The sequence below is a fragment of the Nelumbo nucifera genome, chromosome 1 (assembly GCF_055504915.1).
Source record: "Nelumbo nucifera cultivar China Antique chromosome 1, China Antique-T2T, whole genome shotgun sequence".
Taxonomy (NCBI): domain Eukaryota; kingdom Viridiplantae; phylum Streptophyta; class Magnoliopsida; order Proteales; family Nelumbonaceae; genus Nelumbo; species Nelumbo nucifera.
The window spans coordinates 85793326-85854273 of record NC_142649.1 but is presented as its reverse complement, the minus strand read 5'-3'; the positions used below and the strand labels follow the sequence as shown (position 1 = coordinate 85854273).

General features: G+C 38.0%; 4 protein-coding genes across 4 annotated transcripts; 1 reads left to right on the top strand and 3 right to left on the bottom strand.

Annotated features, from left to right (window-relative positions):
- Positions 1-550: 550 nt before the first annotated feature.
- On the top strand, positions 551-5759 carry LOC104599520 (GDSL-like Lipase/Acylhydrolase superfamily protein). The gene is made up of 5 exons (XM_010262093.3): positions 551-1302; positions 2174-2304; positions 3595-3828; positions 4730-4976; positions 5092-5759. Exons 1-5 carry the CDS (start codon positions 1029-1031, stop codon positions 5280-5282), a joined length of 1077 nt encoding a protein of 358 aa, XP_010260395.1. The 5' UTR covers positions 551-1028; the 3' UTR covers positions 5283-5759.
- A 4316-nt stretch (positions 5760-10075) lies between these two features.
- LOC104599519 (GDSL esterase/lipase At5g45960-like) lies at positions 10076-16593 on the bottom strand. Its single transcript, XM_010262092.3, has 5 exons — positions 16215-16593; positions 15998-16128; positions 15545-15778; positions 11536-11806; positions 10076-10484 (listed from the first exon to the last, which is right to left on the bottom strand). Exons 1-5 carry the CDS (start codon positions 16495-16497, stop codon positions 10291-10293), a joined length of 1113 nt encoding a protein of 370 aa, XP_010260394.1. The 5' UTR covers positions 16498-16593; the 3' UTR covers positions 10076-10290.
- A 5866-nt stretch (positions 16594-22459) lies between these two features.
- On the bottom strand, positions 22460-22879 carry LOC148803510 (uncharacterized). Its single transcript, XM_088896461.1, has one exon. The coding sequence runs from the start codon at positions 22877-22879 to the stop codon at positions 22460-22462; it is 420 nt and encodes a 139-aa protein (XP_088752587.1).
- A 25012-nt stretch (positions 22880-47891) lies between these two features.
- LOC104599518 (GDSL esterase/lipase At5g45960-like) lies at positions 47892-51331 on the bottom strand. Its single transcript, XM_010262091.3, has 5 exons — positions 50962-51331; positions 50741-50871; positions 50268-50501; positions 49198-49474; positions 47892-48209 (listed from the first exon to the last, which is right to left on the bottom strand). Exons 1-5 carry the CDS (start codon positions 51269-51271, stop codon positions 48019-48021), a joined length of 1143 nt encoding a protein of 380 aa, XP_010260393.1. The 5' UTR covers positions 51272-51331; the 3' UTR covers positions 47892-48018.
- Between the last annotated feature and the right edge of the window lie 9617 nt (positions 51332-60948).

The following is a 60948-nucleotide window of genomic DNA, read 5'->3' as shown; positions in this document are numbered from 1 at the left end:
AGATTTTATCGTGGATGAAAAATTAAAGTATGGATGGGACCTGTCCATGCTATATTGGGGTATGAACAGGACCGATCCCCATCCACACCCAGCCTAATACGACCAAATCCCGTGGACGGGACCAAAAGCTAATCGGTTCAAATAAGGAATGGCATAAGCAACCATATAGATGTCAGTGGGTCGAGTTAAATGGTAAACCAACACTGACGTGACACTATGTTAGGGTAAACAGGTTTCAGGTGGACTCACGTTGAGTTGGTCTATTGACATCGCAGCATTGAAATATTTATATGAGGGACGGGGCGGGTTGGGTCAAACCATGCCGGACCCGACTCCGTTGATATCCCCTGCTTAATTTACACTGATAATCCACTCACTTCCACAGTTCCACTGAGCCAAACCTCTGACCTGCAGCACCTGCTGACATGTGTAGTCATGGTTAATTAGCCGTAGCCATGATCCAGATGGGCTGATCCAAGATCCGGATGACCGAGTTCTGTACCACTGATGAATGCCCATAGCCATATGTACTTGGTCCAGTGCATGTCAGCTGTGGAGACCGGAGAAGAGCGGTACAGGCACAGCCAAGCCAGCCATTTCTATTGACGTCGGATCACAATAATCGCGCCTTGCAGATTTCAGGCATGAGTTCTGCTTTTCTGCCCAACCTACTTTTTTCCTCGTCATTAATTTTTCATACAACAATTAAATGAACGTCACTTCTCCGTCTCCCACCCCACCCTCCAGCTTCCCCCGGCCCCTTTCTTCAACCAGCCTACCCAGCTTGTCGTAACTCCTCCTTAAATGCTTCTTGACACAAAGAAAGCTACAGATGTCTTGGCCTATCAGTCTACGACCGATCACTCACTCCTACCACCTTTATTTTTCTTCTATCCATCGACAATACGTAGCCAAGATCACCAAGCTCTCTATATAAACCCAGCCATAGCTAATAACATCACATGCACCCAAGAAGCCTTTAAGCACTCTAGTACTACTTCCAACTTAAGCCTTCAAAGATATTGTCAATGATGGTGAGGGTGGTGATGATGTTGGCTTTTGCCATCGCCATCTCCATGCTTGAGCTCTTGCAGGCTTTCCGAGTCGGCCAATTGAGACAATTAGCAGCTGAACATAACATCACTTGTGTCTTGGTTTTCGGTGATTCGAGTGTCGACCCCGGGAACAACAACCACCTCGCCACCAGCTTTAAGGGCAACTTCCCTCCCTACGGGAAAGATTTCTTTGATGCTCTCCCTACCGGAAGGTTCTCCGATGGAAGGCTTGCTACAGATTTTATTGGTACATATCTATTAATTTGTTACATGTTGTTCTGTTTCTTTTTCTTAATTTCATTCTGTTCTTGCATTCTACTTGCATGCCTAGTCCAGTTGCTATGAGACTATGACTCTGGGTTCTTGACTAGATTGCTGATTCACACATGAGATGGATGGTGCTACTGCTACATCTATCAGCCAGCCAGCCAACTATAAACATTTTCTCTTTTTCATTGTTATCTGCAGGGGCTGAGCCAGGTTATTGGGTGCAGCCGTGTAGGGTATACCCTAACCAGGGGTAGCCCATCCCTTGTATCCTCACCCAATTTGATTTATTGAAATCCCAATTCTAATCCATTATTATTTTTCCGGCCCCTGTATCAATCCAAGTTATTTGGCTTGGATTTTCAGGTTGGTTTTGAATTATAATGACTTGGTTACTTTGGAATTGGATTAGACAGTGCCTCCAATCTTAACCTAGTCACATAGGGTTCATATTTTTTAATTCCTTAAATAAGAGAACTTCAAACCAAACTTTTTGCTTGGATTTTAGATGGAGAATACTTCCTATAAGTGCATTATAAAAAATTTCATTCTCCGACACTGGTTATTTGTACAGAATAATTAATCTTACTCTGCGTGTACATGTTTGGACGGGTTGCAAGGGGACCCCAGACCCAGCAGACCCCTGCAGCCACAGGCTCTCAGCTCAATCTCACTTCTATTTGTACAGAACAATTAATTCCTTTTCGCAACCAAACACGCCCTAAGACTTTAATACATTTCATGCACGCAAAGTTTGCGAGAGTGATTATATATTATACTAATTTGGTGGAAATCATGACATGGTTTGGTTTGGGGTTGCTTTTTTTTTTTATTTTTTAATTTTTTTGCAGCGGAAGCATTGGGTTATACAAAGATAATACCAGGCTTTCTGGACCGGAATCTCAAGGTTGAAGATCTCTTACATGGAGTTAGTTTCGCATCGGCTGCTTCTGGTTACGATGATCTCACCGCCAATCTGACGGTAACCAATCCAGTTCCCACAGCTCATAAACACCAACCACATTGACCACAAATCGGTCTATCTTTAGCACATATTGTGCGGGACCGGCCGGTTTGACCTGTCCCAACTTTAGTTGGACCTTGAGCTTCCTGTCCTAGAAATTGGGTGGGCCGTGTGGGAGGCAGTATTCATTTTCTTGACTTTATGCTTATGGTAGTTGTGTCCCGTAGCTGTTTATTGGGGGATGATGAGATGGGAACCTACTCAGAACTACTCACTATGAAAATTTGGCTCAAGTTTCAAAGAATGAAAAGAGTGATGATTCAGCTAATAACAAAAAAGACGTGAGTCCTAACGTGTTCTACTCTCATGGAGCCACTTCTTGGTTGCCATGAAAAGTTGGCAATGAGTCCTTTTCAAAATTTCAGGGAATGAAACCATTTTCAGTTTTGGTCAACATCAATTAAAGCAGTTGGAGAGATAGGTTCAACGGGGGGATGGTTATAAGTTATAACCGACCCATCATTTTAAGGGCTGTTTGGTTAGTGGGAATAAGAGGATTTTAAATCAGTCCAACCATTTGATTGGTTGAATCGGAATCTGATTCTCATTTTCGGTGAAACGGCATTCTCCCATTTGAGAGAATGGTCATTCCCTCCCCTCTCTTAGAAATGAGATCCTATTTCAGATATTTTTCATTCCAATATTGATTTTTATACGAATTAAACAGATCATAGGAATAGATAATTCCGATTTTGATTCTGACCACAAATCAAATGGACTCGAGTTTGAATTTGTTTGGCATCAAGAACATGTTTTCTGCCTATTTGTTTTCTGAACCAATTTTTTTCAAACTAAGATGGTTTGATTGATTTTTTTTTTAACTCACAAAAAAATATATATTTTGACCCATTTGAGGGTCCTTCACATAAGTCAAGGTCGGCTACCGGTAACCGGATCCCCATTTTTTGATCTTGCAGCTATGACTATGAATGTTAAATGGATTTAAGTTGGACCTCAGAGTTGTCCACAATGTCAGAGGCCCATTAATGAACCAAAAGTTTGGGGCTTGTCCTTGGGCCCACAAAGTAATTGCCCTTTGTTGACAGACTGCTTTCTCTTAACAAGATGGGGACCCACCTCCTGGTGGGCATTCTTTCATGAATATTGTATTAGTAATTTCATCTACTGATCTTAAACAGTACAACTTGTTATAATAGGATCCAGAGACCTTGGTTATTAACTTATTATCTTGTTCTTTGAGATTAAGAGAACTAACAATTTAATTTGCTTGATCACTTGCTGCTGCAGAACGTGTTGTCATTTTCCAAGCAAATAGAATACTTCAAACATTATAAGCTCCACATGGGAAGGTTCGTTGGACAGAAGAAAGCAGAGGAAATCACTCAACATGCACTCTTTATATTGAGTATGGGGACGAATGACTTTATTCAGAACTACTACTTGGAGCCTACTCGCTCCAAGCAATACAATTTGGAAGAGTACCTGGATTACCTCACCAAATGTATGGCGGATGACATTAAGGTGGTTCTCATTTTCTGCTTGAATTCAGATCTGCGCCCTACAAGGGGGCGCCCCGCAATATCCCACAGCACATCCCTACTGTGTATTGGAAATATCTCCCGATGATAATATTAGAACGATAATATCATCATCATGAGATGTTCCCAATACACTGCAGGAATATGCTGTGGAATGTTGTGGGGCGCAGATGTAAATTCTACTTAATGGGACGTTTTCCAATTAAAAGTATTACGCAGGGGTACCCCACCCATCTCTCTGTTTGTTCAGTGCAGTGCAAATCTGAACTGTGATACAAAATTTTCATGAAGTTCAGTTTTGCATTTATTTGTAATTATGATTTGCACTTCTTACTGATAAGAAGTTTGTACTTTTTGTTTCCTTTGCATTCACAGCTGACAGTGCAAATTCTGCACATCTCCTCGCTTAGTCTTACCTTATGTAGGTTTTCCTGACTTTCCTTTTCTTTTTTTACCTTTTCTTTCCTTGTGTTTGGTTTGAAGAAAAAGGTAGAGAAACCTTTACAAACTTTGCATAGATTTTTCTATATTTCCATTTCTTTCCTTCCTAATTCCATTATCTTTCATATAAGGTATACGCCTATACGGATCATATAATCATTTTACTTTTAAACAAGGTCAAATCTGATGCAAAAATAAACCAGAATAATTCACACTCAGCCTACTCCCTCTCCCATGCATTTACTACACTGGTGCAAATGAAATCCCCCCTTGCAATTAAACAAACTGAACCATACTGGGCCAGGAAGTCATTATGTTTCAGTGGACATAGTGGTTCAGCCGGCCCATTGCCAGCCACGAAATATTTTCATGGCTCAATATCTGGTGCTTCAATTCAGTCCCCTACCTGTCCTCGTCCTTAACTTAATTTGATCAAACTGCAGGCATTGCATGCTCTCGGAGCCAGAAGATTTGTGATTGTGGGCGTCCCTCCATTAGGGTGCATGCCACTAGTGAAGACGCTAATGGGTGCAACGACATGTGTGGATAGTTACAATAATGCAGCGCTCTTGTTCAATTCCAAGGTAAGGAATTTGCTGCCCAGACTAGGGACGTCGTTAGGGGTGAAAGCTGCATTCGTGGATGCATACGCCATCATTCAGCGCACCATGAACAACCCATCAAAATACGGTAAGTGGATGGCATGCATCACCATTCACCAGTCAATTCTATATAATATATCCAACATATTTTCTGGCGGACTACAAAATTAATGAATAGTGGGTGTGTATTGATGAAATGGTAGGTTTCACTGAGGCTTCAAAGGGGTGCTGTGGGTCAGGGACGATCGAATTTGGTGAGACTTGCAGAGGGATGAGTACATGTGAGGATCCACACAAGTATGTCTTCTGGGATGCTGTCCATCCTACAGAGCAAATGTATAGAATTGTGGCCGCCGATGCCCTCAAATCCGTCGCCGGAATGGTTATTGTCTAGGGAGCCACTGTCATTACAGATTAATTTACAGTATGTTGGGTTGAGCATTCTTCTTTCTTTAGTAGGCAAGTGTGATAGTGGATAGGTTCATCTTGTTATTAGCTTCAATACATACACAAGAATATTGTATTACTAGCTGAGTAGCTGTAACCCGTGCCATGAACGGGAACGGGCTGGTCTTGTTTAGAAATTAGAATTGATGGCTATTGAGAATTAATGGTTAATTTGTTAAAATATTAATGGTTTCATAGACCGAAGGAAGGACTCGTGTAGAAGAAACAGCCAAATGGAGATATGATCAAATGTGGAAGCATTGTTGTCCGGAGGCGATGGGATTGCAAATTAATCTTACTGGAACCCTAAAACCAGACATTGTAGAAGGGCAATGTTGTGTTATTCACATTTTATCATTCACTTATTTTAATATTACAATTTATATAAATAGTTCAAAGCATCTATGTCAAGATAGTGTATTATTAAGTGTGTCTCGAGATGTGTTTATCTTGGTACAACATACTTAAATGGTTTCTCTGGTTGGAAGGTCATTAAGAAGGTTTTGATGATCTAGATAGACTAACACATATTACGCTTGTGTCATCAGTTGATTAATTAGGAATCTCAAATTAAATCACTTGTGCAGAGACATTAAAGAGTACTAGTTAAAGAACAATTTCATTGAACTTGACCATTAATAAAACTCTTACATAGAGCCTCTTGTCAAAAACTTGTTCTATCATCACAGTTGTGTAGATAATCATCATTAGACTTGAGGCATCATGGATACCTTGTGCATGAGCCTCCGTGACTTGATACTATAAACATTTATACCCTTGGTAGGGCATAGGCATTCACATGTCGAATATGATGATTTATACATGGAAGTATGTAAATGCATGATAAGGGATCTATCACATTCCATGAGGATGAGGAGAGAGAATGTTCTATATGACTAGGATTGGTACGACTCACGAAGCCTTTGGCCAAGGCAACATGGTTTATGGAAAGAGTTCCAAGTGTTATCACATATGATTGAGTCATCTTTAATCTAGTGTGGCATATGATTGAGCCAACAGGGTTTGACATAGTCACAATGGCCCTCTTCTCTTGTGGGACATTGTATAATAGAAGGATTCTGTTGCATGGTAATTACATATGGAAACGTTCAATCTACCAAATTCAAATTATTAGGGTGGTTATGATGACACACTACTAGGTGTCATTCATGACTTGTGGAGTTCTTGTGAATAATGGTTATTATTCACATTCAACGGTTCTTAAAAGTGTTTTAATTCAATTCAGCTGGAAGGAATTCCATTTGGAATGCTGAAGGATTTTGGCATCATTTGTCACTGCTTAATAGTATTGAACCTAAGAGATCATCACGCACATTAAAGAGTAAAACACAAACAAAGTTGGAAGAAAAGGTGTAATCAGTAAGAAGAGTCTTAGAGGAAGGGCCTAATTGCAATTACGAAGATCTTTGTGAATTAAGTACTCCTAATGCAATTAAGAGCTTAAGTCTATGTAAATAATGCATGGGATGACCCTAGTTTTTATTTGAAATACTCTCTAAACCTTAACTACTAATAGGATTGCTAACACAATTCTTGGTGTCACTCTAACCTTTTCTCTATTGGGTTGCCATCTACGCTGTGAAAGGGAGCTTTGATCTATTGCTACTTCGTGTGGACTAAATTACAGGCCAAACACTTGTGAGGTTGTAGAATTGAATCAAGGCAAACTTCCAAACCATCAACAGTGCAAATCGATCTATAAATAGATACACAATTAAATAGTTTTTGAAACTAGGGTTTTGTACACCATCATGGGTGTGATCTTGGATTTTTCAAGATTTAAAATTTTTAATTTCTGTTGGATGCTTGTTTTGTAAAAAACCACTAGAATCATTCATGGGTATGCGTCATTCAATCAATACATGAAGTGGCTAAGGTGTGAATGGCACGATAATGATTTACTTTATGGCAAGGATTGAAGAGTAAAATCGTAAAACACCAAAAATGAGGTATCGAGTGTTAATAACACCTATGGGCCAGTCAGTCAAGTACTAGATCCATTGGAGTCTGTTTACTCTTGACAAACAAACAAAAACTAGTTGAGATGTAGTCAGGTATTAGTTGGTCAAATTTGGATTTGCTCTTCACAGAACGTTCCTCACACCAACCTCATAGCACTTGCAGTTGCACATCACAAACATCTCCATACTTGTATATTATCATTCACAGGGAGATGTTTCTAAATTCCTATGCACAGTTGCAACGTGCTGTCAAGTTAGTCTGGACTCTAAATTCCTATGCACACTTGCAGTTGCACATCACAAACATCTCCATACGTATGTAGGCACGTAAGTTTTTTGTGCCACCTTACAACATCATAAATGGGCTAAATTTGGAAATCTAAGATGGAAGCCTAAATTTATAAGACTCTCAAGTTCTAATTAAGTGGGCCTTGGCCAAGCCCAACTCTCCAACAAAGTCCAAATTCAATGGATTCAAGTGGGACCCACTAAGAGTCCTTAAACTCCCAAAGTTACCTAAAAAGAAATCTAGATAAAAGGATCAGGCTAAACCCTATGCAAGATAATTATTCTAGCCTTAACACTACAGATAAGTAGATAAGGAGAAAACCTTATCTCTTAATCATGTGGGCCCCATCTCTATAAGAATGTTCTCATAATCTCATTCATAGAGAAAGGGCATTTGTTTTAACACACAAGATCTTTGAGATAACAAAGAAGAAAGTTTCAGAGACCTCCAAAGTTCATCAATAGAAGCTTTAGTGTTCTTCACCTTTTTTTTTCCAACTTAAAAGTGATCTTTGGAGAACAAAAAGAAAGCTCCAGAGACCTCCATCTACAGAAGACCTCCAGAGTTCTTTGAGAGAACAAAGAAGAAAACTCCAAAGAAAGCTCCAGGGACCTCAATTCACAAAAGACATATAGAGTAGTTCTTCATCAAGAGAAGCTTCAGGGTTCTTTACCTTTTTTTTTCCAACTTACAAGAGATCTTTGGGAGAATAAAAAGAAAGGCTCCAGAGACCTCAATCTATAGAAGACCTCCTCAAGAGTTTTTCATCAAGAGAAGCCTTAGAATTTTTTACCTTTTTTCCAACACACAAGAGATCTTTGGGAGAGCAAAAGGAGAGCTCCAAAGACCTCCATCTATAGATGACCTCTAGAGTTTTCATCAGCAGAAGCCTCAAGGTTCTTCACCAGCTCAAGAAATTCTTAGTACTTCACTAGAAGAGACTTCTAAGGTACAACTATTGCAAGATCTACAAGCATTGGTTCAGGAAGAGACTCCATCAACTCTTGGATTATTCACACTTCCTGATTCATCGGACAACAAGCTTTTCAAGCCCTCAGATTGAATCTATAAAGAAAAAGAATCTGAGGCTTTCATTGTATAGAGATTAAATTTCAGAGATCTATTTTGCATTTTATTAAATATCAAAGACTTGATATTTGTCATCATTTTTCTCTCTTCAAATTTTTTAAACAAAAAGTTTGTGTTGACACCGTAATTTTAAACCGACATTTGGATACCATTTGTTGAAAAAAATAATAAAAAAGATGGGTGATAAGAAACTGAGAGGATGGCACCAACCTCACCCTGTGAACTGTTCATAATCGCTGTTAGCTAGACAATTAAGTTTACGATTATTTTTGGAATTAAAATAAAAGGTTGGGACAATGCCCTTTTACATTTGCAATGACTCCAGATCTGCCCATGAAGACTTTGCTACATTCTTAAAACACATACATCCCCACCTCTGATCTCTCCATAAATTTAACATATAAGCATGGGATTACAGGAGATATTCCCAATTAGACCTGTTAATAAGTCGGGCTCAAGCTTAGCTTTTTCCAAAATTTGAATGAAGCTGACCTGGAGCCTGAACCCACATAGTATAAAACAGCCCCGAATCCCAGCCCATAAATGGGTCTATTCCCAACCCGTTGGGTGCTATGTGAACTGAGTTTTTGGTGTAAGGAGATCCTGGTTTTATTTGCCATTCCCTTTAGGTTGCGTTTTGAAACGATGCAAATGGAGTGTAAATCCCGGTTTAAGGTAAATTTACACTTTGGTTTACTTTTGCTTGTGTTTGGCAATATTACATTTATGTATTAACAAATGATAGACCAATGCATATTTACATTAATAATAGGATGTAAAAGTATATTAATAAAAAAGAAATAAATTTGTATTCAAGTGGAATTTTGATAAAAAAAAAAGTATAAGATTTATTGGAATTCATGTTTGCATCCATTACAGCTAAAAATCTATTTGGTAAGAAGGTAAATATGTCAGTGCAGAACTAACCTATTTTTACAATTTATATAAACCATTTTACACTCTACATATTTACATTCACACTTGTTTGCATAATTTTCAAACGCAGCCTTAGGAAATCATGTGACCATTTCAAACAGAAACACAAATGATTACTAAAATAAGTAAAGTGGTTCCCACTTCCCAGCTTTCCGAGATCAGCCCGAACAGCCTTTAAACTATGCGTGCTGAAAAATCCCAAGAGTCCAAATTATCTCAGTTCGGCCTTTTTAGGTGGTTTATCCGGAGCGCCACCACCAAGCAACTGAACCAGCTTTATTAGCTGAATGTTGAACTAAACATTGCAAATTAAATAAGCACTTCATAAAACAAATTTTGAAGAATTAAGGTATTTTGTATTGATACATTTGTCCTAATATACTATTTTGTTCCATCTGTTGAAAATCTTATACTCAGTTTAAAAGGAGTAAAAAATGCAAATGTTAGAGTGCAAATTTATATTTAAAAGGAGTACAAATTTGCATTTATAATGTTTTCAAACTAAGCCTTATTGATGATTTTCTTAATGATAAATATTCTTTCCTTTTTGTTTCAACTATTCTTGTCATGAAAATATAGTCTAATCTTGCATCAATCTTCATTTGGTAGCTTCCATCATATCCATGATAGAAAAATCTTGAGAGACAATATAAGCAATGTTAATCTCTTAGAAGGCGATCTATGGTATCATGCATTCTGGTTGACATATAGTAATATGTCCTCTCAGTTGGATGAACAGAATCCCAAAATATGTATTTGGATGCGTCAGGGCAAACCAAAGTTTTGGTATTGCACAAAAACGATGCTTCAATTAGCCCCGTACCACAACATCCTTTCCTCCATTCCTCAAAACCTGCATCAAATCAAAAGCGTCTGACTAGTTAGCATGTAATATATGTGGCAGTGAGCCGGTTCAAATCTGCTGCCTACCGATGGGACATTACAGTTGCGTATTGGAAATATTTTTCATATCAATCATAAAAAGATGTTATAGGGTAGATATTCCCAATACTTGACATCGATGGTGGTGTTCTATGAATAGAGATGTGGGAACAATTTATGAGTAATAGACCCGGAGTGTGCGGCAGTCATGTATCACACTAGCTTAAGCTTTGATTTAAGTTGGTTTGAACAGCTGTGAAGATGCAACTTAAAGAAGTTTACAAAGATTTGTGTAAGAGACTGAACAACAGAATGGTTGGGCTCTTAAGGATTTTTATTTAGAGTTGGGATCTCCTGCCAATAAAATATGTTCCAACACCCTATCAACTTGATCTGACATCACACGTCTCACTCTAAAATTAGGGTCCACCATAAAGTGAAACCCATCATACATGAGATGTATGGTATCAGATGATGTTGATAGGGTAGTGTTGGAATGCGTTTTGTTGGCAGGTGATTCAGACTCTATCATTTAACATTATTTAGGGTAGACCCTATAGAGTGAAAAGGCCAAAAGCAGAAACGTGAGAGTCCTTCCACATAGAAACTAGCCATTTTGAGAGGGCTGAAGGGTTCAACTGCTTCAAAGAAGTTACTTAAGAAAGTTAAGGATTACATTTGGGCTTTGCTGGTTTCTCACCAAATTAAACTGCTTATAATCTGTCCCTGTAGGACCTTAGACCTACCTCACAAATCCAAAAGCCACCACGAGGAAGCCCTGCCAAACGGACACTAGGGCTCACAATTGCATGGTTAATTGGACTTAGATGGAACATTATAACCTTTCATCTCAAGCCCTAGTTGATTTGTATGAATTATATACTTTGTGCAAGCATGAGAAATTTAATTACAATTAATGAATGAATTGGCTTAAAGATAACATTCAACAAAAGAAGAAAAAAGAGGAAATGCTCAACAGTAATGCTACTATGCTATGACAAAGTCTATATACTTGTACTAACCGAAGCTTTTGTAATTTTGGATCATGTCAATTAATGGTTGGTATATGCCTGCGTACACGATTCTACTCCCAGAGAATCCAACACTAGTCATTTGCATGGATGCCAACATAGCTTGGAGCCTCAAATTGAAGTCTCTTGCTACTGTCAAGTAGCTTTCTATACATCCTTGTTCTGCAAAAGCGTGTGAATTGAGGGTGATGACGAATGGCAAGCAGCCCAGTGGTGGAAGCCCAGTTACTGCAATTCTTCGAATACCTAGTTCTAATAAACTCTGCAAACAAAATAATAGAAGTTTGGAAGAATTATATAAATTGGGAATATGATCATCATAATGAATACCCATCTGATATACGCACTATGTGGGGCCATACCAATAAATGAATATATTTGACATTATTTTTTCTAATTCAAGGTAGGGCCACAACAATACATAGTAAATATAACCAAAACCACAGCATAGTAAAAATAATGGATTGTAACACAAGGGCCATATGAGCAAGATAATGGTCCATTTAAATCATGCAGACAATGTGAGAAATTGAGTGGTCGTGGGACATATGCACTTTATGGTGTTATTAATGGTTTACACAGCCCCTAATAATAACACAGTTATGGTATCTGGGGGTGGTTATAAGTTGAGTCAAGTTCGAGTTCGAGTTTGATATATAGGCTTGTTTATTAATTGAGTCGAGATAGAGTCCAATAAAGCTTATGAGCCTAATCGAGCCTGGTATAATAAATAAATATTTTTTTTATTATTTACATATATATATATATATACATATAAATATATATAATAAATATTTTTTATTATATATAATAATATTTTATATGTAATATTTTTACTTTTTATGCATAACAGTAAATAATTTTTATAATTCTTATAATTCTTATTTTATGTAAAATAAAACATTTATATAAATATATTTTTATTTTTATATGTATAATAATAAATAATTTTTATAATTTTTTGTATGTAAAATGAAAAAAATATTTTTATATTTATAATTTTTATTTTTTTGAAAAAAACTTGGCTTGCAATTGATCTCGGGCCGAGTCAAGCTTGAACTTACAAGCTTTGAACCAAGCCGAGCTCAAGCTCAAGTCTCTAGTTTAAATCGAGCTCAATCTTGAGCTCGAGTCTAACATAATTTCAACGAGTCGAACTCGAATAGCCAAGTATTTTACTTGACTCGACTCGTATCCACCCCTAATCACACGTTATGATATCAGAGACCAAATTTTCTTTTTCTTTTGGGAGTCATAAATCTTCTCATAAAGTTCAAGAATATCATTTTAGGATCCATTTGATTCATGGGAATAAAGGTTTAGAATCAAGATTGAAATGGTTCAACTATTTGATTAGGCGAAATCAAAACCCAATTCTCATTTTGGATAAAATGGAATTCCCCATTTGAGGGAATAGCTCTCTCCCTTGGGAATTAGAATCAATTCAGCTGGGAATGAATTATTCCAATTCCAACTATGAACTAAATGTACCCTTCCGTAATGGTAATTAAGTGTTCTTCAAATCAACCAGCGCTGGTTTCCCCTCATCATGAATGTTGGCATGTTGCCATATGGGCATATCTATTGGGATTCATCCAGCACTAAAGAGGGATGATTAATGTCTACATTGATGCTTGGTTGGGAAAGGGGATAGCATATGGATGAATGCTCCATATGTCCCTGACAAATGTGATTCATCCGAGAGTCCAGACTAGCTGGTTGTTTTTAAGGCTGTATATATAATGCTCCAAGTCAGCCATAAATGTATGTAGCCCCCAATTGTGATTCTTCGCATGCAAGACTCACGTGGGACATTGACAGCCTGTTAATTCTTATTCTCATTAAAGAGGGGACTAAATGTACCAAAAGGAGGAATTGAGGGTCAAAATTGACACTTGGGTGAGAGGGGGGAGTGACCAAACATGGTGAAGAACTGAAGATGGAATTTGATCCCAAAATCTTGCTACAAGCAGCCAAAATAATCTTCACCAAACACGCTGCGATCAAAAAGGGATTTGTGCAATTTGGAAATAATAGGAATATGTGAACTGGGCTATGTGATCAATCATAAGTGAATATGTCAGTGTTATGGAGCTTGCACATCACTGTTACATCCGTTGGACATTTTCTTGAAAAATGTTTTATCAGATCACACATTGGAAATCGAATCCAATGAGAAAAGTGTGATCCGAGAAAATACCATTTTAATGTTTTCTCAAATTTTTATCTTGGCTAGTAACAGAATATATATATAGCAGATGTGCTCTCTTAAATAATGACTGATATGGGCCTTGTGGCTGTTGCATGCGACCCAATGAAATAGTAACACACCAGCGTTTGGATAAAAAAAATCAGTTGATGTGATATTTTGTCGTTTTTTTTTTTTTATTTTTTCAATCGCTAGGGAACTGTCACGTTATGGGGTTTCATGTCTCATCCCCCTTTAAGTTTTTGACCATTGTTAATTTTTTCTTAAAGTTTGGTAATTACAATTATTTTATAATACAGTTGCTAATAGATCTTCTTTGTTAGAATCCTCTAATAAGAGGCACAAAAATATCCAAAATGCCCATGCAATTACTATTAAGATCGGTTTCTATAGAAACAAAAATACAAACTTTATGAACAACAAAAAAAAAGTGAGTTTAAAGTTGTATCTTTACCTTGAGTTGATTGGTATGAAAAGTAAATTTGAAAAATTAAATGGAAATAAACATTTTGATCAAAAGTAACTATATTGGTATTTTAGACACTTTCATGCCTCTTGTTAGATGATTCTAATAGAGGGGGGCGGCTACATGTTAGTTAAAAAGTTTAGGGAGGTAATTGAAATTGCCAAACTTTAAAGGAGGTTTCAGCACAAAAACTTTGGGAGAGGATTCAGCAATTTACCCTAAGGGGGCTTTCTTTTTTCTGGATTTTGAGAGGGGGGAAAGTTGGTCAATGGGATTTTGGTTCCCATTGACCATGAATCTCATGTTCATTTTTCAGATTTTTGTAGGGACTAGGAGAAGTTTATTTTCCTCAGTATCACTTATCCAGGTAAGTGATACCTATCTTCTAGGTGGATAAATAATTTTCTCACCTAGGGGGAAAGTTACTAACACTTGAATAGGACAAAAATGCCCATTTTCATAATAGATTTTTAGAACTAAAATGATAATTACCTTATTTATCTGGGAAATAAAAAAAACATGGATAAGTGAACTTACCCTGGTAAGTGTTTCACAGGAAAAACTTACCCAGATAATTGCACTTACCCGGGTAAATAACCTCTCGAAAAGTGAACGAGACCTAAATACCAACCCAGTTCTTTAATTTGGTAGATAAATAAATACTAACCCAGCTATGTTTGATAAAAATGTGAATGTATATATACCCATCACCACGGTAATTAATAAGATGGTTTTTGGTATCGAACATCAAATGTAGCTTTACTAACAACGGTGTCAGCTCAGCACTATATATGCATTTAACAAAAAATTGTCAAAAAAAGTTATTTGGTTGAGTTGTTTATCAAATAAATGACTCTTGAAAATCATGAGAGCCGTTTATCAAAAAACGCCAAATTTGATGTTTTTCATTTTTAAGACCATTTTTTTACTGTTTGGATGATGTGGCGCCTAATGGCGCTGAGGTGTAAAAAAAAATCCTACAAAACATTTAAACATACAAAATCGTTTATAAAGGTTTATTTTATAAACGCCATTAATACCAAACAACCCTAAGTTGGTATAGGACCCATTAAAGGAGTAATTTCCCAAATGGATCAAACAATTCATCCATTAAAGTGAATTCTGCGACAGAACAAGAATCTGTTTTGAGCAACTGTGATGGATGCAAGATGGAGATGGTCTTCTCTCTTCTGTAAAGAAGAAGATATTAGATTCTCTTGAGGGATCATTCAGAATGTTAGTCGTCAGTGCGACTAATGTTACGTGCAATAAGAACTTTTCTATCTAATTCCTATCTGAGGTGTAAGGTAGAAATAGAGTGTAACCTGTATGAGCTGCCGGAGATTTTGCAGCAAGAACTGCTGATAATCCTCAATGCTGTATTGTCGTCGTCGAATCGGGACGAGGAAGTAATTAAGGACGAAGTCATTAGTTCCAGCACTGATAAGCACTGCTGACTTCTGGATGTGGTATTCGGTTTTCTCCTTCCCAATTGCATTTTCCAACATTATTTTGTACTCTTTGAAGTATTCCAGTTGCTTCGAAATCGTAATTACACTCTGTAACCAACCAAACAAATCAAATCTAGAATTCATGCAATTTCAATAAGTAAACTAATTTCATGAGAAGATCGATCACACTTCTTACACTCAAATTAATTAAGTGTAATTCAGTAAGGAAATTCAATACTCAGATTACATGCAATAACTCGAGAGAATTTCTCTAATTCGATGAAGATAGAAAAAAAAAGAGAATGAGAGTGTGAGAGAATGAAATACAGTTATTTGTGCTGTAAGTGGGTCGTATCCTGAGCCGGCGGAGGCGAAGCTGACACCAGTCATCAACTCCTCTAAGCTTAGACTTTGATCCAAGTATGGAGGCACATACTCTTTAATTCCCACGAAGGAAGCTGCAATCATTCGTTATAGGGAAATAATTAATTGATTGAATTTGCACTTAGAAGAGAGCTTTTTATGCTAAATCAGCTGCTCTTACCTACGAAATCAGTTGAAAGTCTGCCATTAGTGAACCTTCCGGTCGGTATGTGGTTTGGGAAGTCTTGTCCATAGGGAGGGAAATTGCTCTTAAAAGGAGTGGTTATGTAGTCATTGTTTCCTGGGTCGACAGTCGAGTCTCCGAAGGTGTAAACGGCCGAAACTGAATAATTCTGACTCTTAGGTTTGAATAAGGCTTCGGTCTGGTGAGTTCCAAACGCAGTGCAGTACTGTAATGTTGCAAAGAGCAAGAAAAGAAGAGCAAAATAAGAAACCATCTTCATATGCGAAGATGTAAAAGGATTGATGCGATGAAACCCTAAATGAGCTCAATGAATTAATTGGGCTTCGATAGATTGGTCCAGAGCTTGAAATCTGTCTAGCTCTTATATATATACTTGGCCCATTCATGTCAAACTGCCAATTGCCATGGAGTGGGACTCACAGGAAACCTTTAATAGTAAACCAACTAAATTGGTGGTTGTGTTCTATAATTAATCGCTGCTGTGCATTTCTCAACTACTTTTCTATTAAGTGTCTGGAACTACCAAGATGACCAAAATCAGAGTTGTTAACTTCAGTGAATAATCAAGCAGCGGACTTTGTAACCAAATGTAGACCAATTGACTTGACGTAGGGTTGGTGTCTATTTTTGGTTGTTTCCTTTGGGAAATATTTATACGGATATGTGGTAAATAAGAAAATGACCGTTTTAATCATAAAAAATCATTATTAATAGGAATAATTTTATTTCATCAGTAATTTTCCTTCGGGTGAAAAATTTATTTATCCACGAATAAAAAATAAAATTTACATAAAACCTTACAAAAATATAAAATAAATCATGAATATCTTAGTCAATTGTAATCAAAATCCCAACTTCCTCCTCAAAATCCAAAAAATGAAGGGCCCTTAATATTTAGTGTTTCATTTCATTAATAGAGAGAGGGTTTGGATCTAAATGGAGGAGCCACAAAAGGGCCGGGACAAAAGATGAACAGTAAGTGTGGCCAGCTCAGTTTTTTTTTTCATAAAGCAGAAGATTTCATCCATATCCAAAACAATCCAGAGTTGGACTACTGTAGCAACTTAACTAAGAAGGTCCATTTAAATCAGACTCAGCTAGGTAAGTGAAACCCAGATTTTCTACTCACTTTTCTCATTCACTTTCTACCCGCGGTGAATTGCAGCTATACATCTCTTAATTTTTTATGGCAGGTAGAGAGTGAAAAGGAAAAATGAGTAGGAAATCCCGTAGAAGTTTCTACCAAAGTAGCTGGTCGCGGGACTGTTTAACATAAAATGCCCCTATTCGTAGAGACCTCTTTTAACTAGGGAGTGAGCTAAGCCATTATAGATTCTGTTCACAAGAAGAAAAAAACATTAACATCAACAGTCAAACTCCAAAATAATCTGAGAAATACCACACTGGCGAGTCAGTATCAGCCCTTGCGCTAGTAAATTTGTGTGGGCTCTCTACTTTATATATATTCACTTTGATTTCTTTGCTCTTCGAGGACAATAAAGTAATTTTGCCCATGGACTCCGAAGGCTGGCCGAAGGCTCTGAGAACTCGAAGAGGTCGCTGCTGAGGTCGAGGTGTGTAGGCCGAGGTGGGGTAGACCTCGAGTTCGATAGAAGTCGAGGGTAGATAGCCGAAGTGCTGTAAGGCAGAAACTTGTCAGAGGCCCTGTGTGAGAACCCGAGGCAGAGTCTCCAACGGTCAAGTTAGTACAGGGTACGAAGGGAAAGTAACAGGACAGGATCCTGGTGGATAGTTCTAGACTAGAGTCACGATAGCAGTTATTGCAATAGCTATTATGACTTTAGTTGCAAGTCTTGAGTTTTTGTAACCCCTTTACCTGGAGAGGGGTACCCATATTTATACTTGAGCTGCCAGGAGGTAGGTGGAGATGAACGCCTGAGATGGGAGCCGTACGAGAGCCTGCAACAGGTTTGGCAGGGTCATTTGAGTGCATCGCGGTTGGCTCCGTAAGATGGGGGCAGAGTAACCCTTGTTGTAGCGGATCTCGTTCCCTGATCTGGCGCTCATGGGTTGCGCCTCCCAGCCTGAAATGGTCTGCGTTGGGTCACCTCACATCACTTGCCCCCCACCCACTCCCGAGGCCGAAGAGGAAAATTGGGCTTTGGCTGATGGGAGTAATAATGGTGAGCGCCAGTGGGCCCGAGAGTTGAAGTGTACCTTGTGGTGGCATCCTCTTTCGTTCTCTGCCTGGTTCATCTTTATGAGTAGGGCTGAGGCTGCGAGTGGTTTACGACACTGCTGCTTCAGACGAGTGATTCGGGAGGCGCGCTCAGTGTGGATGTTCTGGTGCCATCATTTGGGCTGAGAACATGGGGGGCCGCAGGCTATTTAGGCCAAAGACCTGTGGAGCCGAAGGCTATTTAGGCCGAAGACCTGTGGAGCCGAAGGCTATTTATGCCGAAGACCTGTGAAGCTGAAGGTTGTTTTAGGCCAAAGACCTATGAAGCCCAAGGACCCGTAGACGAGACGGCTTTCCAGTATGACTGGTGCGCGCATTTGCGTGGCCAAGTCACGTAAGCCTGTGGTCCACAGTGAGTGGACATGTTGGTTCACCCAGAACATCGTTTCGCCTTCTGAGGGTAAGCGTTTAGGGATGCGGCGCAGCTGGATCATAGGTGCGGAGGCGTTTCGTGTCCATTGGATTAGGGACGATCCGAGCCATCGCTAGTAAGTTGTTTCGCCTTCCGAGGTTGAGCGTCACGTGGCGCGCCATGATTGGGTAGTGGAGGCGGTGGTTTCTTAGCCATTGGGTCTTGAGAAATCAGAGTCGTTCGTTCCTCTATAAATAGGGCCCTTAGCGGCAACATTCTTGTCGTTTGCCTTTAAGCACCTTTGCCTTCGAGTGAACTCAGCTTTCAGACTCTTCAACCTTCAACACTTTACTCTCACTCTTTCTTCCTCCACATTTCTTAGGTAACTTTAAACAATATTTTTCTCAGATTCTCGACCTGAGTACTATGAACTTCTGCATGAGTCAAAAGGGAGCTCTTCCCCTACCCTTTCTCCCCTTTCCCCATTGAGTCCTACTCTTGCCCCCCTTCAGCAGGAGATCATGGTGCTCCAGGGAAGGGTAGCCCCTGAGGGTGCCGAAGAAAGCCGTCGAGGCAAGGACCCTCCCTGTGAGAGTGCCGCTTCTGTGACACCGAGGGAGGTCGAAGGGGCCTGCTCAACCGAGGGGGAGGGAACCCTAGACCATGTTCTCGGGACGAGGGCTGCCCTGTTAGTAGCTGAGACTGATGTCCTTCGCCTGGGTTTCAAGGACTCTCTGGATGGAGACCAGGTCAAAGCTCTAGCAAGGCAGTACCTCATTCCCTCGTCCTATGGTGTGAGGGTGCCCGAAGTAGGCAGATGGTTGTGGACTCCTAAGGAGGGGGAGATCTGCATCTACCAACATTTCCTCCAGTTTGGTCTTCAGTTTCCCCTTCATCCGTTGATTTTCGAACTGTTGAGGGCGTATGGGATTACTCTCAGCCAGTTGGTGCCCAACGCCGTTAGGACCATAGGGGCCATGCTGGTGGTGGCTCAGTTCTAGGGGGTGGAGCTGATGCTAAGGCTCTTCTGAGTGTTGTTTGTGCCAAGGAGGCATTCCTCCAACAACGGCATGTACTACCTCCAACCCCGTAAGACCAAGCCGATACACAACCCTTCTTCCATGCCTAACTACAAGGGAAAATTTTTCTTTCTGTCATGTCTCGAGGGTTGGTCCTTCAAGTCGGGGTGGGGAGAAGTTAACCAGGCTGTGGAGAAGAGTGTCCCCGTGCTCACGAGTGAGGAGAACGATGATCTCGCACAGTTGCTTGACCTGGGGATAGTCCAAGCCCAACCCATGGTGGAGGAGGAGGTCCCACTAGTTTTTGTGGGTCTTAGCCCTACTCCCCTCATTATGAGAGACCCTGCAATCATTTAACACGTCCTTTTTCCCCCTCCCCTTTTTCTTCTCTCTTCTCTTCTTCTTTTTTTTTTTTTGTTGCCATACTAATGGCTTTACTTTGTTTGCAGAGGTGCCAATAGATGCCTGCAAGGCTGTTCTGGAACGTACTTGCGCCATGTAGAAGGAACGGGCCAAGATGCCTCAGAGGCCTTCTAATGGGTAGAAGGAGAAGGCTGAGAAGGTCTCTACCCCTACAAAGGGGGGGTCTTCCCGCCAGGTCCCTGCCAAGGGGACAAAGGCATAGGTCCCTGCCAAAGGGATCTCTTCAACAACTCCCCCGAAGGGTGCCACTCCATAGATCCCCGCGAAGGGAAGGGGCCCGTCGAGGAGGGCCAGTCGGGACGAGAGGAACAAGCGCAGTAGTAATCGGCCAAGGGGGCCGTGGGGGGTCAACACAGCAGAAGGTGGCCCGCACCAAGAGCTCTACCGGCGATGCCTCGTGGAAGTACCACACAGAGCAGATGGGGCCGTTTTCTGCTCCTACGTCGTTGGAAGAGCTCGCCCAATGATCTGATCAGATCTTTCGCACTCAGTGGCAGGTCCACGAGGGGGACTCAACCCACAACGCGAGAGTTTGCCCAACGCTGGTAAGTGGGTCCCTGCTGTCTTAGGACTGCTTCCAGATGTTGGGGATGGCCCCTGACAAGTTGTACGACCAAGGGTTGTAGAGCCTGGCTGAGGTAATAGTCTGTTCCTCTTTTCTTTTCTTTTTTTTTCATTCTTTTTGTTGGGTACTATTGTTTTCTTGTTGCAGGTCTGCCTTCATTTTGTTGGTCTAGGGGATCGGCTGAAGTTGACCCTGGCCAACATGGATAAGCTAGAGGCTGAGAAAGACAAGCTTCAACAGACTACTGCCAATGCCCTGGAGAAGCACGGCGAGATGCAACGATTCTTCACTAACAAATAGAAGTTCTGTAAGGAGGCCGAGGAGAACCTAAAAAAGAAGCAAGATCTTCTTGCTAAGGAGCAGATTGAAAGGGCTCGGGTCGAGAGCCTAATCTCCGAGGCCAAGCGGTGCCTCTGTCAAGCCAAGGAGGGCATCTCTGAGGCGAACAGGCGGGCGGCCAAGGCAGAGCGGAGGGCCGAGGAGGCAGCTAAGAAGGCTGTCGATGCTGAGAAGAAGGTGGCTAGTGCCGAGAAGAGGGCCCAGGAAGTAAAGAAGCGAGCTAGTGAGTTGGCCAACGTCGCTTCCTGGCGGTTGTTGACTCTTCACTTCCTCCTCCAACTGGTGGCGAGGCTTAAGCCATGCTTCTTTCTCTTTTCTTTTTGTATGTATTCAGCCTGAAAGGTCATGAAACAAATTTGTAAAGCCAAAGGAATTTTTTGTGCATAATGAAAATCAGAGGAATTTTTTGATCTTTTGCTTTGACTGTTGCACTTGTGTTTTGTTGTGTTATCTTTACTTATATGTTTTTGCACCATTTTTTGCACTTATGCTTTTGTTTCCGAAGGGTCCTTGCCCCTCCAAAAGAAAAAACACAACGTGGGACAAGCATAGTTCTCTTTGGTTTACTTTGTTCTACTTTTGCGCATCAGGATCATGGCAAAGGGGTGGCCAAGGCGAAGCCTTCGAGGCTGAGCCGAGGCTTGCCTGGCCTAACACCCTTTTAAGCGTTCACTTAGGCCAGGCCAAAGAGGCCTGTGATGGGTAGAGGCCGAAGCAGGGCGTGAAGCTCGCCTGTCTCCCGTATCCCAATGTGTTAACCTTGACGAGGCTAAGGTGGCTTGCCATATTGGGGGGTGGCCGAGATAGAGCTAAGGCTCTTCTGGCTCCAAGGGGCCCCGATAGAGCTAAAGCTCCCCTGACTCCCGTATCCCCACGTGTTAACCTTGATGAGGCCGAGGTGGCCTGCCATATTGGGGGGTGGCCGAGGCAGAGCTAAGGCTCATTTAGCTCCATGGGGCCCCGGTAGAGCTAAAGCTCCCTAGGCTCCCGTATCCCCGCACGTTTGTTTCGACGAGGTCGAGCGCAATGCTCCGAGGAGGCTGGCTTCTTTTGCTGGTAGTGCTAAGTGTGAAAGTCCAGAAGGTTAGCCACTGCTGAGTCGGAGCAATAAGGCGCATGAGGCCTCGGTCGTGCTAGTGTATTCTGACACATTAAATTTTTAGCTAGGGTATTCGTTACTTACTCATCAAATCCTGGCGTCAGTCCAGCGAGGGGGTATGGTCCTCAGAGGAGGCTATATGCCCCTACCGGTTGCGATGCCGAAGAGTTGTAAGAACTTAGTAGGTACACACACTGAACATTGAGCCGAATGGGAACTCTGCTTTAATCATTCCACAATTTTGAAAAGGTGTTACAATCATTTGTAGTACATCCAGAGGTTCTCTGAGTTCCATGTCCTAGGGAGGGGTTGACGACTCGCTTGATTCTGTAGGGGCCTTCCCATTTTGGGCCCAGCTTCCCTGCTTCGGGTTTGGGGACCATGACTTTTTTGAGGACAAGTTCTCCCTCTTGATAGTGTCTTTCTTTTATGCCAGAGTTGTAGTAGCGGGCCACTCGTTGCTGGTAAGCGGCTACCCTTATCTGTGCTTGCTCTCGTGCTTCTTCCAACAGGTCTAAGTTTTCCCTGAGGCCTTCATCGTTCTCGGCTTCAGTGTATGCTTCAACTTGGAGTGCTGGTTGTTCGATCTCTGCTAGGATTACTGCTTTTGTGTCAAAGGTTAAGCTGAATGGGGTTTCTCCCATGGATGTCCGAGACGTAGTTCGTTAAGCCCAGAGTACACTATTCAGTTCTTCAGCCCATAGGCCTTTAGCTCAGTCCAATCTAGTTTTCAATCCATGCAGTATTGTCTTGTTGGTGACCTCGACTAGGCCATTGGTTTGGGGATAGCCTACCAAGGTGTACTATTGCCTGATGCCGAGGGAGGCACACCACTCCCGGAACTTGGCGTCATCAAATTGCTTCTCGTTGTTCGTGACCAACATATAGGGTAGGCCAAAGCGATAGATGATGTTTTTCCAAAAGAAGTTTTGGACGGCTCACGCCGTGATGGCGACCAAAGGCTCGACTTCTACCCACTTGCTGAGGGCCGAGAGAGTGGTGGCTGGCCTATGGCATAAGTTGGCATGCCTCAGGCATGGGTCACACCTTTGCACCAATTTAGTTGCGTCCTTATGGAGGGTAGGCTAGAAGTAGCCCTGCCTTAGAGCTTTTTGGGCTAGGGCTCTCCCATTGAGGTGGTTACCAGAGATGCCTTCATGAATTTCTTGTAACACATAATTGCCCTCCTACGGACAGAGGCATAGGAGGTAATGCAAGGTGAAGGATCTTCAGTACAGCTTTCCCTCCAGCAGGGTATAGTGGGCTGTCTGTCGTCTAAGTTGCTTTGCCTCATTTCTATCTTCAGGCAGCCATCCTATTGACAAAAAGTTGACGATGGGATCCATCCATGAAGGTTCAACCTCTATGGGGAGCACTTGGACTTCTTCGATGGAGGGCCATAGTAGCTTCTCGACGTGCATGGTCCGGATGAGGGATCCACTTGAGGTACTTGCCAACTTGGAGAGAGCATTGGCTCATGCGTTCTTGACTCGCAGGACCCGTTGCAGGGAGAAGCGTTGAAAGTGGTGGGCTAGATCTTGGACTTTGGCGAGGTACTTGGACATGCTTTGTTCTTTGGTCTCGTACTCACTATTCACCAGATTCACCACTAGATGAGAGTTAATGAAAACCTCGATATGTGAGGAGTCAAGGTCCCTAGCAAGCTGGAGAGCAGTGAGGAGGGCCTCGTACTTGGCTTCATTGTTCGATGCTTGAAAGTCGAACTTTAGTGCATACTCCAGGACAATATCATCTGGGGTGAGGAGGATGAAGCCCGCTCCGCTTCTTTTAGCATTAGAGGAACCATCGACAAAGAACTTCCATCAAGGTTGAGCCTCGTCATCCACATGATCCTCCTCAACATTTTCTGGGGGCTGGCGAAGGGCTTGGCTGAAGGTGCACTCCACTATGAAATCTGCCAGGGTTTGTGCTTTAATCGCAGGCCTCGACTTGTACTGGATGTCAAACTCTAACAGTTCGATGACCCACTTCGTTAGGCATCCTAAGGTCTCAAGTTTGGCAAGGACGAACTTGAGGGGCTGGTTCGTCAAGACCACTACAATGTGGGCCTAGAAATTCAACCAATGTTTCCTTGCTGAAATCACGAGGTTGAAAGCCAACTTTTCTATCTCATGGTACCTGGTCTCGGCGTCTCAGAGGACCTTACTGGCATAGTACACCGGCTTCTACACGCCATCTTCCTTGATGAGAACTGAACTGACTGATTCAACCCCGGCCGAGAGGTATAGGCACAAGGCTTCCCCCTCGGCCAACCGGATGAGAAGGGGAAGCGAAATAAGTACACCTTGGGCTCGTCAAAGGCACGTTGGCACTCCTTCATCCACTGAACACTTTCAGCTTCTTGATGGCACGGAAGAAAGGTAGGTAGCGAAATAAGTACCCTACAATGGTGTCAACGAGGTGGTCTATCCTCGACAAAGGAAAACTGTCCTTGGGGTAGGCATAGTTAAGGTCTGTGAAATCAATACAGATCTGTCATTTCCCGTTAGATTTCTTTACCATAACCACGTTTCACAACCAATTAGGATAGTGTACCTCTCAGATGAAATCAGCGTTGAGTAGCTTTTCAACTTCCTCCTCTATGGCCTTCCAACGTTCTGGTGCAAAATTCCTCTTCTTTTTCCAAATTGGCCTAGAGCTCGGGTCCACGCTCAGCTTGTGTGTAATGATTGAAGAATCAATTCCGTGCATGTCAACGATGGACCAAGCAAAGACGTCAGCATTGAATCTAAGGAAACTTACTAGTTCAGATAGGCTCTCGGGGGGAAGGTTGGACCCGACGTGGACTATTTTGTCGGGTTCGCCCTTGTCTAGGGGGACCGAGACAAGGTCCCCGTCCGGCTGGCCTCGGCTTGCTGGCTCCTCCTTGAGGTCTAGACCCTCTAGTGGCAGAACTTCTTTATTCTTGCCCTTCAACGCTACCACATAGCACTGACAGCGGCATGCTGGTCCCTACAAACAACCCCGACACCACGCTCGGTGGGGAACTTCAAGGCAAGGTGGTAGGAAGAAATGGCTGCCCGGAGTGCATGAAGGGTTAGCCTCTAAATGATGGCATTATAGGGTGAACCAATCTTCACGACTTGGAACTCTGTCATCCTTGTCACCTGCTGGGGCTCTGTCCCCACTGTGACTGGTAGGAAAATCTTTCCCTTTGATTTGACGATGCTGCAGGAGAAACATACAAGTGGGGCATCTACTGGTTGGAGGTGCTTCAGAGATATCTTCATCTTTTCAAAAGGTTCGTAGAAAAGGATGTCAGTTGAGGAGCCACTATTAACAAGGATTCTTTTGACTACGAAGTTCACAATGACGGTCGAGACCACCAATGCGTCGTCATGGGGGACTACTACCCCCTTCAGGTCCTCATCCGTGAAGGAGAGGGGTTTTTTCTTTTGCTTCTTGGGGGCCGGCCCTTGGATGTTTAGCTGTTTGGTGTAGGCTTTACGAGTCGAAGCCGAGGCTCCACCCAAGGCCGTGCCTCCCACTATGACGTCAACGACACCCAAGGCCGTGCCTCCCACTATGACGTCAACGACACCCAAGGCCGTGCCTCCCACCCAAGGCCATGCCTCATACTTCTTGAGGTGGCCCCAACAAATAAGGGACTCTATCTCGTTTTTGAGATCATAGCAATCCTCGGTGTCGTGGTCGATGCCTCAGTGGAACTTGTAGTAATTTTTAGAATTCCCCCAACGGGAGTTCTTCTTCAACTTTTCGAGCCACTTCATAAATTTCTCCTGCCCGATCTGCATCAAGATCTACGTGCGGGTGGAGTTGAGTGGCATATATTGATTATAAGCCAAGGCTGGGGCTGAAGGCTTTCTATTGTTGTTGTTGTTGTTGTTGCGGCTCTGGTCCCCGTTTTTTCTCTTCTTCTCTGGGGCTCCGTTCTGGTGCTCTGCGCCCCTCTCATGGGCATCCGTGGTCGAGGCCTCTTCAACCTTAATATACTTTTGGGCCCTTTCTAGGAACTTCAGCTTCATCTTCAGTTGGCTTTTGGCCACGAAACATTTGAGGGCAGAGCCTGGGAGGAGTCTGCTGATAGCGACATGCATGAAGACCAAGGGGTCGATGTCACGGATCTCAAGTTCTTCTTTCTTGAAGTGGTCAATGTACGACTGCAATTTTCCCCTCGCTTTTGCTTGACAGTCATCAGTGAGACGACACTCTTCTAAGGGTGTCGACTGCTGATGAAGCACACGAATAACATGTAGGAAAATTGCTCCCACGAGTTGATGGACCGAGGTGGGATGCTTGAGAACCACCACCGACTGTCTCCCTTGAAGGTTGCCCGGAAAGTTCGGCACGTCAAGGCATCGGAGTACCCATATAGGATCATGAATGCACTAAAGCTCTCCATGTGGTCATCCGGATCAGAGTTCTCGTCGTACATCTCCAAGGCAGGAGCCTTGAAGTTTGGGGGTAGAGGCTCGGCGGCGATTTCAGGGGAGAAGGCATCCATTCTCGCTTGGTAGGAGCTTTGTCCAACCGAGGTGTCAGTTCAGCTCTCTTCCACCTATTTGAGCTCGGCGACGATTTCAGGGGAGAAGGCATCCATTCTCACTTGGTAGGAGCTTTGTCCAACCGAGGTGTCAGTTCAGCTCTCTTCCACCTATTTAAGCTCGGATTTGACAGCTCCATGCTCGGCTCGGAGTTCAGCGAACATGGGGTCGAGCATGGCCTGCGTGCCATCCTGGTCTTCATGAACACGGTGGTGCTTGGAGTTGATACCGCGTGTTTCGCGTTTAGTGCGGCAGTCATTAAGGACGTCGCAAAGGTCCGAGACGTGAGGGAAAGAGGCTCGACGACGGCCCTTGGCCCGGGAATGGGCACTAGGGCAATTGTGGCGCCTGCCTTTGTTCCTCAAATTGGCCCCTTCGACGTCGATGATGTTGCTCGGAGGGCTAACGTTTATCCTCCAATCGCTTTGGATCCTCCTCCCTTCGGTTAGGAGGTTTGGAGTTGTCCTCCCTTCGGTTTGGAGGTTTAAGGGTTCTGGAAAGTGGGTCGCCCGGGCGACTACTGCCAGACTCTGAGGGCTCGGTTCGCTCTGCGTGGCCGAGGCTGGGGGCCGACAGGGTGGTGGACCCACGTCGGCCCGGATGTATTGACTCCTCGGCGGGGTGGTCACCTTGGGGGCGACCTCCTGCCTGGGGGAAGTTCTGCTTGACTCGTTGTGTCAAATATTCCAGGTGGTCGAGCATGGCTTGAAACTATTCATTGGTGACAAGATTTTGCGTATTTCTCGTTCTTCGTACCATGTTGATTGGTCGGAGCTTGGGAAATTTTTAACTTGCTATAATTTTTTCGGGGAACGTATCAGTGTCGTTCCCACAGACGGCGCCAATTGTTGGTGCTCGGAATGGTCGATGACAACAAAGTAATTTCACCCCTGGACATCGAAGGCTGGCTGAAGGCTTTGAGGACTCGGAGAGGTCGCTGTTGAGGCTGAGGTGTGTAGGCCGAGGCGGGGTGGACCCCGAGTACAATAGAAGCTGAGGGTAGACGGTCGAAGTGCTACAAGGCAAAAACTCGTCAGAGGCCCCAGGTGAGAACCCGAGGCAGATTCTCTAACGGTCAAGTTAGTACAGGGTACGAAGGAAGAGTACCAGGATAGGTGGATAGTTCTAGACTAGTCACGGTAGTAGTTATTGCAATAGCTATTATGACTTTAGTTGTAGGTCTTGAGTTTTTGAATCCCTTTACCTGGAGGGGGGTACCCCTATTTATACTTGAGCTGCATGGAGGTAGGTGGAGATGAACACTCCGATAATCCGTGAGGGTCATGTGAGCCGTACGAGGGCCTGTAGCGGGTTTGGCAAGGTCATGTGAGCGCATCGTGGTTGGCTCCATACGATGAGGGCAGGGTAACGCTTGCTGTAGTGGATATCGTTCCCTGATTTGGCGCTCGTGGGTTAGGCCTCCCAGCCTCAAATGGGCTGGGTTGGGTCACCCCACATCATACACCATTTGTTAAAATTTCAGAAAATGTTTAGTAAATTAAGCTCATTCATAGTGTTCAAATTATCAACACACATGATATGCAGTTCAAAGTTGAATACTCCGATAATCCGTGATAAGAAAGGCTTCAAGTGCAATATTTGAAGTTCGAACATGGTCATCAATGGGTCAAGTCTGTCTAACGGATCAAACCATGTCAACTGAATTGATTGTATTGATCTAGTTCTTAGGGATGGATACCAGATGAATTGAGCCAAATATTACACTATCGACATCTTGTGCTCGAGCTCGATTTGAACTCTTAAGCTCATGTGTTTAGTTTGGTTTGGCTTGAATTTGACAATGAGCCAACATTCATATACAAAATATACAAAGTGACAATGAGTCAACTCTTAAGCTCATATGGATACTAGATGATTACCGGTGCAATGGAGATTTCCGATTTCTACGCAGAGTTATAAATATTCAAAATGTCAAAAACTTCCATTCTATACATTAATGCCTATGTGATCCCAACTTCCCAATCTTTTATTAGTTTCTTGGCAATATAAAATTCTATCATTTGTACTTTTGAAATTTCGAATTATTAGATTGTGATATACATAGAAAGATGGATACATTCAATTATGAGCTGTATGATTGATGGATGGTGTGGTATAATGTCACATCACAATCATGGTATCAAGTTTTGCACAAGTGCATTTTCTTATATTCTTTTATTTCTTGAATAAATAAAAAGGATTTTTGGATTGTAATCCTCTCCGATATCTGATTTGCATTTCCCTCCTAGTAGTCATTTTATAAATCGTGTATCCTGTTCGTGTATTTGGCATCAACTTATGATTAGGATTCAATCCACTTTTAGAATGGGACTTAGATTTTTAGGGATGGATTGAACCCCAAATAAAATAATGAAAGTTTTAATTAGAATAAGAATTGTAATATAGATGTGGGCTATGTTTAACAATAGAGTTAGAAATTTTCTTTGGGGGGAGGGGGGACTTCAGAATATCGATACGCCTTATATGTTGATTGTGATGTATCCGGCAATATCTATAGCTTTTTTTTAGTTTCTTTTGAATCTGGTTTAGAGGGGCCGGTTTAGAGTCCATCCACCCTCTGAACCGGTTGGTACCCCGAAAAACCCCCTATAGGGGCGTATCTGAAAGCCCCAATACGACTCGATGCGTATCGATACTTTGAACCTTAGGGGGGAGTTAAACAACAAAATAAGATAGGGAGTAGAAGGAGTAGGGTTTTGAGAAAAATGGTTTGAGAATGTTTGGATCTATTACATATATTTTTACAGTAATTAAATAAACATATTCCTTATTAATTTGTGTAGTTTAAGAATGGGTAGAGGTGATCTTTTTTTCTTAGTTCAAAGTTTTTTTTTTTTTCGGTGGGTGGGGGAAGAACCCACTTTATTACGTTTTTTACCCTTCCTCCACTCAATTACCATAAACATAATGGTTTTAAGAAAAAGTTTGGATGGGGCTGAGGACAAGGACCCCACCAATATACTTGGCTCCACCCCTGGTTGGGCCGGCATGGCCCAGTATGACAAGAGTTATGCCTAGCACGACACAGTTGCTACAATTCCATGCCGGGCAAAGGCACTACTCTGGACTTTGGGTTGTATTGGGCCTATTCTGCGGAGGAGACCAAGCCTCCAAGGCACAGCACGACCCTAATATAGGCCCAACCTAGCACGACATGAGTGTGGCATGCAAAAGTATAGCCATTGGATGGGGCCAACACCTATATTTGCCTTTTTTGGGGTAATTTGACTAAAATACACCCCCTAACAATTATAAAATGCCATTAGGGGGCTAGGGGCATTTATGTATTTTGGATCATGGCGGCAGAAAATTATTTAAGCCAAATAACATATAGCCCTAAAATGATCAAAATACCCCTTTCAACAGTCATAAGCAATAGGTTTATTCACGGGTCGGGTTGGGTCGGTTTATTGAGGTTTTTTCAACCGACCTGACCTGGTCGGGTTATCTGAACTTGAAACTGAAACCGACCCAGTGTTAACCAAAACCGACTTAGTCGGTTTGAGTTGGGTTGAGTCGGTTTGAGTCGGTTTTGGCTATAAGTTCAACCATGCTTGATAGAAACTCAACTACAATAATGGGGGTGGACCAAGTTATAAACTTAGAATAGAAGTTATCAAGAAAATAGAAAGTCAAATTGTATTAGAGAAAGAAGACTGAAATTTGTATATTTCAAGAAACCTTCTAATGTAAGTAAAAAAGGACACCTTATTCTAATTGTAATTGGTTGCCTATTTGGTGTAAAAGACCATAGAAACTAGGATCTTTTGATTCTTTTCTTTAAACTTTTTCAAAAAAATTCCTTGTCTACTTGTCTTACAATACTTGCCACTAATGTTATTCCTAAGTAGAAGACTAGAAGTTAATTTAGGTTGTAATTAGGATAGAGACAACTTAGTTAAATAGGAACTAAGTATGTTGTAACTACTAACTAGGAAGTAGGAACTAACTACTAACTACTAAGTCGGTTCAGTTTGGATCGGTTTCGGTTTTCACACAAGAAAACTGAAACCGACCCGAACCATTGGTTTATGATGTTTTACAACCCGAAACCGACCGATGCTGAAGATAACCCGGCCGACTCAAGTTGGGTCAGTCCAGATTAATCGATTTGGTCGGATTGGGCCTTCTTATGAACAACCCTTATAAACAACTAGTTTTTAAGAGGTATTGTAGTCAAAATTAAACCCCTAACACTAACCCAAATTGTGTGGATTGCATAATGAACAAACCAGCGTTTGAAATAAAAAATCAATTGAAGTACAACCCCCAATTAAATGTGGATGAACCAACGCCACATATATATATATACAAAAAGTTAATTTGGGTACAATCAGTGCATTCGATTAAGCCCATACATGTGGGTGTTTCAGTCAAATGGTGTACGAGCACCATCTATTACCCTCTGATCCCATTAATTTTTCCCCTCCATCCCATTAATTTATTCAACTATCCCATTACTTTTTAATACTACTAAACGTGCATGTGCATTAAATGTGGCAATATAAAATGATAATAGTCGCCAATTAAATGATCTTAATGATTCAACCATTAATTTATTTAACCAAAAATATGAATTATGATTAAGACATTAATTTATGTTTTTTTTTATATTTTAGCCATTTGAATCTTTACTAATAATAATTCTTATTTTTAAAATATATTTTTGTTTAATATGAAGAATATATAATATTAATGCATGTTAAAATTTTTCTATAAAATTTATAAAAAATTCTATATTTTTATTTTTTATTATTTAATTTATGAGAAAATAAAAATTACTTATTTACCAAGAGGAAATGCAATTCCAATATATTGTTTGAATATTGGTTTATAATATTGTGGTCAAATCAATTATTTGTATATATATCATTTATATATAATATATATGTTATTTATTATTTATTTATAAAGTTATTTATATTGTACTTTTGTAAACTTCTTATATGATGAAAATAGTTGAAAAAATACTTATATATTTTGTTTTTCTTTATTTCAACTATTATATTTTCTTTTCCTTTTAATAATTTATTATTTTTTTAAATTAAATCGGGTCATATCAGATTCGGATATCGAACATCTTGATCAGATTCAGATTCAGAGCAATATTTATGATATCTAATCAATTTTGGATCGAATTGAATTCAAATATACCTTGATTCTAGAAATTTATGTATTTTATTATTTTAATTAACACCTTGTTTTGATCCATTGAACATGGATAGTTGAACTGATAACCCACCACTAGGATGGAAAAATCATTTTTTCTTTTTCGGTTGATTTTAAATCATGTATTCCATTTTCATCACCAATAAAAGTAATTCTTATTTTTGCATATGGTAGTATCAAATGATGATGCAAGGTTCAAAGTATCAATACATGGCAATACGCTGCTAGGGCATATCGGCCCTTTTCTTTAAGTTTTATTTTTTATTTCAATACTAGTTCAAAAGGGTTAGTTTAAGTGTTGGCTACCCTCTGAACCAAGCCCTAACATGATACAACTCTTGTAGGGGCATATCGGGAAGGGGCCGATATGATACGTATCGGGTGATATGTAACGATTTTTTGAACGTTGTGATGATGGTGATAATAATCAAGAACCAAATGACCTTATGGGTTGAATCGTTAACCTATTTAACCAGAAAAATGGACTATGATTAAGACTAGGGGTGCAACTTGGGTTGGCCCCAGTTAGCATTTTGCACCATTTCGAACTGGGGCCCTTGTGCTGGTCCCATTCAAATTTTGAGTAAAGCCCAACCCGAACTTGCCAAGTTGCATCTCTAATTAAGACATTAATTCATTATATTTTAGCCATTTCTATCTTTACTAACAATAATTCTCATTTTTTCAAATATTTTTTTGTTAAATATGAAGAATATATAATATTAATGTATGTTCAATTTTTTTAATATTTATAAAAAATTCTATATTTTTATTTTTTATTATTTAATTAATGAGATAATAAAAATTTCTTATTTACCAATAGGAAATGCAATTCCAATATATTGTTTGAATACTGGTTTTTAATATTGTGGTCAAATCAATTATTTATATATAATATATGTGTTATTTATTATTTATTTATAAATATATTATTTATATTGCATTTTTGTAAACTTTTTATACGATGGAAATAGTTGAAAAAATACTTGTATTTTTTGTTTGTTTATTTCAACTGTTATATTTTCCTTTTCTTTTAATAATTAATTATTTAAAAAAAATAAATCAAATTGTATCATATTCGAATATCCGACATCTTGATCGGATTCAAATTCGAATCAATATTTATGAGATCCAATTGAATCTTTGGATCAAATCAGATTTGAATATACCCTTATTCAAATCTGATCTGATTTGTTTACATCCCTACCAAACCACTTGCCTACGATGACGTAGCTAATTAAATTATTGAAGCATTTGACATGCTTAGTCAGGTCATGTGTTAGACATTAATGCTCTTTATTTTTTATCATAATTTTATCTCATTTCTATCATTAGTGAAAATAATTCTCATTAATCATATTTTTTATATGATGTATATATAATATTATAGAATGTACCCAAAATTATCGATAAATTTCTATATTTTCTAGAATTTTATGTATTTTATTATTTAATAATAACATCATGTGTTGATCCATTAGACATTGATAGTTTAACCACTAAACCACAACTTGGTTGGAAAAACCATTTTGCTTTTTCGGTTGATTTTAAATCATGTATTCCATTTTCATCATCGATAAAAGTAATTCTTATTTTCACATTTATAGTTGTTTAATATGGTGAATATATAACAATAGAACTGTATCAAAATGCTTTATACAAAGCTTAATTTTCTTTGAGTTTATGTATATATGTATGTAATTAATATATATTACTTAGTTATGACATCATAGATTGACCCATTTGACCCGGAATGTTAAATTATTGACCTACCTACCATCTAGATATGGAAATGGTTTCATTTTCAAACTGGTTTTAAATTTTTCATTTCATTTATATCAATGATAAAATAATTATTGTTTATCATATTTATTTTTGTTTGTATTATTAGTATATAATATTATAGATGTGCCCAAAATTCTTTCACATTTTTTGTACTATTCTATTAAAAAAAATATTTTTAATTATACATCATGGGTTAACCTATTTGACTTCAAAGGTTGAACCACTAACCCACCCCTAGTTAAGAAGACGGTTTAATTTCCCATCGGTTTTAAGTTGTATATTTGATGTCCATCATTAATAAAATTATGTCTATTTTGTCATACTTATTTTTAATATGATAAATATAAAATAATAGAAATGTGTCCAATTGTTTTCAAATTTTCTTTTTTTTTCTATATTTTTTGTATTTTACATATTTATAATTTTTTTATTTATTTATGACATCATGAAATTATCCATTTGACCCAAATGGTTGAAGTACTTACCCATCACCTAGATGGAAAATATGATTTCATTTCTAGTTTTATTTTAAAACAAAAAATTTCATTCTATTAATAATTATTGTGTATGGATTTATTAGTGGAATTTAATCATGATAAACATAAGTATTTTTTATATTTCTAAATTTGCATTATTTTTTTTTATAACATCACAAAATTATCCATTTGACCCAAATGGTTGAACTACTTACCCACCACCTAGATGAAAAATATGATTTCATTTCTATGTTTATTTCAAAAATATAAAATTTCATTCTTAATACTTATTGTGTATGGATTTATTAGTGGAATTTAATGATGATAAACAAAAGTATAAATATTGGATTCAATGAGAAAGAATGTGATTTATTTAATGACTTAAATGTGAGACTTAATGAGAGGTAATTGAATGTATATAATGGTATTCTTTTAATTACATCTCCTGCCCTTTCAAAGGAGATGAACTAATTACATTTTTTTGTATTATTTTATTTAAAAAATATATTTTTAATTATACATCATGAGTTAACCTATTTAACCTAAAAGGTTGAACCACTAACCCACCCCTAGATAAGAATATGGTTTAATTTCCCATCGGTTTTAAGTTGTATATTTGATGTTCCTCATTAATAAAATTATGTATATTTTATCATACTTTTTAATATGACAAATATATAATAATAGAAACGTGTCCAATTTTTTTTCAAAATTTCTTTTTTTCCTATATTTTTGTATTCTTTTATATTTATAAATTTGTACTATTTATTTATGACATCATGAAATTATCCATTTGAGCCAAATGGTTGAAGTACTTACCCACCACCTAGATGGAAAATATGATTTCATTTCTAGCTGTATTTTAAAAATATAAAACTCCATTCTATTAATAATTATTGTGTATGGATTTAATAGTGTAATTGAATCATGATAAACAAAAGTACTTTTAATCTCTAAATTTGTATTTTTTTTATAACATCATGAAATTATCCATTTGACCCAAATGGTTGAACTACTTACCCACTACCTAAATGAAAAATATGATTTCATTTCTATGTTTATTTTAAAAATATAAAATTTCATTCTTAATACTTATTGTGTATGGATTTATTAGTGGAATTTAATAATAATAAACAAAAGCATAAATGTTGGATTCAATGAGATAGAATGTGATTTATTTAATGACTTAAATGTGAGACTTAATAATTGAATGTATTTAGTGGTATTCCTTTAATTACATTTTTTGCCCTTTCAATGCAGATGAATTAAATTCAAGAGGAAGGGTATTTTAGTAAAAATATTCAAAGTCAATACCTCCTCATTCGTACTTTTATAAGTAGTATAGATATAGATATAGGTTTTATTGAGTGTTTTGTTCAAATGGTGTACGGGCACCATCCTTTACCCTCCCAGCCCATTACTATTTAATACTTTTATTCAAAAAGAAATGATGGCCATAGACAAAATCATCCCACATATACCTCCATGTCATCTCTCCGCACTACCTCTCTCCTCTCCGATTGAACTTTTAACCATCTCTCCCCACCCACTCTCTCTTGCTATAGGTAATTTGTGCTCAATGTGGCATACATTCATAGTGATGTAAATGGAAAAGATCGTGCGGTCCAAATCCGATCCTTTATATCATATTCAAATAACCCTATTGAATTTTCAAATCGGATCAGATCACCCCTATCCGATCAAAAAAGAAACTGATATGACCCGACCTATATATATTATATTATATTATATTTTTGTATTTTTTTATAAAAAGGCATGTACATGATAATATATACGATGAAAATAATTGAAAAAAATACTTATATTTTTTATTTTTCTTTATATAAACTATTATGTTTTTTGTTAATAATTTATTAATTTTTTTAGAAATAAAGTCGGATCGGATTTGAATATCTAATACACCTAGTGGATTCGGATAACCCCCTATTGGATTTTTGGATCAAATCGAATCAGATAATGTGATCGAATTGAAAATAGAATCAAATTCAGATCATCTCCTATCCAATCTAAAAGAATATGCTTTGACTTACCTATATATCATATTTGGATAAACCCCCTATCAGATTTTCGACTAAGATTGGATAATATGTTCTAACTAAAAATCAGATTGAATTTGAATATATATTATTTTTGTATTCTTACAAGGGAAAATTCCTGATTAGTACCTTGCACTTTGTGCCTAAAGCCACTTTGGTCCCCAAACTTTAAAATGTGACAATTCAATACCCAAACTTTCAAAACGTGACAATCCAATACCTTTCATTAATCAGTAGTTAACCTAATGTTCAATGACATTTGAAAATGACACAAATACCCTTCGAGTGTCATTTAATTTTCTTTATCAATGATCTAAACATTGACAAAAAATTAACAGTCTCAAATCATCGCTTCTTCCATTTAAGAAAGTTGGGGTTACGTTTGAGTGGGCATTCTGGTGATCCCAACTTTCTTGAATAGAAGTGGCAAGGATTTGGGACTATTAATTTTTTTGCAAATGTTTGGATAGTTGATAAAGAAAATTAGATAAAACTCGAAAGGTATTTGTGTCTTTTTCAAATGTCACTTAATAGCTAATTAACAGCTAGTTAACGACAGGTACTGGATTGTCACTTTTGAAAGTTTAGGTACTAAATTTTCACATTTTAAAGTTCAGGAACCAAAGTGACACTAGAGCCAAAGTACATGGTACTAATTGGGAATTTTCCTTTTTATAAAAAGACATATATATATATATATATATATATATATATATATAATGAGAACAATTGAAAGCATATACTTGTATTTTTTATTTTTCTTTATATAAACTATTATTTTTTTGTTAATAATTTATTAACTTTTTTAGAAATGAAATCGGATTCAGATATCCGATACATTTGACAGATTAGGATAACCCCCTATCTGATTTTCGAATCAGATCGAATCAGATAATATGATCCAATTGAAAATCATATGGAATTCGAATCACCCCTATCCACTATTCCGTAAGAATCCGATATGATCTGACCTATATATATTATATTGTATTTCTGTAATATATATATGTTTATATTGTATTTTTTATTTTTATTTAAGGAAAAAATCCAAGTCAATACCCTGTACTTTGGGCCGAGTGCCACTTTGGTCCCCAAATTTAAAAATGTGATAATTTTGTATTCAAACTTTCAAAATATGACAATCCAGTACCTACTGTTAACTAGTTGTTAACCAGCCGTTAAGTGGCATTTGAAAAAGACACAAATACCTTCAAGTGTCATCTAATTTTCTTTATCAATCATCCAAACATTGACAAAAAATTAACAGTTTCAAATCCTTACCTCTTCTATTCAAGAAAATTGGGATCACTATAATGCCCACTCAAATATGACCCCAACTTTCTTGAATGAAAAAGGCAAAGATTTGAAACTGTTAATTTTTTTGTCAACGTTAAGATGATTGATAAAGAAAATTAAATAACACTTAAAGGGAATTTGTGTCTTTTTTAAATGTCACTTAATGACTAGTTAACAGCTAGTTAACGCAGGTACTAGATTATCACATTTTAAAAGTTTGGATACTGAATTATCGCATTTTAAAATTCGGGGACCGAAATGGCACTAAGCCTAAAATACATGATACTAATAGGGAATTTTCCTTTTTTATTTATATAAACTATTATATTTTTTTAATAATTTATGAAAATTTTCAAGAATGAATTCGGATAATCGATCGGATCTCGGATTTATATTATCTGATTGGATTCTGATATATCTCGATTCGAATCCGATCCCATTCATTTGCATCCTTATACACTCAAAAAGATTTTTAAGACGTTGAATGTTTTAAGATTTGTTTTTTGGGTGGGAATGTATTGATATTTGGTAATTGGCTTCTCAACAAAATGAGTATTCTGGGACAAATAAGATGTTGATGTTTTTAAATGCATTGGTATTTGAGTAAATGTCTTTTCAACAAATCGATGGGTGGCATCTATGTGATTGAATTAACCACAATCCGCTAGCCCTTTGATCAAGAAGAATTGTATGGTTGTGATAGCATAGATGCATGGGCTGAGTAGTCCGATGGGCTACCCCAGACCAACACGATTTATGTTGAGCTTGGATAAATTTTTAAGCTTGTGGACTCGGACTTGGGCTCTGAATACTGGGCCCAATTTCTTTTTGTGTTGGTTCAGGTTTTTCTAAATAAGCCCATTCCGAATCCAAGCTTGACTTGATAGTAGTATATATATAAAAAATAGAATATATTATATAATAATAATAATAGTAGTAGCAAAAATATATTATATAATAATAATAATAGTAGTAGCAAAAATATATTATATAATAATAATAATAGTAGTAGCAAAAATATATTATATATTATATTATTAACGAACCCAATCAGTGAACAAGTGTAATTGAGCCTATTGGAAACATGAATAATATATTGAGGCAACAAAGAATGTTCCTAAATTACGGTGACCCATTTTATACACAAATGTTCATTGCCTAAGGCTGTAAATTCTGGACACAAAAGATAAGCTTAAGAACGGGCCTACATGAGTTGGTGTGGCTTGACTATGTGCTTCACTTTTGTAAATAGATCGATTAACTCTAGCTTAATTCTGGGTAAGAAGAAGAAGAAGAAGAAGAAGAAGAAGAAAGAGAGAAAGAGAAGGGTTCGGTCTAGGAGAAGAAAAGTCATTTCATCCAGCCGATCCACTTTGTGTTTATACTCTATGTGCTGGATTACAAAAGACAATATTGTCCCTCATTAAGTATAGGACACAAATTAAATTCAGATAAAATAGATTATTCAACTTTAATTATATTGACAAATGACTTAACTACCCCTGTATTGTCGATCCTAACACTCCCCCTCATACAAAGCGGCAGTCAACTTCAATATGCTTTATTCTCTCATGAAAGATTGGATTAGAAGAAATGTATATAACAGCTTGATTATCACAGTACAACTTCATGGGCCTATCAATTGAGAACCCCATTTCCTGCAACAGATTTTTCAACCACAATAGTTCACATGTAGTATGAGCCATAGCATTGTATTCAACTTTTGCACTGCTCCTTGCCTCCATTGTTTATTTCTTGCTCTTCCAAATTACTAAATTACCACCAAGGAAGGTACAATATCTTGTAGTAGACCTCCGATTTGACACAGATCCGGCCCAATTAGCATCTGTATACCTTCTATCTCAAGAGTTCCTCCACTCTTGTATGACTAACCATGACTTGGATAACCCTTCAAGTATCTAGTCAAGTAATAATCATGTAGTTTAATTTTTCCACCAACTTCTTATACCTTTCAAGATCATCAAACTCTTCAACTACATTAATACTCAACTTAGCATTCGGTTCCATAGGTATTTCAACTTGTTTGGCACCCAATAACCCTATTTATTCAAATAGATCAATGACATATTTCCTTTGGCATAAGTTAATTCCATGCCTTGACCTTGCAACTTCTATTCCCAAGAAGTATTTCGACTTACCAAGATCCTTTGTGTGGAAGCGATCCTATAGAAAGCTTTTCAACTTGTCAATTCCATTGTTGTTATTGTCAGTTATAACAATATCATCCACATACAACATTAACAAGATTCTCCCATCTTCTAATTCACGGCTGAACATAGAATGGTCTACTTGACACTACTTCATGCCAAAGTTCTTCACTACTTCACTGAATCTACCAAACCATGCCCATGGATATTGTTCCAATCCATAGATCACCTTCTTAAGCCTGCAAATCTTACCATCCTCCCCTTGAGCAACAAACCCTAGTGGATGCTCCATATACACTTCCTCATCTAGATCCCCACATAAGAAGGCATTTTTTATGTCAAGTTGAAAGAGAGGCTAATCATACATTGCTGCTAATGAAATTAAGACTTGAACCGAACCAATATTAGCCACAGGAGAGAATGTCTCTGTATAGTCAACACCATATAACTGAGAATAACCTTTGGCCACTAACCTGGCCTTTAATCGTTCCACACTACCATCTGAAAGATACTTCACTGTGTAGATAATTCTACTAACCAATCTTAGCCACAGGAGGCAATTCCTCTTACATCCAACAACATGCTTACCGGGAGGGAGGGTGATAAGATCCCATGTCTGATTTTGTTGCAAAACAGACAATTCCCCTTCCATTGCTTATTGTCACCATAGAGAGGTAAGGGTTTCTTGGACAGTCTTAGGAATGAAAACAGAGGATAGTAAAGATATAAAATGGTGATGGGAAGCGGAAATGTGAGCAACAAAAACATAATGAGAAATAGGGTGAGATGTACAACTATGTTTACCTTTCAGCAATGTAATAAGAAGATCAAGGTCAAAAGTAGGAGGTGTAGCCATAGGATCCATCGATAGGGTTGAGCTAGAGAAGGGGCCAGTGCTCTTCTATGAGTATACATTTATGTGATTTGTGGCCTCTCATTATTAACCTACACTAGGGAAGGCGGCAACGGAGATGGAACAGGAACCATTGGAAGGGGGTCCTCAACTGGAACTGAAAGTGGAACCATAGGAGCAGAGGAGGGACATCAGTATTTGAAAAGAATGGAAGGGACTCAAAGAAAATGACATTAGAGCACACAAAGGACCGATGAGAGTTAGGGTTATAGCACTTATACCCTTTTTGGATTCTAGAGTATCAAAGGAAGATGCATTTAGTAGCACACACTTCTAACTTGTCTAAACCAAGCCTTAAATTTGGAACAAAACAAACGCACCCAAAGACTCTAGGGGTAATAGGAAATGGAGAAAGAGTGGGAAACAAGACTGAGAAAGGGATTGACTTCTACGGATATACATGGACATCCGGTTGATGAGGAAACATGATGTCAGGACAGCATCACTCCAAAAACACTTTGGCACATTCATATTAAGCATAATGGACCGAGCAGTTTCAAGTAAGTGTCGATTTTTTCGTTCAGCCACACCATTCTGAAATGGTGTTGATGTGTACTATTTTGCATTATCTAAGCGCAGAATTTTAATATGAACTCCAAATTGGATATGCATTTCAGCATAAAATTTTTGAAAAATAGAGAACAATTCACTTCAATCTTTCATAAGATAGAGTCATGTCATTCTTGAAAATTCATTAACAAAAATTACAAAATACTTGTAACCATTATATGACACTACTTTGTTTGGACCTCAAACATCTAAATGTACTAAAGAAAATGGACTCAAAACATGACTATCAACTTTAGGGACTAAAAGAGACTCTATGGTTTTTCCAAGCTGATACGACTCACAATCCAACGATAGAAGACAACTTAAAGACAGAACCAACAACTTCAGATCCTTGAGTGAAGGATGATCAAGTTTGCAGTGCCACTGGAGAAGGGTAAGAGATGACTGGAGAGCAACTTTCGGGCCACCACCATCAAGATAAGACAATCCACCTGCCTCATTTCCTTTACCAATCTTTATCCCTGTCTTGAGATCCTAAAACACATAAGAAGAAGGATAAAAAATTATAGAACAACTAAGTGACTTAGCTAACCTACTGACAAACATAAGATTAAAAGGGAACTTGGGTACATATAAAACAGAGGATAAGGATAAGGAGGTTAGATCAACATCACCAACAACGTAGAAGGAAGAGGTAGAACCATTAGCAAGGGTAACTGTTTGAGAAGTAGAAGATGGAGAAGGTAAAGAAAACATTATCTAGAGTCTCAGACGTATGATCCAAGGCTCAAGAGTCAATGATCTTGTGTGGGGGGTTTTGAAGCCAAGCAAGCCATACCTGAATGGGATGGGCAAGGGTAGTTGTATTCGACTAGGATGATATCTGAAGAAACTTCTCATATACCTCATGTAAGACACTCACCATTTCCTTCCTATAAGCAGTAGTAGAAGTAGAAGGGGTCTTATCAGTCTGTTGGTTCTCACTCATTGTACCACTGCTACTAGTTACAATATGATCAATCCAAGTGTTGGGTGGACCATGTAAATCATAAAAGTAATTAACAGTATGCCCCTCTAATCCACAGTATGTGCATTTTCTAGGTCCAATACTTCTTCATCTACCACGACCTCCCCCTGACTTCCTACCTCCACTACGGCCACCAGTACGGTTAAACATAGGACCACCTTGGTTCCCTAGAAATCCACAACCACCTCCACGACCTCCCTCTCTTGTCACCACAAAACCAAACATGTTTGAGAGAGAGAAAGACTCTGTAAGGTCAACAAAAATCTTTCGAAGATGGGCAAACATTTCCTCAAGAGAGGGGAGAGAAGACTCACCCAATATTTGTGCTTGAATAGGTTCATATTCAGCCTTTAAACCCACTAGAAACCTCATCACATCAAGTTGCTCTCACTATTGTTGTTGAACTTAAACATCCCGAATTAAAGGATGATACACATTAAGCTCATTACGGAGATTCTTCGTGCTTGCATAATATTCTTCTATGCTTTGATTACCCTACTTCAGGTTGAAGTACTCTTGGTAAAGTTGAAACACTCTAGTGGTATTATCTTGACCGGAACAGAGTTTCTTAGCATGGTCCCAGATTTCCTTAGTTGTATCAAGAAACATAAAATTCACACTAATTTTAGGTTCCATGCTATTCCTCAACCAGGTCATAATCTGTACATCCTCCTGTTCCCAATCACTAAACCCTAGAGAATCAAAAGAGGGTTTTTCCTCTCTCACATGTTTCACCTTTTTCTTGTCTCTTACAAACACTTTTATAGATTTAGCCCATCGCACATAGTTCTCCCCATTTAATTTGATAGATGTCATCTAAACATTCAAGTAATTGGGGGGGACCATAACACTAGACTTGTGTTCACTATTATCTCCCACATTTGATTTTTTTTTCTTCACTCACCAGTATATCACACCACAAAACCCTAATTCACTTTGTTATTCTCCACTTTCAACACCACAAAACCCTCCAAAAGCACACCACACACCTAGTACTAGATCTGTAGTCCATCAACCATTGAATCACACTATAACACCTATATTGTACACCACAAACCAGATTTGCACTCGACTAAACATTGTACCACCCGAACCTACTCTCTTTGTACCATCGATTAGAGAGCTTCCTACAAATCACCACAAACAACCATCGCACCACAAATTGGAGGCATGGAAACCTCCTAAAGGAAAAAAATGATCACTCATTTGCAGCCACTCCTTTAATCTCCAAGGAATTCTTGAGAAATCTACAAAACCCTAGAGAACTTGGCAATAAAAAGAAAAAAATATATGGGCAAATCTGAACTTGTTATACTTGCTCAGATACCATGTGAATACATTGATTAATCCTAGTTTAATTCCAGGTAAGAAGAGAGAAAAAGAAGAAAAAAGAGAGAAAGAGGAGAAGGAAGGGTTTGGTCCAAGAGAAGAAATGTCACTTCACCCAGTCAACCCACTTTGTAATTATACTCTATATGTTGGATTACAAAAGACAATATTGTCCCTAATATGGGACACACAACTTAAACTCAGACAAAATATACTATTCAACTTTAATTACATAGACAAATGACTTAACTACCCTTGTATTGTCGATCCTAACAATTTTTATATAATAAAGCCCCATTTGGCTCACATGAATAGGGGTCTGGAAATGGAATCACAATGGGCTTTTTCAATTCCAACTGTTTGGTTGAGCGGGATCGAAATCTCATTCCCATTCCTACTGAAATAGCATTCCCCTATTTGAGGGAATGGCCATTTCCTACCCCTCCCTTGGGAGTGAAATCCCATTCCTACTGATTCCAATTCCCATTTCCATTTCCATTCCCATTCCTATATGAACCAAACAGACTATGGGAATAGACCATTTCGATTCCAATTCTGAAGGATTTTGTTTCTGATTTTGACAACAAACTAAACGGACCCTAAATGTATAAATGTTCAATATATGAAATATTTTGTATTTTATGTCATTTTTGTATAAAATATATTTTATACATTATATAATACAAAATTATATATAATATGTACAAGTGTCATATTATAATATATCTAGTGTTAGTTAATTGGTTTTAAATAAAATTTATTTTAAATCTCTTAAAATTTATCTTCAAAATCTCACAATTTTTCATTGCAATTGTTTTCTATTTTGTTCTCTTAATTTTTTATTTGTAAAAAATATTAAAAATTAGTATTTAAGCCAAAAAAATAATTCTTTTTTGTGAAAATAGTGAGGCAAGGTGCCTACGAGGCTATGACAATTTGGGAGCATAGATCTCAAAAAGTTACCCAAAGTAAAAAAAAAAAGGGGTTCTTATTGTTAAATCCACCCATAAACCTCAATACAATTGGAAGAGTAATAGGTGGGAGAATGAATCAAAATTCATTGGGGGGATAGTGAATCATAGGTGGAGTTGGTAAATAAAACCCAAAAACCTAATAAAAATCCCTGACGTTGACTGAACTCTAAATTTCCCTTAAAAAGAATTACCCGAATCAAACATCCAAGCGCAAAGTTATGGTCTTTGAAAGTTTATACATATATTGAGTGTGCAACCTATGACCGAGTTGACACATCAACAATCCAACTGCCTGGTCGGATGGTTTTTGATCGATTCCCAGTTTTAGTATAATTGAGTCTAGAATCATGACTGGGTGATGGTTCAAATGGGTCAACCAACTGGGTCAACAATGAGTTGAAAACATTGGTTATGTGGGACCAGATGTTGTATGTGTGTGTGTGAGTGAGAGAGAGAGAGAGAGAGAGAGATGGGTTGTGTGGGACCAAGTGTCACAATTAGGAGGGAGAGAGATGGAGAGGGGGAGGGGGTTGTATGAGACCTAGTATCATAATCAAGAGGATAGTGAGAGGGAGTTGTATGGGGCCCAATGTTAGGGGAGAGAAAGAAGTGGTTATGTTGGACCCAGTGGGGCCTAGTGTTAGGAGAGGGATTGTGTGGGACCTAGTGTCATAATTGTGGGGAGAAAGAAAGAGAGGGTTGTTTAGGCCCCGATGTTGAGAGAGAGAGAGGAACTATGGGGATAATGTGCCACCTAGTAGGGACAGGTGTCTAGAGAGAGAAGGGTTTTGTGGCTTTCTGACGCTTCATTTCATAAACTAAGTACTTGTAGAAGTATATTATCTTTTGCAAGGGCCCTCCGCTAGTATATGTTAAAAGCAAAATGGGTACGAATAGAGTGCCCATTTTACTTGAAATGAAATCTTAGAGTGTGAAGGTTATATAGGCTTAAGTGAAATATTTTGCTATTTTGGCGCAAATGGTTGGTGTGATGTTCATGAACATTTTCTAATTACAAGAATGTCATTATTTGTCTCCTTAAATTTTCTACTAATTACAACCTTGAGTTTTTTTACTAGTTACAAGAGTGCCATTAAAAACAATGATTGCTATTTTTTTATTTGTGCATATGACATTGAGTTCTCATGTAATTACAAAAAATGTCATTATTTGTCACATTGAGTTTTCTACTAAATACTAATTACAAGAGTGCCATCAACATGTAATTACAAAATTGTCACAAAATTGTTATTACTCTCTTTATTTTTCATTTATTACCTCTCTCTAGGGTTGTCAGTGGGTCGGGTTGGACCAAATGGACCCGAACCGATTGGGTTAGTTCGGTTTCGATTCCCAATATATTGTCTCAATTCTTATCAAGTTGGAGCCGGTTCCACCCAGTCATGAATTTATTCAAACTCGACCCAAGCAATATATATTAAATAAATTACTATTATATATATACTATTTTCAATAGGTTTATTATAATCGGGTCCATTAGGTTAGACTCAATTGACCCGAGAATCGATCGGTTCAGTTCTAGGTCTAAAATTACAGACCATATCAAGTTCGATTCAGTTCCGAATCCTTAGTAATTCTTGTTGGGTCGATTATAATTCTACCTGGACCCAACCTATTAACAATTGTATCTCTCTCTCCACTCCTATTATAATACTATTTTTCAAATTTTCATATATCTTCAACTACTCTCTCCATAAACTTTTACAAGATAATAAATGTTTTTAATATATTTTTCAACTAATCAATATAATTAATTAATTAATTAACTAAGTCTTCTAATTATGTTTCATTTAGGCAAGCCTCGAGTTAGGATTGAAGTATTGGATGAACTTTTAATATTATTTACAAGATAATAATTGTTTTTAATATATTTTTAGTTAATTAATTAATTATGTCTTTTAGTTATGTTCCATCTAGGCAAGCCCCAAGTTGGGATTGAACTATTGGAAACAAACTCAACTTGGAAACTTGTGGGCCTAATGCATACTCAAGCCCGAGGCCAAGCTTGAACAACAAAAACCTAGGCCCAAGCCTTGAATTTTGATTTAGGTGGGCTTAGGTTGGTTGGGCCCAAGCTTGACTTGGAAATTTGTGAGCCTAATGTGAACTCGAGCTGGGTTAAAGTATTAGGCCAAAGCTTGGGCTAAAAATTTGTAGGGCTAGGCCCAAACCAAGTTTAAACACAAAACCTAGGACCAAGCCTATAATTTTTGGGTCAAGCCAGGCCTTTTCATTTACATCTCTTCAACATCTCAATTGAATTCCACTAAACAAAATCAAACTAATATTTTAAAACATTTTCATTTGCATATCTCTCTCTCTCTCTCTCTCCTAGAATTCAACCACTCCCTTCCATTCCTCCCCCTCCAACCCCCAACAGTATACACTTGTTAAAATATCTTAGTGCATATCATATGTTTTGCTTAAATGTATTTTTTAAGATTTTATTATTTATTTAAAGTTATTAATTGTAATTATAGAATTATTTGTTTTAAAATTTGAGTAATTAATATAATTTAAGTATTTAATTAGATTAATTAAATTAGTAACTAATCAATTTATCATATTTAATTAAGTTAAATTAACTAATTAAATTACACTAAATTAGTTTGCTTCATTTACCCAAGTAACTAATTTCAAATCTGCTAGATGAATTAAATTGCCTATTTTGCCTATTTAATGTGTTCTTGTATTGCAGGGGCGCCCCAATAGTTTAAAGTAAAAAAAAAAAAAAAACGATGTATGGCTCCGGTGAAACGTTAATTAACCAATGTTTGAAATAAAAGAGTAGTTGATGTATGACCCCTAATGAAATGTGAATAAACCAGAGTTTGAAATAAAAAACAAAAAAAAAAGAAAAGAAAAACAGGTGATGTATCACTCCAATAAAATGTGGATATATCAGCGTTTGAAAATAAATAAAAAAAAGGAGAAAATTACTTGATGTATATGACCGACCTCTAATGAAATGTGAATAAGTCAGTGTTTTGAAATAAAAAATCAATTGATGTCAATTAATGGGGACCCACCATTAATGGAGTTTTTATGGTTCTATACTTCTACTGTTAATTCTACAACATTGGTTGCAAATGAATTTGAGGCACTTGGAGAATGAATGGTCTCATGAATTCGAGTTCAAGTCTCTAACTCTAATTGAACTCAAACCTTATAATGTATTGACAATCCACCCCACCTCCTAACTTTTTTAAGGAATCCACATTTAGGGTTAGAGTTGTCTGCCAAGCTTAACCTTTCCAGTCCAAATAAAACAAAATTAAGTATTGTCATTTTCATCATGTGTGTATATATGTGCGTACTTTTAGTTAAAAATTCAATGCGGACACACCGAAAGAGACCCGTTTTCAGTGAAAAGAGGAAACATGGCTAAATACTTAAAACTTGTTGACAAAGCATATGTGGGTTAAAAGACTGCCACAGATAGATCATAGAGGTGGTGACAAAGCATAAGATGACAATAATGAAGAAGAAGTTGGAAGATTGAATAAGAGAGCTAATTTAGGAGGGTATTAATAGTGGCATTAAAGGTGTTGAATATGAGGAAGTATGTTCTCTCCGTTGGGTGAACAGAATCCCAAAAGATGTATTTAGAAGCATCCGGGCAAACTGGAGACTTGAGATTGCACAAGAACGTTGTTTCAACCAGCCCTGTTCCACAGCATCCTCTCCTCCACTCCTTAAAACCTGCATCCATGTCAAAAACAAAATTGGCATATCATCAAATGCTTTCTGTCACAACAGCTTATATATGACCGTCCTAATAAGCTTATAAGCCCCTACCAGAATCGAACCGGACCATATTGGGCCAACCAGGCCGGTATATTTTAGCCAGTGGTGGTCTTGGCCAACCAGGCCAGGTAGGGTTACAAATGGATCAAATTGAATCAGATATAGACAGATCTAAATTTGACCATTTATATTTTTGAATTAGATCTTATTCAATTGATTTATATTAAATTTGAATCGAGTTCAGATTGCAATCCGACATTCGAATAATATAATCAAATTAGAGTCAAAATGATCAAAATATTGTATATTATTTATAAAATGAACTAATAATGACTTTGGTATTGTATCCCATGAACAAAATGATTTGAAAATTAATTGTATGAAACTTGTTTGGTAAGAAACTGTATGAAATTTGAACCTATGATAATTTAATAAAACACAACATTCCAACCAATAGGTACAATATAAATTCTAAGTACATATGAAATCAAATTGGATAGGGGTACGTGGATCCATATTTGATCCAATATGAGTAAAATTATAAACAAATGGAGTTTTGTATCACTCTTAAGTGTTAATGGGATTGAATTCGAATTTGACTTTAGACAATTGGAATATGATCTAATCACTTTTTCTACCCACGCTCTATACGCATTATTGCATTAAATTGCAGCCACACATCTCAGATTGCAAGATGGCGATGTATGGCTACAATTCATCGGCAGGTTAAGTGTGGATAAAGAGTAGTGAGCAGGAAATCCAGTTTGAATACGACACCATTTGCAGCCCTAAGACAAGGCCCAGGATTGCATGATGCTCTTTATAGCAGGTAGGAGGCCCAGCCCAGCCCGGTCCATCACCCCTTGTGCAGCTTGATGACCATGTTCTGGTTTTCTACTACCATCTCACGATATATATCATGAATTCAGGTTAGGTGACTTACCAAACTGTTTGTGTCCTTGGATCAATTGGAGCAATGGCTGGTATATGTCCACATAGACTATTCGACCCCCCAATTTTGCGTAATGTTTCTTCATGGTTGCCAATTCAACTTGGAGCTTCTGATTGTAATCTCTTGCCGCAGATGAATACTTCTCGATGCAACCTCGTTCTATGATTTCATTTGTATTGATTGGGTTAAGGGTGATAACCAGAGGCAAGCAACCCAGTGGAGGAAGTCCAGACACTGCAATCTTTCGAACTCCAAGCTTCCATAAACTCTGCCACCACAATCAAGTGCTTAGCTTCCATTAATTCACTTTAAGGCTGTATTTGGCACTCGGAATTTTCTACTCACTTTTCCTATCCACTTTTTATCCGCCGTGAATTAGAGCCACACATCTCTATTATGAATTGAGAGATGTGTGACTCCAATTCACTGCAGGTAGAGAGTGGATAGGAAAAGTGAGTAGGAAATCTGGGCTCTTTATTTGGCATTCCTTATTTTAAGGACTTATCTCCTTTTTTTGTAGTTAAAATACCTCATTGAATACCAATTCTTAACTGTAAAAATGAGATAAGTCCTTAAAATAAGGAATGCCAAATGCAGCAGCCAGTCCCACTCATTTTTCAAGGCCACTTATCCAATCTGGATAAGTACAATCATCTAATTAAATATTTTCTCATGGGAAATAATTATTTGGATAAGTTAATTTGTTCATGTTCTTTTGATTCTTAGGTAAATTATATAATGACATTTTTAATTATAAAAAATCAATTTTAAAATACATGTCCCATTATATTTTGTAAACATTTTCCCAGCTGGAAAAGTTATTTACCCTCCAAGAGTATATCATTTATTTGGGTTTTACTAAATACCGGGGTAAATGATATCCAGAAAGAAGAAACTAACTTTCCATGAGGCTTAGAGCTTACTAAGAAAAGAACACCGTAAAATTGATTAATGGGAATAACTTTCCCCCTCTTATTTCTCAAAAAAAATTAAGAGTGGGGACTAAAGCTAAAACTCATCGTAGGGCTTTCGTGCATCATAAGAGGATATTGGAGCCAAACCTCTACTGTCTGCCAGAGATTTTGTATCAGGAATTGCTGGTAACTATCGACAGTGAATTCCAGTTGACGAATTGGGACCAAAAAGTAATTGAACATGAAATCGTCAGAACCAGAGCTGATGACAACCCCAGACTTTTCTATGATATTAGCAGTTTTCTTCTTTCCAATTGCCTGTTCTAGCCTTGTCTTGTACTCTCTGAAGTAGTCGAGCTGCTTAGATATGTCAATTACGCTCTGAAATCAAAGAAGTCCATCAAAAACAAATCAACCAATTCGATTATAAATTTACTGGGATACTTGAGAAGATTGATAATGAAGGTGGGGGGGAGGCGTATCGGCCTGTAGTTTTGGCCGCTTTTAGTTTTTCTTTTTTTTTTTTGGTCAAACTGGTTCAGGGGCATATCGGAGGATCATCCATATGATACGTATCAGCCGATACACCCTGATACGTTGCATAAGAAGTAGAGACAGACCGCCAGTTGCGACGTGAGTGGGTCATAACCGGACCCGGCGGAGGCAAAACTGACTCCAGTCATCAACTCCTGCAGACTAAGTGTCTTATCCAAGTAAGGTGGCACGAATTCTTTGAGTCCCAGATATGAAGCTGTATTCAATTTACCAAAAGTTAATCACATTCACAATCTAGCTTAGCTTAGCTCAATTACCATATTCTACGTCAACTGGATTAATTTACCAATGAAATCTGTGGCAAGCCTCCCGTTGGTGAACCTTCCAGTCGGCTTGTGATTCGGAAAATCCCTTCCATAGGGTGTGAAATTGCTCTTAAGAAGAGTTTTTATGTAGTTGTTGTTTCCAGGATCCACAGTTGAGTCCCCGAACACGTAGATGGCGGAGAAAGGAGATTTCAAGCTCCTGTTCTTCAACTGGGTTTGAGCTTGAGCTACAGACGAAGTAGTGACTAACACAACGGTTAGAAAGAGAAAAAGAAGAAGAAGAAAAGATGGAAAGGAAGAGCTCATCTTGGCCTTTGCTGACAAAGGCATCAAAAGATGGAGAGATGAGTTGAATTCAGGAATGAACTCGATCAGTAAAGATGGCTGTGTTGATGGACCTACATTTATTGATCTCCGTAGCTTCTCTAGTTGGAGGTTGGGTGGCTCCCGTTTCCATGTCCTGGAGCTCACATGCCTAGAAATCCAAATCTACTTCTACGCCATTTCTTAATTTCCTCTTTGTCAACGTTGCAGTTCCGTTGACAATGTTGTTATTTTATTTTTTTTTTCTCTTATCTATTGTCAAATTAATATTGTGAGAATTGAAATGACTGCACTGTGGCTCTGAGTTCTGACATGATAGTTTCTCTAATTTTTTTTGAGGCTGGAGATGGTTATTTTTAGGACTGTAAACGGTATCTGATTATCCGAATTTGAATTCAAATGTGATCTAAAGGTGATTGAATCCGATCAAATATGGATCTATCCCAATCCGATCCAATATATTCGATTCGGTAAACATATATGCTTATATGTATTTAAAGATTATATTATATCTATTGTTCAAGTTAGGTCTCAATATTGTATTTTTACTAAATTGTCATACGTTCAAGTTGTATACAAGTAATTTTCAATTGATTTTGTTCATTAAATATAATATTAAAGTCATTCTTAGTTCATTTTATTAATAATATATAATATTTTGAAGTCAAATTTATTTATAAGATTTAATATTCAATTGTAATTCTTATCAATTCGAAACCATTAGACATTTGATGGATATATAAAATCAGATATACCTATATCCGATTCAATCTCATCTATTTGCAGCCCTAGTATTTTGCGACAAAAGGACCAGCATAACCCATTGGGTTTAAAACAGAAAAAAGAAAAAAAGAATCAGATTTGGGTTCGGGTTCGGGTTGCCCATTTCCAGACCGAAGAAAAATCTTCATCATGATGGGAGCCGCCGAGCCACTAATAGTTTTGATGTATTAAGTTGCAAGGATAAGCAGGCCTCAGTCTCTAGGCTGGAAGATAAGAATTGAGACCACTTATATATATATATTGGGTTTCAGGATTCGAGACTTTTTTATTGGAATGCTTTGATGGCCACCAGTATCCATGTGCTGCGAGCCCGCCCGCCCTACAAGGATCCAGAATGCGTCTAGTGTAATAGAAGAACAATTGAGCCAATAATCAGGCATGCCTTTACTTTTATCACGGGATTTGGTAAAAAAAGTGAAATAATGCATTTATAAATATTTCTAATTAAATACTGCAATTAATTAATATTATATTTTTTAAAATAATGTTAATTATTAAAAATTAAGAATAATAATGCAATTGTAAATACTTCTAATTAAATCGTTTATAGCTTGTAATTTTATACTATTTATAACATAATAGATATCATTAATGTATTTTACATTAAGCTTTCAAAGGCCAGAACCGACTTGAATGAAGTGTTTCTTGGTGAAAAGCACGCCTGAAAACTAACCTAAAATGGAAAAGAGTTACCAAAGTCGCATTTCAGAATACAAGGAAGAAGAAAAATGAAAGACAGAAAAACCACCCTAAAATGGAAAAGCGATGCATTTCTAAAGAAAATTGAAAAACAAAGAAAAATGAAACTTATCTCTCCAACTTACTATAAGATGAAAAACAAAAAACAAAGAAAAAATTACTAACCTAAAATTTATCTCCAACGTTCTCATTACCAATCTGTAAACTTCTTCAAAACTTTATTTCCAACGTACTTGAAACTATTGAAATAGGATTTATCTCCAACGTTGCCACAGAGTTTACTTTCTGTGAATACAATACAGAATGATAAAAAACTAAAGAATGATACAGAGTTTACTTTCAAAAAATAGGATTTAGCACCCCAGAAAAATAGAAAACACATAATCTAAAAATACCTGATATGTGTTCACTGAATAACAATAAAAAAACTGGAGGATGTGGCTTTATTCTTCTGTGTTCACCAATCTCATATTTTTAATGTCTGAGGTGGCTTTGTAACTTTGAGTGAGATGCATTGGAAGAAAATAGAGAGGAGTTTGGAGTATCCTTGAAATAAAAGCCTGTGGCAGGAGATGCATTGGAAGTCCAAACACCTCCTACAAAACATCTCGCTGCAAACTCGTCTTATTGGTTTAAGTGATATTATGTGGATTAAGAAAATAGGAAATTCAAAATTCTGAGAAATTAGGAAAAGAGTGGGGGAGAAATGAGAGACATGTTGACATGGCATGTCCAGTTTTATATATATATATATATATATAGATATATATAGATATATATAAATTTCTGGAAATCATCATATTTTTAGAAAATATACTGGTAATTTCTTGGCAAAAACTAATTAAATATAATTACCAGATAATTATGTGTAATTTTATGCTATTTATAGCTTAGATTATAATTACTGTTAATTACAATAATTAGTGTTAATTACTTTTAATTAAAAATATATCATTTTTTTAAATAATGTATTTATTAAATAGTGTAAATCAAAATAATTACGGTTAATTTTTGTGATAATCACTTATTATTATAATTAAATTGTGTAAATTAAATACTGTATTCAATACTGTTAATTAATAGATACAGTATTTTTTAGAATAATGTTAATTATTAAAAATTATCAAAATACTGTTAATTATAAAAAATAATTACTATTAATTTTCTTTTTTTGAAAATACTGTTATTTAATAAATACATTACTGTTAATTGCAGTTTATTTTTGTTTTTTTTTTAAATACTGTTATTTAATAAATATATTTTTATTAAATTACTGTTAATTAATAAATACAGTAATTAATAATACTTGTAATTAATAAATACTGTATTTATTAAAATATTTTAATTATTTAAATGTCATTAAATATATTTTATTAAAAATTCTGAAAAATACTGAAATTATAAAAAAAAATTAATTATTAAATTACTCTAATCAGTGAATACTATATTTAATAAATACTGGTAATATTAACAGTAATCAATTATGTTGTATTAATAATAATTAATTCATTAAAAGTAATTAACAGTAATTAATTATTGTTAATGTTAATCAACCTAATTGATTACTGTTAATTACTTTTAATTAAAAATGTATTATTTTTTAAAAGTAATGTATTTATTAAATAGTCTAAATTAAATACTGTTAATTACATATTTTCATAAACATAGTTACATAGTTTTTGGTTGTTTTTTTTTAAATATTGTTATTTAATAAATACATTGTTTTTAAAAAAATAATGTAATTTACAAAATACTGTATTTATTAAAATTACTGCTAATTAATTTAATATTGTAATTAATACTGTTAATTAAGAAATACTGTATTTTTAAAATAATGTTAATTATTAAAAATTAGAAAAATACTGTAATTATAAAAAGTATTGTAATTAAAATAATACTGTAATTATTAACGTCAACCAATAAATAATACTGTGGTTACAGTTAATTACAGTATTTATTAATGTTTGGACGTTAATTATCTCACAACCAATCCACTTTATCAACATTAAATTTTTTGACGTTAATACAGTATTTATTAACATTTGGTCGTTAATTATCTCACAACCAATTCACGTAATCAACATTAAATTTATTGACGTTAATTACTGTTAATGTTAATCAACATTAATTATTGTAATTAACCGTGTAATGGACGATTGGTGCGAACAGTCCTAAAACGGTTGTGTTCGGACTTACCCGATATTCTATCAAAAACGGATCGCGAAAACCCGTTTTCATTGTCTTCTTCGCCCAACCGTTGAAACAGGTTATGCGACGACCCGGTTAACTTTTTTTATCATTTTTTATTGCTTTTTCTTGCTGTTTTCTCTACATTTTAATGAGTCGATTTTATTTTTGATACTCAACATCAGAAAAATACTTAATAATTCACCCAATAATGCAAAAAAAAAAATCACCTAATCAAATCTATCTTTCGCAAAAAAAAAGCAAATACGTACCTAGTCTAAACAAGCAAATTGGAGAATTGCTGAGATTCTATAAGCTAAATCATGTTTGCTCGAGTGAATGCGAATTTGATACTTGAATAAAGTCAGACTGAAAAAAAAGAAAAGAGATAACATGCAAGGGAGTCCAATGGTTTTTGTAGAAAAGCTTGGAAGTCCAAAGTTCCTACGCTTCCTATAAGATAGGATTTAATGGCAAACATGGGCAGGAGGGGCTTTGAAAGTCCAAACGTTCCCAAGCTTCCTAAAGATTGGTTGTGAGATAATTACATGGATTAAAAAATTAAGAAAATTTAAAAAAAAAAACAGAAAAATATAATAAGGGGTTTCCTGCTAACATGGCAGGACCAATTTTAATATATATATATATATAGATAGATAGATATATAGATTGGGTTTCGGAATTCAAAGACTTTTGGATTGGAATGCTTTGATAGCCACCAATGTCCGTCCATGTGCTGCCAGCCCACCCGCCCTACAAGGATCCAGAATGCGTCCAGTTTAATAGAAGAACAATTGAGCCAATCATCAGGCATGCCTTTACTTTTATCACATTTATTTCATTCCTTTAGGAAAGAATCCATCACATTAACCATTAAGTCTGTACTTGGTTTCTTCAAAAATAAATCAGAAATAAAAAATTAGCAATAAGAAGGTAGGGTCTGCTTCTGCTAGCTAGATGTTTCAGTGAATTAGGTTAAGTGATAAATTCATCTTGATTAGTCTTAATCGGATAGCTTATTAGAGTTGACATAAACCAAACACGAAACAATAATTGACATAACGACATTGAAAAAAAAAAAAAACAGTAAATGTCACTTTGGCCCTGTTCATGGGTGGGTTGGAATCCAGATGTGGGTCACTAATTAACCTTTTTCAATTATGCTTTGATGGAGTGATTTCGGGTCGTCGAAATTGGATTGAACCAAAACCCGCACAAAAACTCAACCCGTTGACACCCCTAGATACGGCTGCTCCAAGTACAACCCACCATTAACAAACACCCAAAACTGCACATGGTGGATTGAGATTCGAGAACCATGAGGGAGATATCCTTAGCAAAGAACAAAGTCAAAACACCTATAATAGTGATTAATGATTAATGGAGGTATCAGAGAAGGTGTCAGAAGTAAAACAGGGAAAGGAAAAGAAGTGTTAATTAGCAGTGCCTAATAAAAAATTAGGTCAACTTTGGTGCCATAATTGCAAGCAAAGTGCCATTGCCCTTTAAAAGTGAATATGATCATGATCGAATCACTGAAATCAATGTAGATTGATTAATAGGTTTAGTATGAGACTTATGAGATCATTCATAAGATTCATTAGATATATCTAATGTATATAAAAGGAGTTTGATTCTCTCTCTTTGTCTCTTTCGTGGCTGATCAAACTTTCTTTTCCAAAATTTGCCCCCTATCAATCGTGCCCTGTCCAATTCCTATCCGTCCTGAATTGCAGCCACACATCTCTTAATTCATAATAGAGATGTGTGGTTCCAATTCACTGTAGGGAGGGAATGAGTGGGAAAAGTGAGTAGGAAATCCTGAGTGTAATTCAATCCAAATTTATTTACGTGAAACTACAGCTGTATATTGGGGACATCAACCCATAAATTGTACATGCAAATATATGCAATTATGGGAGATTCTCTCAATGTATAGCTATAGTGAGGTGTGGCCATGTGAGTAGGGTTCTTGTGGGTAGAAGATCCAAACTGAGTTTAACTCTCTCTTCTCTCTATTGCTCTTTATTTGGTTGTTGATCTTCTTTCTGTTTTCAAGAACTACCATTTTTAATTTGTTAATACCAAGGTTCAAAGTATCGAAACGTATCGGCCCATATCAGTCAATATGTATCATTCTGAGACTCCTTCAATATGCCCCTACAATGGGTATATCAGAGGTCTGACCAGTTCAGGGGGTAGAAGAGACCTAAACCGGCCCCCCTGAATCGGTTGCAAAAAATAAAATAAAAAAAAAACAATAAAAATGTGTATCGATTCGCCTGATATGCCGATAGAGGCGTATCAGGCGTATCGATATTTTGAACCTTGGTTAGTACTTATGTCTTTCTCTCTCTGATTTCTGCTCTCTTATACATGTGGATTATCTGCATCCATGTGGCACAATGATTTGCAACAAGAAAGTGTTTCGAAAAAAACATCGAAAGAATTAAGCACGTAGCAACATGTCATCTTTGTTTTTCAACCACAGAATCGCTTCATCAACTGCTCTATTGAGAGCAAAGCAGTGATCTATGATGAAGAACATGCAAGACTCATAGGAAAGCTTCTTCAAATGCTTACAGTTCTTAACAAAGGCCTCCGCCATACATGCACTGGTCAACTCACGACAAGCATAAACTTTGAGTCGTGTAAGGTTTCAGCTCTACGATTCATGCTCTCTTTAATTAAGGAATCGATCGCATCGGTTTTGGTTTTAATTTCATAAAAATAAAAAGATCGAATTTTTTTTTGTATATTTTTTTAAGAAACAAACTTTTGTGATGGGGATATGAATTTAATTTGCCATTATTGCAATATCTCGCCATGGATTTCCAACTTTTCTACCTCTACAAATTAGGGTTCGTAACTTTCAAGTATGTTCTTCTCTGATATCCTATATATATTATATATTTATTGATATATATAAAATATCTAATACATATTTATATATTTATTTATAATATTATAATATAAAAAACCAAAACCAGTTAACCAGTTAATTGGTGGTATCGGTTTGCTTTCAGCTTCAGGGAATGGCACCGGTGATACCAGTTTAGTTACAATAAAGAGCCCATGGTTTGAAAAACCGAACTGTGAGCATCCCTACTGTTCGGGTGTTGGTTGAGTTAGCCAAGGATGCCACGTGGCAACCTCCACTGCCGTCCTCTCTCTTTATTTACGTTGACACCACATATGATGAAAGAGCACGACTTATAAGGAGTGTCTTGTACATACAAGGAAAAGGACTCCACTGGGGAAAAGAAAACCTCCCGAAGACCTCAGTGGACAACCTCATCCTGATAACCCCAAAAGCCCTATCCATATAGGACAAGGACACCCAACTATAAATAGGTATTCCCTTCTCGAGGTAAGGGACTTTTGGAAGAACACTCTTTGAATCTTTTTGTATTATCTCTTTGGTTTAGACCAACATTATTTTAACCTACTCGGCCCAGCCACCCTTTCTTTACTCGACTGACTTAAGCGTCGAGTACCTATCCAAGGAATAAGTCATCGAGTCTCTGACCTTTCTCCTAGTTGAAGATCTTAGTGTGCATCTTCACCATTCCACCTTGGCATCATCTAGTTGGCAAGATTATCTGATTGTGTCCTTGGTTCGGAACACCTCGGATTAGACAACATTAGATTGGCACCGTTTGTGGGAACCGTGCAAAAAGCCATTTCCAAAACACCTCTCTACGGACTCAAAGCAACCATGCCTAAAAACACATCCGACCACTCTGGAGCCCATTCCACATCTCAGGGGTCCCGCTTACATCACAACTCTTCACCTCGAGAGCCCCAACATTAGGTTACGGTCGACCTCGAGCAATTCCAAGCCATGCAGCAAAAAGTCAACCACATCCTAGCCATGATGGAGATGCTGGGGCAACCAACTCATGCTCCCCAAGCTACTCACCTTGCCAGACAAGTGCCTACTATAGTCGATCGTCGCACCAAGGACCCCAAAAGGCTCCACACAGATAGACATAGGGCCCAGTCCAACCATGAACGACCGTAGCCATCTAGAAGAATCCACTCCCTAGCCTAGCCTTGTGCACACGATGCCCACAGTAAATCCCATCACTCCGCCCAAGTACCGACGAAAGAATGGCCCGGTCAATGTCTGTCACATCCGCCAATCTCGATAGTCGAATCCAACACGGTCCAAGATCAACCTACAATCCCAAAAGGGGAGAAGTCCGTGAATGTGGTCCTAGCCGAAAGGGACACCAAGATCAGAGAACTAAGAGAGCGCTTGGTCGAACTGGAGCACAACCAAGCGGAAAGAAGCGTTGCCCTTCCTATAGCTCGACCAACAGAGTAGCACCACAGCCAATAGCCCGCAATAGAGCTTGTCTTCATCCAAGAGATCGTCGACGAGCTTCCCCCAGTCAAATGGAGACCTCCTCAGTTTGAGAAGTACGATGGAGCCTTGGACCAATGACCACATTGAGGGGTTCAAGGAGATAATGATGTTGCACAGCTCTTCCGAAGGCCTTATGTGCAAGGTCTCCATCTCCACCCTCCATGGTGTCATCAGAACCTGGACGCCTCCCTTCCTCTGTGGTCCATATCCTCTTGAGAGCAATTGGAGACGTAGTTCCTAGCGCAGTCCACCACCAGCCAAAGACACTAGAAAACATCAACTAGCCTCATGTAAGTGCGACAAAGAAGAGGAGAGACCTTGAGGGAATACATGGCGAGGTTCAGTGCTGAGGACCTCCAGGTCTGAGCTCTAAACTAGTCAATAGTTGTGACCGCCATCATGAGCGGACTGCGCTCCTCGATGTTCAGCTTCTTTTTGCAAAAGAACCCTCCGCCTAGGGGTGAGCAAAAAAAATCGAAAAACTGAACTAACCGAAAAATCGACCAAAACCGAATCGAAAAATCAGTTAACCGAACCGATCGGTTCAGTTTTGGTTAACCTTTTAAAAAACTAGCAGTTAACCGAACCGACCGGTATATAATATTATTTATAATATTTTTTTTAAAATCAAATACCCTTTTCTAGTCTTCCTCTCTTCGAATCAAATTAACCTAAACGCCTTTCCCTTTCCCTTTCACTCTTAGTTCTCAGTCTCTCATCTCTCTTCTTCCCAAACGAGAAAAAATCCCAGACCGACCGACGATCTCTTAGTTCTCTCTCTCAACCACTCTCTCTCAATTCTCACTTCTCATTCAGTCCCTCATCTCTCTTAGAGTCTCAGTTTCTCATCTCTCTCAGTCACTCACTCACTCTCTCTCAATCTCTCATCTCTCTTCATCTTCCCAATGGGATAAAGCAGGTCATCCTTCGCTCTCTCTTCGTCTTCCTTTTTTTTTAATTTTTGAGAGCATAAAAAACCAAAAAATTGAACCACAATTAATCGGCTTCATCGGTTCGGTTTCGTTTCAGATGCTTAAAAAATCGAACAAGTCGGTTCGGTTCAAAAAATAACCTACAGTTCAAAAAACTGAACCATGAGCACCCCTACCTCCGCCCAACCTGACTGCACTCATGAAACATGCAAAAAGTATATGAATGTTGAAAAGGCCCAAGTGCTACGCATGGAGGATGAAGACCAACATGACCGAAAGCATAGAGAGCACAATGGTCGAGGACTGGACCGAGACACCAAGAGGCTAGATCGCTGACCTGATTACAAATTGAGGACACTATCACCAATGTATCATAACTTCACTCAACGCTCTGCGGGCTCACATATTGATGCAAATCCATGACTGCAACTTCGTCAAGTGGTTCGAGAAGATGAAAAACCAGGGCTACAAGAGAAATCAAGATAAGTTTTACGACTTCCACCATGACCATGGCCACGACACCTAGAGCTTCCACGACCTCTGCCACCACATAGAAGACCTCGACTAAGGTGGATACCTTCACGGATTCATCAACATCAAAAAACACAAACCTAGAAAAGAACCGCACCACGCCAATGAGCCCCCAGCACGAGCTCCCCTGGTTGGGGTCATCGCCTTCATCTCGGGTGGGACGACCCTTAAAAGGGGAA

Coding starts and splice junctions, on each gene's coding strand:
- LOC104599520 (XM_010262093.3), top strand. CDS start 1,029: ATGATGGTGAGGGTGGTGATGATGTTGGCTTTTGCCATCGCCATCTCC. Junction 1,303..2,173: donor GCTTGCTACAGATTTTATTG/GTACATATCTAT, acceptor ATTTTTTTGCAG/CGGAAGCATTGGGTTATACA. Junction 2,305..3,594: donor ATCTCACCGCCAATCTGACG/GTAACCAATCCA, acceptor TTGCTGCTGCAG/AACGTGTTGTCATTTTCCAA.
- LOC104599519 (XM_010262092.3), bottom strand. CDS start 16,497: ATGAAGATGGTTTCTTATTTTGCTCTTCTTTTCTTGCTCTTTGCAACA. Junction 15,779..15,997: donor CACTTACAGCACAAATAACT/GTATTTCATTCT, acceptor GGTTGGTTACAG/AGTGTAATTACGATTTCGAA. Junction 10,485..11,535: donor CCAAAATTACAAAAGCTTCG/GTTAGTACAAGT, acceptor GATTTGATGCAG/GTTTTGAGGAATGGAGGAAA.
- LOC148803510 (XM_088896461.1), bottom strand. CDS start 22,879: ATGGGAGAAACCCCATTCAGCTTAACCTTTGACACAAAAGCAGTAATC.
- LOC104599518 (XM_010262091.3), bottom strand. CDS start 51,271: ATGCCTTTGTCAGCAAAGGCCAAGATGAGCTCTTCCTTTCCATCTTTT. Junction 49,475..50,267: donor ATCTCTGGCAGACAGTAGAG/GTTTGGCTCCAA, acceptor TTGTGGTGGCAG/AGTTTATGGAAGCTTGGAGT. Junction 48,210..49,197: donor CCAAGGACACAAACAGTTTG/GTAAGTCACCTA, acceptor ACATGGATGCAG/GTTTTAAGGAGTGGAGGAGA.